Source organism: Labeo rohita, chromosome 9 (assembly GCF_022985175.1).
Source record: "Labeo rohita strain BAU-BD-2019 chromosome 9, IGBB_LRoh.1.0, whole genome shotgun sequence".
Lineage (NCBI taxonomy): Eukaryota > Metazoa > Chordata > Actinopteri > Cypriniformes > Cyprinidae > Labeo > Labeo rohita.
This window is the reverse complement of record NC_066877.1, coordinates 31,276,620-31,348,708: the sequence shown is the minus strand read 5'-3', so window position 1 is coordinate 31,348,708 and position 72,089 is coordinate 31,276,620. Positions and strand designations below refer to the sequence as shown.

General features: G+C 37.8%; 2 protein-coding genes across 3 annotated transcripts; one reads left to right on the top strand and one right to left on the bottom strand.

Moving 5' to 3' along the window:
• Positions 1-21,596: 21,596 nt before the first annotated feature.
• Positions 21,597-36,287, top strand: igfbp5b (insulin-like growth factor binding protein 5b). 2 transcript variants are annotated; one of them, XM_051119051.1, is made up of 4 exons: positions 21,597-22,673; positions 30,743-30,867; positions 30,962-31,081; positions 32,021-36,287. In XM_051119051.1, the coding sequence occupies exons 1-4, from the start codon at positions 22,346-22,348 to the stop codon at positions 32,153-32,155; spliced, it is 708 nt and encodes a 235-aa protein (XP_050975008.1). In that variant the 5' UTR covers positions 21,597-22,345; the 3' UTR covers positions 32,156-36,287. The 2 variants fall into 2 exon arrangements, with proteins under 2 accessions (XP_050975008.1, XP_050975007.1); XM_051119050.1 differs by having other exon boundaries at positions 21,602-22,673; positions 30,656-30,867.
• Positions 36,288-39,123: 2,836 nt separating this feature from the next.
• Positions 39,124-69,135, bottom strand: igfbp2b (insulin-like growth factor binding protein 2b). The gene is made up of 4 exons (XM_051119049.1): positions 68,614-69,135; positions 49,014-49,171; positions 45,470-45,610; positions 39,124-44,068 (listed from the first exon to the last, which is right to left on the bottom strand). Exons 1-4 carry the CDS (start codon positions 68,954-68,956, stop codon positions 43,910-43,912), a joined length of 801 nt encoding a protein of 266 aa, XP_050975006.1. The 5' UTR covers positions 68,957-69,135; the 3' UTR covers positions 39,124-43,909.
• Positions 69,136-72,089: the final 2,954 nt, after the last annotated feature.

Below are 72,089 nucleotides of genomic sequence, written 5' to 3'. Positions count from 1 at the left end.
CTGTACGGGCCCTAATGTTTATTATAAGACTGAGCAAGTGTCTCGCAAGGTGAGGGGTCAGGAGTGGCAAACGGCATTAGGGGCCCCCTGTCATGACCTTTTAAATAACTGCAAGGTTATGTGACTCTAGGGTTAATGGTCACATGTTGAGGTCAGGCGTGAGGCTTGACTAACGCTCTCTGACGTCCAGGGTGCTGACATGTGGGTACACTGACACCCGTCTAATACAAAAGACACATGGCTGTTGCATGGGCTGAGTTAATAAGAGAAACTGTGGCAAGAGCTTGGAATGGCAAGTCATGCTGGTAATATGACAGATTCTTTATGAAAGCCAGATTTTTGAGAAATGTCGCTTTCTGTTCTCTGGTCCAAAATGTATTTGTCAATTCGAAGTGGCCCAGGAGAGACGACATTATTGCAACAAGGCCTTTCTCTGAGAAACCGTCCAAGGGTTTAATCAACCATGAAGAATATAGGTCATTAGAACTAAGGTGTTTAGCATCCGTAGCAAATTAGTTAAGGATCTGAGCTGCTGACAAAACCTTTTATATCAGTCAGAGTAGGGATGAAGCAAAACCTGCTCTTAATGACAACACAATCCTGCTCTTTGATTGAGGCACTTAAGCCTTAAATTGACCATCCCTGCAATTAGTATACTGTACAGCTATACAAACTATAACACCACAAGTAACTAAGTAACAGTAACACCACAAGATACTACATATAGTTTTATGGTACAAAAATGACAGCTTTTGAAAGAATGAATATTGATAGGGTGGCAGTATTAAATAAGAACATGTAAATGAAGAATATTCCAGGTGAGGTACAAAGCCCAAAATGTGGATTACCCCAAAAACTAATTGACTCATCACTCCATAAATGAATGAATGGACAAATTTCTAAAATTTCTCACATTTCTGAGCTTATTTCTAGTCATTTCTAGTGTATTTCTTGCAATATATAAATTGCATTGAAAAAGCTTTTGAATGCGCGTTCGCGTTTTACTTTTACTTTCGAGATCCACGATCACACCTACTATGTTTATTCTATCGAGCAGCAGTACTTACCACACATTTTCAAGATTAGATGTTTGTCAGTGGTGCTCATGATCTGCAAATCATTCACCATCATCCTATCAGTCATCTCTCCTTACTGTGGTAAGTGAAATCTTATGTACTGTTATGTAACAGGCTACCGCTAGCAAGCGGCTAACCATGTCCCTTTAGTGGCGCCATAGAACCGTTATGGGTTGCCAGGTTTTCACAACCAAACCCTCCCAATTGCTACTTAAAACCATGGCAACAGTGCATAAAGGGGTCATCGGAGGCCCATTTTTCACAAGTTGATATAATTCTTTAGGGTCTTAATGAAAAGTCTATAATATACTTTAGTTAAAAATTCTTAATGGTTGTGTAAAACAACACCCTTTTTACCTTGTCAAAATGAGCTCTGCAAAAATCATCCTATTCTGAGGGATTGTTCCTTTAAATGCAAATGAGCTCTGCTCACCCCGCCCCTCTCTACTCTCTGTGGCAGGGGTGTCAAATCCAAACTCAGTAGGGGCCATCTGCGGCAATGTGTGTTGCATTAGCGCGGTCATATCCGACTATAACATATTATATAGCCTATAACGCTCTCACACGATTATTATTTTAACATTTTGGGAGGAGTAACATTTACATATGTGGTTTCAACAACAGATGCATTTACACTTGTCCAGTTTTGTCTGGAATGTGGCACAGACCACCTCCTGAAGTGGTTTGAGCGATCTGTCTCGAATAAGCCTTTCAGAGGGCATTTACACCTGGACTTTTCTCGATCGGATAGCTATCCAATCAGAGAAAACGCATGAAATGAGGTGTAAACAGGCTATTCTGTTTTGCTGTAGCTTACGTAAAAGTGTAAAAACAAATATGATTACGAATAGAATGTGTTTTCTTTTAGATACCTGCGCGGCACAGATTTCTCCGTCCTGCTCCCTCACTATACATGTTTATTTCTTTTTAGATATTTTAGGTTTAGATATTAGTCATTTTATTCTCTTGCATCCCACACACATCTATACCTGCCAGCACCAGCCATCAAGTCTTATCCCGCGTCGCACTCTATTGCGTTGGGTCCCACTGATCTCGCGGTAGTCCCCCAGGGGTGACTCTTGACAATCAGCAAGAGTTGTGTAAAGCACAACAACACAGCCTTCCTCACAATGTTACTGTCACAGACAAATATTTAAATACGCATGGGCCACATTAAATTGATTCCCAGAATTTGTTGGCGGGCCTGATTAAAAGCTGTGGTGGGCCGTGTTTTGCCCGTGGGCCTTGTAATTGACATGTGATCTGTGGAGTAATGAGCTGCTCTGAGAGATTGTTTACTTTAGCCGCGAAACTTGCTAACTAGCACGTTATCAGGAAAGGTGATTGCAGATATTCATAAAAACCCCTTATACTCACTTATGCTGTAGTGAAGCTGGATCACGAATGATTTGCGCGAACATAGATGTATTTATGTAGATCGAAAGACAAACAAACGCAATCCATTGCATCTTCAGGGGCCCAGATGTCGGGAGTAAATGACCACCACTATGTTCATTACATCCAGCAACACAACATCTCAATCGCTCAATCAGAGATATTCTTGTCTAATTTACATCCCTGCTCAGGCATCGAAACAATGGAGGTCTGACTGTTACAGCTGATCTGAGGTAAGACGCTCATGTCAATCAACTATCATGGGAGCGGCCATTGTTGGTGTGAAGCCAGGCATCTGGGAATGGCTCGATTTGAAAAAGGGGATATTATTTTTACAGAATAATTAAAAACCACTGCATGGATTTTTATCATTATAGGGTAGATTTGTACATACACTGCTAACACACATTAATGTTCAAACAACATGTAAAAATGAACTTTGCATCCGATGACCCTTTTAAGTTGTTGTGTTTTTATTGCATTAGAAGCACTCAATAATGGTCCCATTAGCATACTTAAAGTGTTCTTGGAATGCCATTGCAATGTGTTTTAAAGTCACTAAAAATAAAGGATAGTATAACTTAAGTTTGCTATTAGCATAATATTAATTTATGTTCAACACTCTTACAGTGTAATTGAGCTGCAGTTGTAATTGTTATGTCACCAAAATGCATTTGAAATGTATGCTGAGTGAATTCTGCATTTCAAAACTGAAATACAAGAGTGGATATTTAAATTGTACTTAAGTATACTTGAAATAGTTCCACTTTAGCACAAACAAATATATTTAATACAACTTAAGTTAAACTTCAGCACTGCTTTTGCACAACTAAAATGCATTTAGTACAAAATTACTTGTTCCAATTTAACAGACTTTAAGTATACCAATTTACAGTGCGACACAAATATTTAGTACATACAAATAAATTATACTCAAGTATACTATTTTATCACTAGGGTACATTCTTATTTTGTTTAAAATTAGATGGACAGTTTTTATTGAGATTTTTTAAATAAATTATGTAATATGCTTTTTTTTTCCCCAAATCAGTTGTTTTTCCCACCATGAAAACAACACTTACAGTGCATACAGAAAATCATCATACCCTTTAAAATAGTTACTTTATTTGTCATAGAGCCTGAAATCAAACCCCATTCCAACTTTTTCAGCTTTATTTACAATTTTGGTCTTTCAACATCAAATCAATGAAAGAAAAAAACACAACAGTTCTGCAAATTAATAAAAACAAAAAACTGGAATAACAGGGTTGGAAAAGTCGTCAGCTTCTTGATTTATTACTTCGTAGAGCCACCTTTTGCTTTAATTACAGCCATCAGTCTTTTTGGATATGTCTGTACTTGCTTTGCACATACAGGCCAGCTTTGTGTAAAGCTTTGGAGATAGTCTTCACATGCAGAGACTGACCAGACCGAGCCATAAAGGCTTGTAAGTCCTTCAAAGTTGTTCTTGGCGTCCTGGTAGCTTCTCTTATCAATATCCTCCTGGCTCAGTCATCCACTTTGGATGGACAGCCTGATCTAGGCAATTTGCTGGTGGTGCCATACGTTTTCCACTTCTTAATGATGCTCTAAACAGTACTCCAAAGGGATAGCTAAAGCCTTTGAAATTTGTTTTGTAGCCTACTCATAACTTTTGCCTTTCTACAACTTTATCCCAAAGGTCTTTTGATCCCAACTTTTGCCGTACCATGCACTGCTAACAGTGGATTCTTCAAGAAATAGCTTGTTTTATTCTGAAGTATAAACACCACTACCAGTGTTGCCAAGTCCACGGTTTTCCCGCGGAATTTGTCTACTTTAACACTGATGCCACAGGTTGAACCGACCCCAAAAACGTCATATTTAGCCCCTGAAATGTGAATTTACCTGGGGAACCCCAACAAAAAATGTGTATTTTATCCCCCAGAATGCAAGTTTTAATGAGGGACCCCCCGTGAAATGCAATTGGGCTAGTTTTAGGCTACTTTCGAGTAGCAGTTGGGCAGGTTTTGTTGTGAAAACCTGCCAATCCTGACCACTACAATTGATGTCAGGTGGGGCAATTAGCCTGATGTTTAATCTGGAAGTTAATTACTTGCACCTGAGCAAGTTTATAAATGTATACTCTAAGGGGCTGATCATTTTACCAAACCAGGCATTTCACTGATTAATTTTTAATAATCCTCCAGAATTTTTTTAATGATTTTTTTACTTAAATGATAAGGGTAATGATGTGTACAGCTCAAAAAAGTTAGACTTAATATATTTTATTTTCCAGGGCGGAATGTGACAAAAGGTAAAGGTTTTCATAGAGTATGATGATTTTCTATAGGCACTGTATTTTTATTTTATTTTTTTCAAAAAGATAAAATCCCATCTTTGTCTTTGCCACAAATGTATGCAATTGAGCCAGTATTAAGCTAAACGTACAGACACCTGTCAAACTTTTCTTTGTTTTAATAATTCAGTCAAAGGTTTAACATTCAAATTTTAGCCAATAGCAGTGACATCTTCATAATATTTGAGCAGTGAAACAAAAGGTCAAAGTTTGGCTGGTTAGCATGGCTGTTTAGCTCTATTCACTTGCTGCCTTTCACGCACCAGTGTTTTCTTTAGGAAATGCAGATTTAGTTAAGCGATTACTCTGCTTACGGAGAAAATTAATGGCTACTTGTGCACATTGCTGTGAGAAAGTAAGTGAAAAGGACAGAAAAGGGAATATGAAGATAAATTGCTCTTGATTTTGGCTCTGCCGCGTGCATACAATTACATGCAACGGACACATTCATTCTGAAGGTCGCTTTTAAAAAATGCAGTAATACTTGGAGAGAAAACGAGCCCCTACAGTGATTTCACTGTGGACGACATCCATTATCTTACCATATCTGAGGCAAGATGATGTGTAACCACTAATTGGAATCTCCATGGCAACTCATCACAAGCTTAGCTAATGTCAGATCTGCAACATAAATCTTTCACAACAGCTCAGCTCTGAGAGAGAACAGATGCGCTGTAAACAATCCAAGACAATCCAACCATACTGAAGCAGTCCTGACTCAGTAACATCAACACATGAGCTGTGACCACATGGACCATGTATATTTTCTGGGATGTTTTGATTGCACCCAGTTGCAAATTGATCCTTTGTAGGCGATAGTGTTTAGGATTTGTAAAGTTTCTTGTGCAATGTAGGATTTACAAGGCCCAGGCGACGCTTGTACGGCCAAGGCTAAATGATAAAGAGTTCTGCAAAGACATGTTAGACAAGCTTGTTTAGATTTTTATCCCAAATGAGACATTTATATAAAACAATTGACCCTTCACTGGGCCGCGCCTCAAAAACGTTACTGACCGGTCCAACCTTAGCAACTGTTACAGTCTGCTGTACTAGCAGACAAACTTTTTTCATGCTTAGTCTATTGCATAGTTGCAGGGTTGGGTTCAGAAGATGGAATTTGAATTGAATTGGCCACACCTCTCAGAAACTGCAATTGGAACGACAGGAAGAAAAATAAGTTTAAACAGTTAAAGCATTCTGGGAAATGAAGTGTTCTTCCACATGGTTCCAGTTATATTTAATGCAGATGCAAAACCAGCTAAAAGCCATCTCGGTCAAAAATGAGATAATGATACTGAGTAAATGGTCCTGACACATAGTATACGTCCATCAAATACTTTTAGTTCAAACTCTATCCATCTAAACTTTCAAACAAGGCTGACATTCAATACTTCACAAACTTAAAACAACTACAGTTCAATGCAAAAAGTTGTTTAACACTTACTCTGTTTATCTCACCTCATTTCAAATACAAATAATAATAATAATAATAATAATAATAATAATAATAATAATAATAATAATAATAATAAATTGAATTAACGAACAGGTCTTTTTTGTACATTCCCAACTGTACATCTCTCAATTTATGTCCCAAGACAGAGAAACTAATAGGAATATACTGTTGGGATGACTTAAATCATTTAAGTGTCATTACATTCAGTCAATAACTTAAGCCAGAGCATTACATTCTATCATGCTTTTCCGTCCAACATACAACTGACAGACAGATGTTGCTTCCCACTCACAAGAATGCTGATCATATGTCAGGTTTTCCAGTACAGCATGCCAATACAGTCTCATTTCTTTCAAGGTGAACGTTACTTTAAACTTTTTAGTAGGACCGCATAAACAGAAGATGGGAGGAATTATCCTTCACATGCCATAAATCACGCACAATATGCTTCATGATGAACTCCCAGAGCTCTGTAAATTTCAGAAGCAGACAAAAGAGCAGGGGATATAACCTCAAACAATTTGATCTCAGTATTCCAGATGTTTTGGCACCTACTGTAGAAGTAATGACAGAAAAACAGAGCAAATAGAATTTGACATTCTATTTGTTAACAATATCTCAGAAATGTAAAGCACAGCAAAAGCACTCCTTCTACTCAAATGGGCCAAAGATGTAAATAGTTGCTCAGTGAAACAGCAGAGTTGGCACTGACTGCGAGGAAACTAAGGCAGAAAGAATCTCCAGAACTTCTTGCATTTTCTGCACTGCTTTGGTGAAGAAAATCAATTTAATCATGGTAAAATTAGTTCAACAAAACTGACAGCAAATTAAATTAGAATGCATATTTAAATTAGCGAAAATATTAAATTAAAATTATTTTAAAAACTTTTGTTAAATATTCTTTTGCATGTACATGCAAAAATATACATAAGCTCATGCATTAATGCATTACTTTTTCTTGTATGCAAAAAAAAAAAAAAAAAAAAAAAAAGTGTTTTCTGCAAATGTCAGTTTGTAATAATAGACCCTTGTGGTAGAAATTAAAATTAAAGATTTTTTTTTTTAAATGTCAATGCAGCCTTTGCAAACATTTTAGAGGGGGAGCACTGAAAAAGAAAAAAACACAGAATTTAGTGTAGACTCTGCTTGCCTAAAAGTACGTACTTATTGTACAGATTTAAGTCTGAAAACTACCTGGAATATACATTTCTGCTAATGGATATCAACTTTACAAAATTCTAAAGACTTGATTGCATTAACATTTGCAAATCAAAACTTTCCAGGTTGACTAATGCACCCTGACTGTGCAATATGCATCAGCTGAGAATAAAATTACGCTGACATTATAGTAGACATATAAATGACAACCAGTGGCCCCTAAAAAGATGGCATTGATCACAATAAAGACGTCACCTGGAGATGATGAGAGAGAGGAAAGTGCATTCAGAGTTTATTTCTCTGTGGCAATTTGGAACCTGATTTGTCAGAAATATCATTCCTGTCTGCTATTGCCATAGTAACAAAAACTTGTCGCCATGGACACAGTTAAATTAATACAAAAACATGCCAAAATACATTGGCACAAAAACCTCAGCGACAAACATCGGTGACTATGGCTACAGTCAATGAGGACAAAAGCTTCCTTCCTACTGTAGGCCGTACCCCTATAGGAACTTCCCAAAGCTTACAAATTCTCCTGGTGGGAAGAGGGCAAAAGCAACCGACAGACATCAACAGGCAAGCCAGATAAAATCTGTGCCTTCGAAATCTCTGAAAGCCCATTCAGGGTTGAGCTCGATGCTTGCTTTCTGAATGGGGCTGTTAGCTAAGCTTTTAACCGTCTCAAGGAGAGATATCTCTACAGTGCATGTTCAATTTGGACTATGAATTTTCCAGGCATTCAAGGTCTTTATCTGCTCATATGAAAGCATGAATAGCCCTAACTTCTTAAACTAGCTGCAAAATGCACTTAAACTACTGATAATATCAAAACAAAAGTAAAAGTTTGTTGTGAGGATAAAACATCTTTTGAAAGTTGTTCTGGATGTTATTTAAAAACAAACCTAAGTTGGTATGCAGATTTAAACTAGTCTCCTACCCTGCAAACATGTCCTTGCGGGGCCCATGCTGGCTTTTTGTGGGCACAGTGGGCTAGGGCCAACCCACACCAAACCTAAACAGGCCCAGTGCGGGCTTGCCCAGGCGAGGCCCACAGTTTTGGGCTCACTATAGGCTCTCAGTGAGCAGCCCACATTAGCGGACTGTTCACATTAATCCCATGATGGCCCAGTGCGGGCCAGCCTGTTTGGGCCCAGAACAACTTTTGTATCCTTTGGGCCTATGCAGGTTTTGTGTAGGCAGCCCTGTAATGCAACTACGACAATACAAACAACATTGACTGTCCATTCTTTAGATCAGGGGTGCTCAACCCTGTTCCTGGAGATCTACCTTCCTGCAGAGTTCAGCTCCAACCCTGATCAAACACACCTGAACCAACTAATTAGGATCTGAAGTGGACTTCTGCTTTAAAGTCATTTGGGCAGAGGAGTTAGCAATAGTAAGCAAAAGCAATAGCAATAGCAAGCAGCAGAAGCCAGCATGTCTCACCTACTGAACACAAAAATAATGTTAAAGAGGTGTGTGAACTTACAAGTACAATGTCAGACACTGTAATTTGCTTTGGTCCCCTCTCTGCTTATCGTGGTGACGAGATACATGGCAGACTGTCATCACTAAATGTCTGGATGTCTAAGTGGTGCCTGCAGAATAACATAAGTTTCATAGACAACTGGACAAGTTTTTGGGGCAGACCTGACCTGTTGAAAAGAGATGGTCTTCATCCCTCCAGGGGTGGTGCCGCTCTTCTCTCTAGAAATATGGCATATAGTCTTAGTTTGCACTTGACTAACTGGGGCCCAGGTCAGGAAGCAGACAGACTGGCTAAACCGACCGTCTGCTAGCCGCCTCACATCACAGAAATCAGTTAATTCTCATCACATAGAGACCCTTTCACCTAGATATCATATAGATGTCTGTTCCCGAGATAGAAAATACCAAAAAAAAATAAATAAATAAATAAAAAGTAAGAATAACAATCTAATTGATGTTCAACAAATAAAAAATGTATATAATACAGAGAAACAAATGATAAAGCTTGGCTTATTGAATATCAGGTCCCTTTCTACAAAAGCGCTTTTTGTAAATGATATGATCATTGATCATAACCTAGATGTGCTCTGTTTGACAGAAACCTGCCTAAAACCAGATGATTACATTATCTTAAATGAGTTACTGTTATAAACATGAACCACTCTAAAAGGTAAAGGGGGAAGTGTTTCTACAATTTATAGCAATATTTTCAGTGTTTCTCAGAGAACTGGCTTCAAGTATAACTCGTTTGAAGTAATGGTGCTTTATATAACATTATCCAGAGTAACAAGTGTTAATGTGATGTTTTTACTTGCTACTGTACCAGGGCACCATACAGACTTTCTTAAAGAATTTGCTGATTTTCTATCTGAGTTACTGTTGGCTACAGATAAAGTCTTAATAGTGGTTGACTTTAACATCCATGTTGATAATGAAAACGATGCACTGGGATCAACATTTAAAGACATTCTGAACTCTACTGGGGTTAGACAACACGTGTCAGGACCTACTCATTATCATACTCTAGACTTAATACTGTCACATGGAATTGATGTTAATACCGTTGAAATTCTGCAGCAAAGCAATTATATCTCAGATCATTATCTAGTCTTGTGTATACTCCAGATAACTAAAACTCTAAATTCAACTCCTTATTACAAGTATGGTAGAACCATCACTTCTACCACAAAAGACTGCTTTGTAAGTAATCTTCCTGACTTATCTGAATTTCTCAGAAAAACTTGATGATGTAACAGAAACTACTGACTCTCTCTTTTCTAGGACTCTAGGTCGCTGCTTTGCACTTAAGGAAGATTAAGGAAAACAGTCCGCCCCCGTGGTATAATGAGCACACTCGCACCCTAAAGAGATCAGCCCGGAAAATGGAGCACAGCTGGAGGAAAACAAAACTAGAGGTTTTTCATACCACCTGGCATGAATGTACCGTATCCTATAGAAAAGCATTAAAAACTGCAAGATCTGATTACTTTTCGACTCTTTTAGAAGAACACATATTTATTTATTCAATACAGTGGCTAAGTTAACGAAAAATACAGAACCAACAGGCATTAACTTTCCCCATCAGCATAGCAGTAATGACTTTATGGACTACTTTACTTCCAAGATCGATACTATTAGAGATAAAATTGTCACCATGCAGCCGTCAGTTACATTATCACATCAGATAGTGCGCTATAGATCTCCTGGGGAACAAATCCACTCATTCTCTACTATAGGAGAGGAAGAATTCTATAAACTTGTTAAATCATCTAAACCAGTAACATGTATGTTAGGCCTTATTCCAGATATCATAGGTCCTCTTCTGAATATTATTAATTTGTCATTATCATTAGGATATGTCCCCAAAACCTTCAAACTGGCTGCTATTAAGCCTCCCATTAAAAAAAAAAAACAACTTGACCCCAACAAATTAATTAATTACTCTTATTAGAGTTACAAATGATCTGCTCTTGTCATCCAATCGTGGTTGTATCTCTCTATTAGTGTTACTGGATCTTAGTGCTGCGTTTGACACTGTTGACCACAACATTACTTATCAGTACTTATCTGACTGCCATCAATTTGTGGCAGTGAATGAAGCGGTATCATATTGATCACAAGTGCAGTATGGAGTACCTCAAGGCTCAGTACTAGGGCCATTACTTTTTATGCTTTACACGTTACCCTTGGGAGATATCATCAGGAAACATGGTGTTAGCTTTTACTGCTATGCTGATAATACTCAGCTCTATATTTCTTCACAGCCTGGCATACCAATTTGAAAAACTAACGAATTGTGTAGTTGAGTTAAAAAAAAACTGGATGACGAGTAATTTTTTACTGCTAAATTCTGAAAAAACAGAGGTCTTAATTATTGGACCTAAAACCTCCATGTGTAATAACCTACAACACGGTCTGATACTTGATGGCTGTTCTTGCTAAAAATCTTGCTAATAAAAGAACATGCTCTCATGCTTGGTGGTTCGAAAAACTTATTATATTTCACATAATTTACATTATTACAATACCCTTCTCCCCAGCCTGGCACAAATGGCACAATTAGTTCCGGGTTAGATGAAGGCCTGCCTTTCGAAAAATGAAATGTGCTGTGATTGGTTAGCTGTCTCAGTGCGTTGTGATTGGCGAACAGCTTAGACGGTGTTTCAGTACTGCCACGCCCCTTGACAAAGCAGTTCCGTGTACATCTGTTAGCGCAAGCTAGATTAAAGTGATTCTTACGTCTTTCTTACAAAAAAAAACGATTCGCTACAGGAGGCCTTTACTGACACCCCTGGAGTCGTGTGAGGCACTTTTTATTATGGATGGATGCACTTTATTGGACTTGTCTTGGACTGATAAAGAGAAACACCCATCTATGCCGTTCTAAAGCTTGGGAGTGCCAGGATAATTCTTAATATAACTCTGACTGCATTCGTCTGAAAGAAGGAAGTCATATAACATTACACCTAGGATGCATGGAGGGTGAGTAAATAATATGCTACAGTAGTGTTGGGTCCTATCATCAGCCTGCGAGATCGCTGATGCATGATATTATTGTGCGAATTCTTCTCACAGCCACCGGAGATGTTTGTGGGCACTCTAGTCAATGCTTGTGTTTATACCCACCGTGCTGCGGCTTATTGAAGCATCCCAGAAGTGGGTCTCCGCACTACATCGCTAAAGCTTGGCTAATCCCCCATCTCGTCTCTACCCACCCCCAACCATTCGAATTTCCGTAGGTGCGATTTATTTTAATGATATTCTAATGGACCGCATTGTGACATCATAACATCCGGAAAACAAACGCTGTAGTCCAAAGGAGCCGTTTGTTGTAGTTCTTGAAAAGTTTTTTTTTTTAAAAAAACAAAATATCTCCCTTTGGAGTGGACTTTGAGATTTGTAACTTTGTAGATCTTTTTATGCCAAACATACACAGCACACACTGACTAAAATTCAAAAAAGCATAATAGGACCCCTTTAACCCAGTTAAGAACAACCAACCATCTGCTATCAGCTACCCATATAATCTTACCCCTTACCCAAACTCTTTTATGATTGTAATAGGAAAAAATACATAAAAGAAAGTTGTTGCAAATTGTTGAGTTGTCATGACAACTCAATATTATTTTCTCTCGGTGTACTTTAGTCATCATCATTTACCGCAAAAAAAGTAATTTTCCAGTAAACACATCTAAAAATATTTAAAACAAGATGAATTAGACAGTTCAGCAAGAAAAAAAATAAAAATAAAATACACTCACAGCAAAGATGCATTCTCTGAAAACATGTATCACATGAAGTTTTGCTTAGCAAACAAATGTATACTGGTTTATTGAAAAATATGCTGAAAATGTACTCAGCCTCAAGTTGTTCCAAACCTGTATGAGTTTCATTCTTCTGCTGAACAGAAGATATTTTGAAGAATGTGGGTAACCAAACAGTTACGGTCCCCTGTTGACTTCCAAAAAAAAAAATACTATGGAAGTCAATGGGGACCCAAAACTGTTTGGTTATCCACATTCTTCAAAATATCTAATTTTGTGTTCAGCAGAAGAAAAAATTTCATACAGATTTAAAGTGGAAAAAGACTAAAGCTGAAACTCAACAAGAAGCCATTTTTGCAGGTGTTCACAACTCATTTTTCTTTAGTAATTTGACATATTTCAGATCACAGAATATTCAATGAGTAGTAATAGTAGTTATTTAATTGAATATTCAGTCAGAAAAAAAATGCAGGGAGGCATTATTAAAACTAGGCGTTACATATGAGTCCCCCCCCCCAAAATCGTTTGAAACAGCATGGATTGAAAAGGTCATTTTTTATTTCATATTAACGTTAAACACTCTGAAACCTAAAAGATGTAAGGGTTAATAGTTCAGAACTGGGATGGTTGGGTTGATATATCGCTCAGGTTGCAAAAATAACAAACAGCTTTGACAGTAGCGCCGAGACATCTTCCCTGTGAGCTGATTTGGGAGCCAAAAGGTTTCATTCACCATGCTTAATTTGCACATAAATTACCTTGAAGTGCTTCATGCTCTCCTTGACTGTGTTTCTCTGGTTCCACCCTGGCTGGCAACTCTAGCAGCATACTAAAATCGGAAAATAAAAATGGTAATGAGAGAAACTGTATCCTCTTCCAAATAAAATCTCATGCTAAGTGAACTTTCTCCACGGCTGAGATAGAACCATTGTGAAACGAGTGCATTTAAGTGGCCTTAATGTTAGCTCGCTTATCAGTGCTTTCACAGCACGTTTTGCCTTTGTAATTACACTCGAGTGTCGCGTCAAGACAAGCTAGGCGAAGAAACGGGTCACTGCCAGGTTTATGGTTGACAAAGTTTGGTCAAGAATTTGCCTTAACCCTTTGCAGAGACTGGAGCCTCTCGTATGCGGGTTCGAAAATGAGGGCCCTTGATAAACATCCTTCTTACCACAGGAAAATTTGCAACATAATTATATACCCTGCAAAGCCTCCATGTCCTCTCTAGAACTATTTGAGAGTCTCTGCAGAGCTGTAGACGCAGTTGAGATCCATGACCAAATCACAATTCTTACCCACCGACCAGTCATAAACTAGAAACCAAGAACCAGACCAGATTCCCCTACAAATGGCTGCCATGTTCGACACAAGTCCTCTTGGCTGGGTCATTGAAAGAGAAAGAAGAACATACCACTGGTGTGGTCTCATTGTTGTCAAAGCGCAGCCACCTTTCTGAATGGGCGAATGCAAGAATCCAACAATACGTGCATTGTAGTGTGTGCACGGTGCATATCTTTGGTGGGGTACTGTCAGAGAAGACAGATTGCTGGAAGGAGAAACGGTGCTTAAATAGTGACAACATTATGAAGGACAGCAGAGCGTGTCAAACATGCATCGGTTTGTGCAGGCCAGAGCAGTTTGATAGGCCTAGAGGAAAGAAATGAGCATGAACGCAGGGTATAGTTGGCTGGTTTGTTCCTCCTAGGGGAAATGAAGACTCAAGTTGAGCAGAATGTGACAAGAGCTTTGTCTTAGGTCACTTACAAATAAAAATATCCAATATTGACCAATATCCTAATATGATGCTTTTTGCCACCAATAATAATGTAATAAGAATTTTAAATATTTTTGAAAGACGTCTCGTATGCTCACCAAGGCAACATTTATTTGAACAAAAATACAGTTAAAATAGTAATATTGTGAAAAATTATTACAATATTATTACCTTTTAATACATTTAAAAATGTAATTTATTCCTATGATATCAGCATCATTACTTGTCTTCAGTGCCACATGATCCTTCAGAATTTATTTTAATATGCTGATTTGCTGCTCAAGAAACATTTGTTATTAGGTGTGCTACTTAATATTTTTGTAGAAAATTTGATACTTTTTTCAGGAATAAGTTAATAAAAAAATCTTACTGACCCCAAACTTTAGAATGGTAGTACAGTTCTTTCAGCCAGTTTAGCTTATTTAACAAAGCCTAAAACATGTTCTGTAGAATTTCACTGATTTTCTTTTTTATAAAATTTAGCAAATTCTGTGGGCCTAGTCACTACTATCCTTAAAATGCCCTTTAAAAAATGGGCCCCTCAGGCATTTTATAAGTAGGATAATCTTCAGTCAGGAATGTTTTTAGTCAACCCTGTTCTTTTTTTAAGGTCAGGAAACGTGGGTTAGCTGAGAACAAATTCTACATGCGTTGTCTGGAGGAATATTCTGTGCCAGCAAAAACCACGGTTTTGACCTCTAAGTATGTGCATGCTGCCTGGGCCAAACATCCCTACAGACATCAGAAATGCAAATGAAAGATGAACAATGCATTATTGATTTTGCATTAAATTAAAGATATTTTTCTCATGCCACTTTTAACTTCTACAGTAGCCTATGTACTCTAATATTGTGGGAAATGATGGTTGAGAGGAAAGGATTTTGTTAATTAAAATCAACAGAAAGGTCCAATGCAACAGCAAATCAGCATCAGCAAATTGTATATAAATGTATAAAGTATTTTAGCCAGGCATACATTTTTACCATGATTTAGGAGGTGTCACTACACCTCAACTTTAAACTGGAAACTTTTCATACATTTTAGCTGTTATTTGGACGACATCATCATTTTGGGAATCAGAAAACGCAAACTTTTGAAAACAGGTTTAAAAGTGTAAGGTTTTGAAAACAATACTATTATAGTCAGCGTGTAAACTATGAAAATGTGAATTTGTGAAAACAGTGACAACATGCACATGCATATCACATCTTCAGTCTATCCACCTTATTTTTTAACGCAGAAGTAAGCCTATGGACGAGACTTCATGTTTATTAGCCGCTATTGGGAAGTAATGAGAAGAATAACAATGCGCAGTATGCGCTAAAACCGTTTGCACCACAAACCAGTGTGTTCATAATTAAGATAATACATTAAAATAATATGGTAAGACACACCAATTTGGAATATCAAGCAGCAAAACCAGCTGTTTTGTACAGCTAAAAATAGCTGGACGTGGATGAGACTGGAAGCCAGACCCATAAAATTTACAAATGGCTGCTCACTTACAGTAAAAATAAGAAAGACAGGAATGCCTATTCATGTGTAGTGTCTCTTTACAAAGTGACACCTACTGGCCTGGCATACATAATACAACGTTTATATAAAAAAATCTTGTCAGGCTTATATTAGAACCAGAATCTTCAGATGACATTAAAAGAGCCTATTCATGTTGCCGTCGATAGCCTACGAGCATCCCGAGGTCGAATCCCAGCTAGATCCCATCCCACTTTCTCTCTGTCCCACTTCAGCTCTACACTGTCCTATCATAATAAAGGGAAAAAACACCAAAAACAACCCTCTATTCATTAAAAGACTCACAGTGCAACCCTCAAAACAGCCTTGTGGGCAGTACACTGACATAGAGCGCCGTTGCACTACAAGGGTCCTGAGTTCGAATTCCAGCTAGAAGACCCTTCCTGATCCCACTCTCTCTCTGCCCCACTTCAGCTCTACACTGTCTTATCATAATAAAGGGAAAAACACCAAAAACACCAAAAAAAAATAAAAAAATTCTCTATTCATTAAAAAACTTATAATGCAACCCACAAAAGCTTCCAAAATAGCCTTGTGGGCAGCGCACCGACATAGAGCACTGTTGCACCACGAGCGTCCCAAGTTCGAATCCCAGCTAAAGGACCCTTGCCGATCCCATCCCACTCTCTGTCCCACTTCAGCTCTACACTGTCCTATCATAATAAAGGGAACCCCCCGCCCCTCACAATCCAACCCCCAAAAACTCCCAAAATAGCGCACTGACATAGAGCTAGAGGGCCCTTTCTGATCCCTTACCACGCTCTCTCTGTCCCATGTCAGCTCTACACCGTCCTATCGTAATAAAGGCAAAAAAAACACCAAAAACGACTCTGTTCAATAATAAAAGACACACAGTGCAACCCCCAAAAAAGCCTTGTGGGCTGCGCACCAACATAGAGTGCTACAAGCGTCCCGAATTCGAATCCCAGCTAGAGGACCCTTCCCGATCCCATCCCACTCTCTTTCTGTGTCCCACTTCAGCTCTACACTGTCCTATCGTAATAAAGTGAAAAACACTAAAAAAGACTCTATTCATTAAAAGACTCACAGTGCAACCCCCCAAAAACTCCAAAATAGCCTTGTAGGCATCACACTGACATAGAGTGCCATTGCACTATGAGTGTCCCAAGTTCGAATCCCAGCTAGAGGACCCTTCCCAATCCTATCCCACTCTCTCTCTGTCCCATTATAATAAAGGGAAAAACACTAAAAAAGCCCCTATTCATTAAAAGACTCACAATGCAACCCCCAAAAACTCCCATAATAGCCTTGTGAGCAGTGCATCTTCATAGAGCACCGTTGCACTATGAGCGTCCCAAGTTCGAATCCCAGCTAGAGGACCCTTCTCAATCCCATTCCACTCGCTCTCTGTCCCACTTCAGCTCTACACTGTCCTACCAAATAAATGGAAAAAACACCAAAAAAGACTCTATTCATTAGAAGACTCACAGTGCAACCCCCAAAAACAAATTAATTGTAATTTTATATCTTTGCCAGTCTTTGCCACAATACTTTAAACCACTAGATTTTAGCCATTTATCAGCAAGAAGTATTTAATCATTTGCATGCACATACACAAAATTTAATATGACCACTTTTTCTTTTCTATATTTCAACAACTACAGGTTGGAATAAGTAGTTTGTTTCCACCCAACATTATTTCACCCATATTTTGACATTTTATCTATTTAAAACACTAAAGTAGACACTTTACTTGCATTTAATAATCTTTCCATTCATGTATTTAATCTCTTTCTTTGAATAACCTTTGATTGGGCTATACTGGTTGGCTGAACATGTGGGAGAGCTTTTGAAATGAATTAGCTGTGTGAGTTTAAGACATCCAGTGGCCTCATTGTCTCTCTGATGCTGCTTCTATTCAACAGGCAAGCCATGTAATCCAGGGAATTAGGCTGAGATGAACTACAAAAAGATGCATTACTGGGACCAGGACTACTAACATCTGGACACAAACTATGCCTTGTGTCTACAAATCCGAAGGTTAAAGGCTACTGTTGTCCAAACAAAAAGTATAATCAAGCTGTATATTACACTTTAGGCACTTTAGTGTATATTAGACTAAAAAAATAATTTAAATAGTAATATATTATAAATATTAAAATATTAATATTACACAGAAAGTTTAAAAGATATTTTGAATGTTACATTGGCAACTAACTGAAAAAAAAACATAAACATAAACATAAACATAAACATATACATATATATATATATATATATATATATATATATATATATATATATATATATATATATACACACACACACACACATATACACATATATATATATATATGACATCAAAAATACCAAAACAACACTGGAACAACTTGCCAAACTCATACACACTAAAACACCATACAATCTCAAAGCCACATATTAACATACATGTGTGTGTAAACACTGCAACGCCTAGAAGTCAGAACACTGACTGAATTAAGGACAGCTGGGCATGTTATATGATGAGACAATAATTTACCAATTACTGTGTTTTTTTTTAGACATGATGGAGAGCGAGAAATTCCTACGCTGATGTTCACAGACCACATCCTACTCATAATATTTGTACATAGACACCTTTCTTTCTCTGACAGCATTTTTCCATCGATTTTTCACCATGTGGGTGACTGTTTTCGCAAACTGAAGAAACATTTTCAAACGTTGTAAATATTCAACGAACCGGACAACACATTTAAAATGCAATTAAGACTTAGATGGCACGACATGCTACTCTTGTTGTCACTGACGGAACATTGGAAAAGTTCTTAAAGTTCTTAAGGTTCGAACAAACAGCAAAACTATTATGAACCCATTAAGCAAAAATAGTATCAATTTTACGGATTTCCATTTAGCTGCTCTACCGTTGGACATTTTAAGCTAAACACACAAAGAAGGCAGAAACTTACTTTACACAAGTACACAAACACTTAACCTTCAGTACTCTAGGGGGCGATAAAGTTCATCTGTGTCATTCAACATGTTGTTAATCAGATAGCTGCAGTAGATATAAACATGTCCACATTAACTAACTTGCACAACAAGAGATTTATAAAGCACTGTACAAACACTTCAACTTTACTAGTTATAACTTGATTGTTTACACAATGGCAAAAATGAAAGCCAAAAATTTGCCAATGCTTATTGAGGGATTGAAAGTTTGCTCACCTTGAAGTGCATTTTGCTATTCTGAAACATTAACATTAACTTAACAAACAGGATTGAATGTTGAGAGTGCATTAAACCAATTAAGAGCACAAAACATCCCAGCAAAGCATGGCTCATACTCACAGATGTTTGTGCTGGTGCTTTCCCTCCAAAATGATGTCACTTCCTGGAGGATGATGTCATTAGGGAAGTGGCTGTTGTTAGTTAAAAGGATTTTAGATGTCTGGCTTTCAACTTTGTTTTGAAAATGTTTTATGTGGTTGCTTCACTTATGACACATGTTTTCATGAGGAATATTGTTTAATTAATCTGCTGCTTCTATTAACTAAATTTGATATACATAAATATAAATATAAGGGGAAATAAGCCATTTATTTTTAAAGACAGATTCTAATATTTAATTAAACCATATAAATAATACATTTGTAATTTTTTAAAATAAATATACAAAAAAAATGTTGTACAATTTTTAACATAAAAATATTACAATAACAAATAATATAATATTTTATCTAATATATTAAAATATATGATGCACACACACACACAAAAAAATAAATAAATAAATAAAAAAATAAAAAAATCTCCACATGATACTATCCTGGTTAGTTGTGTTCACACCAGTAATTTGCAACCATTTATCTCCTCATTAGCGAGCAGTTCCAGCTCGTTTCCAGTAACTTGCACTCTGCACCCATTAAGTTTGTTTTATATCCAGGGATAAATATGCTGTGAGTGAACCAGGGCAATCTGATATCTTATACAACTGGAAAACAGTCCCAGTTCAGGTCCAGAATGGTAGATCATGGATGACTCATGAAGAAATTCAGAAACAAATATGAAAACAGGCATAATTCATTGAACAGTAAAACATCTCTGCAAGCTTTCTGGACACCCGTGCCAGCAAGACAGGCACTGTGGAGCTGCTAGTGTAAAGATGACATCAATCAAGCAATTCGGGCTTACTTTAATGAAATCTTAGCATGACAAAGACATATATTAAGCAGTAAAGTTTTCAAACACATGCCTGCAGAGACAACAGGGCCCTAAACTTCACGTATCAAAACGGCATGTACATTCTTGACGGCTGATGTCTGTCTGTTCGACTCCTGAGTGTGAGATGTGTACGGCAGCACTGTGTAAATCTCTGGTAATGAAACGTTCAGCGTCTGCGGGCCAGCATTCATTCCAAGGTGATCCTCTTACCATTGCTAACAGCTCCTTCTAGTGGTCAAAATCTCAGAGGTGAGCTAAATCCAGCAGCAGGACCCACATAGACACTCAGGCTTGTACAGCTGGGTAAAACAAGAAACAGCATGTATGAATAAGCACAGAACAATCACAAGAAATGAAAAATCGTGTGCAGTTCTTTAAACTTGCTATCACACATATGACAAAGCAATTTTTATGCAAAACACAGCAACTCATTGATGAACTTTACATATGGGACATGTGCAAATGCCATTTTGGAGCACTCTATAAGGCAAATCAAAGACGTGTAAACAGCAGAGGGCCACTTGGACACTGAGTGAACGGCATGATTAAACAATCGTGTCTGTTAAATCTCATCCAAATTGCGGTTTCAGCAGTTCAGAGTTCAGAACAGGTGGGTGTAGATTGCCTATTCTTAAACTACCACCAAGACCACTGTAATTAAAGCTCAAACGAGACTTGGCAACGCGTGGAAAGCCTCTCTGCATGAGAGAAAAGAGATTTTAAGCATTTACCACAGTATCCACCACACACCTCAGCTGGTTTTAATTGTGCACTGCACTGATACGGACTTCACGGATGCCGTCAGCGGCTATTGCTGCTTAGACGTTTCTATAGGAGTTTTGTAACAAGGTTCGAGCTGTATCACCACCAGTTTAACTATTTAGAAAGAAGTCAGATGGGTAAAATCGCTACGGATGACTGACACCCTTATGAGAAGAAACCTGGCTTATAAATTGATTTGTGGTCATGTTAATAAAGATTACATGACATCAGCAGCTTCTCTTGTTTAATGACACTTTCAAAGCTATTGTTTTATAGCAGTTTGCTGAAAATGTGTGTCCTACATGCTCACTATTTTGAATTAAAATGCTTGAAAGGGAATGCGGTGGAGATGGAGTGACGGCTTAATCATTATTTTGAACAAGTCAATTTGATTATCCATGTTTTCTATTAGTGCTACCGGTAGGCTGTATCAACAGCACACGTTGTACTTGACACTAATGTGAACGCTTTATGGATAAGCAGTAGATTTCAAAACAACTTTAATTCGTAGAAGACAAACTTGGGAATATTATATCAAAGTTTAAGACACGCAGAACAAAACAAGACAGAGTTACAGACGTTAAAGCGAAACACTCCCCATTCTCCCCTACTCATACATGTTCTCCGCACGCACTAATATACGGGTGGTGCCTATCAGCAGAGCGATTCTAATCGTGCTCTTTTGTGTGTATTCTCTATGTTTATGCGAGCAAGCGTCTTTATCATGTCACATCAATGTTGCCATTTGACGCGCTTCGTCTTGAATCTGCTGGAAAGCCGCTGAGCTTCGTGCACGAATCTGACGCTATACCGGCCACAAAGTGCACGGAAGATCTCAGAGGAGCATATCTTCGATTTTGCATGGATTTGTGTTTTGCTCTGCGCTCTTGGCATCACTGCGTAAAAGACTGATCCTATTGCCGAGGGGGGAAAAAAGGCGCTGGCGCTGCGCCACGATCTGGCAAGTGCGCCTCCCTTCACCGCTGTTTGGCTTATTCATAGTTAGGGGTTTGGGTTTGGCTGTTTTTAAAAAGGCAAGCACTGCTGTGAAGTTGATCAGTCTGCTCAGAAAACTTCCAGAGGGGAAAGTGTTTTGGAATCGGAAAGTCCAGAATTTCAGTGCGCAACCAATTGTGCACAAACTGGACTATTGGAGAATACCCAAGTGAATCATTTTTTTTAAATATGTATGTATTTATATAAAAATCCACCGGATTCTTCATCATCAAATATTTTTCATCAAAGACTGTTTTTATTTTCTCATTTTTAAGACACCCCAACCTGTGCTTTCACTTTGCATGCGGAGTTTTCACTCGAATCTGAGCCAAACGTTCACCCGCTCTTATATCTAGTTCTTGCTTTTTTTATTATTATAATTATTATTTAAATCGGACCTCATTCACTTTGAAACGAAGTATGGCTCTTCTTGTGCTGGGTACATTTCTCACGGCGTTGTCCATCAGCGGAGGCTCTTACGTTCCGTGCGAGCCGTGCGATCAGAAGGCGCTCTCCATGTGTCCTCCGGTCCCGGTGGGCTGTCAGCTGGTGAAGGAGCCCGGCTGCGGCTGCTGCTTGACTTGCGCTCTGGCGGAGGGACAGGCGTGCGGGGTGTACACCGGTACATGCACGCACGGGCTGCGCTGCCTGCCGCGCAACGGCGAGGAGAAGCCGCTTCACGCCCTGCTGCACGGCAGGGGAGTGTGTACGAACGAGAAGGGATACAAACCACCGCACCCACCCATTGGTAAGTTGACTGGAAAGCAGTGCGCCTTTGTTGCACGGAAGCATTGTTGCGTTGAGATCGTGTATCTGGTGGGAACTTTGTGGCTTGCGCTGATCCAGTTTTATGGCGTGCGCATGTTTCTGCATGAGCTTTTCTGTGTTGTGGCCGGGCTGTGCTGCTCAGTGCTGTTTTCCATCATATTCCAGCGCTTTAGATTATTAAGATTAGCGAGGTCTGTTTATGTTTCATCCAAAGCCAATTATTAACAAACGGTTTCCATCTTCACGCTGCAAAAGCACTTACAAAAAAGTACCGTGGTGGTACCGCGCTTTCTGGAAATGTACCATGGCATTTTTGGACGCACCTCAGAGTATGATGTAAATAGCATTCCGGTACCATTGTAATCATCATCAACATATACGTTAATATATGAGCGTTTCAAAAACAGTATAGAATGTTTGCATTTTATTCAAAACCAATTGGCGTTTTTTTGGCAAGGTGTCATTGGGACTACCATTGTATTTTGGACATATACCGTGGCACTACCATGTTTTTTGCCATTTACCATAGTAGTATCATAGTATTGTTTTGGAACTCCCTGGAGTGCCATATAAATACCATGGTTGGATGCCCATATAATGTCATCTCTGTGCCAAGTCACTGCCACTGTACTTTTTGGAGGGATATATCAATATACCATGGTATTGCCATCTGATACCATCACTGTACCATTTTTGTACTGAAGCTGCATCATATAATTATAAGTATCATATAATGCATTTATATAGAAACTATATGCAGTGAAAACTGTGAATAAAAATATTAACCTATAGGCTCTAAAAAGGCTGCTCTGATTGGCTGCATTTCATTGGCACAGAAGCAAAGCACTATCAGACTCAGCATCAGAACTGCATAATTTAGTATGCTCCTCAGAACTGAGTAAAAATGCCTCGAGATGCATAACTCCATACAGTCTTGCTTTGTGTTTAGTTATGGTTTGATTTGGCAGTGGCATTTGTTTAGTGCTCTTTTGACATTAGTGACTCCTCCATTGTTATGATCACACCTCTCATCATTGTACGGTGTACCCACGCCTCGTGATATTCTTGATTGAGATTCTAGGTTGCTCTGAATTTAGGTCTAAGTCTGTGGGTGGTGTTGAGGGTCGGATTACCGTTCAAAGATTAAATCCAAGGGGAGGAGGGTAGCCGCGGTGTCTCTACAAGCCAACCTATGTGCAAAAATCACACGTTTATGAAGAGTAATGGTGCACAGCACGCATATTTGTTTACGTTACGCATTTGCCAGATGCTTTTACTTAGTGCACTCAACTGTTGCTGTCCCCGGGAATCGAACCCCCAACCTTGGTGTTGTTAGTGCAGTGCTCTACAGGTTGAGCTACATGAACAAAAACAATATGTAGGGTTACAGTACTATATCTTTTAGAATAATTATTTTTAAAACAGATGAGGGTTGAGTTCAGACGTGGGCTTTCACCACGACCGCTTGTACACAAATACAACCCCCTCACACACAGGTGCACATCAGAAACCTGTTTGTCTCTATCTGAAGTCCTCTGATGAGTGCGGTTGCTGGTTTACCCCTTCTGTGATTGCAGTGGGCACACAGTTGAGCCCTTGTGATTCAGCAGAATGTCTGTGGAGCCGATCTATCAAGAGCTGTTCGTCAAGCATGGGGATGAATTTAGAGGGACGCTTCTAGCCTCCCGTGGTATTCGGTTTCAGCCTGGTTTTACTAGCTGGGCAGGACAGACCGAGAGAGAGAGGGGGAAAGAGGGAGAGAGGTCAAGCGTCCTTGCCCGCATTAGGATTCAGAGCCTTTTGGCCCTGTGTCTTCCCAGATCCATTTTTATTCCCCCAGCACGCCTTCGTTTCACAGTTGTGCAAACATAAAATTGAAACACAAGTTTAAAATGGAATCATGCCTCACTCATGTGAATAGTGTCATACCTTCATGGTCTTGAATGCTGGCGCTCACGGTTTAAAGATTCAGCGTTTAGAGCCAAGTACAATAGGCGACGCCAGATTGTCATTTAGCTCCAGGATTGGCAAATATTGCAAATTTGCCAACGATCACAAGGGAGACTTTCTGTTCGGACATGCCATGTGGAACTTGGATGCAGTTGCCAACAGATATGACTACAGGCATCTTGCCTGAAAGAAATGTACCGCAGGTCCGAATCTAAAAGCGTGCGATTAAACAAACGTAAAGAAATGGGCCAAAAGGCTGTTGTATTCAGTTACTTCGATATGGCTGATTTATGCGTTTTATTTACCCACTCGAGACGTAGCCATAACTAAACGACAATTACAAGGGAATGGAACGCAGTTGTTCTTCTATTGGCTGTCTGTCATCTCATTTTTATATTGCGCCACAGGCCAAACTCAAAGAAACATATACTTGCTTGCAACATCAGACTGACACTGAAAGATATACAGCTCACTTCACTGAATAGATCTCTTGCATCTCTTTTTGAAAGCGATGCCCAGCTCTGTATAATATACATAGGTTGTTTTTTTTTGTTTTTGTTTTTTAACCATAATCCCAAGCTTGTGCTCGTATATCAAGTGCCCAGTCATCCTTTGCAGAGGTATGCAAGCAGGGAACCTATTTGGCACGCCTGAATGACTTCTTCCAGTAAAGTTTAACAGCAATCTGTCCAGCATGTATTTGTCATTGGCACCTGGAAAGCTAGTGAGTAACAGCTGTGAAGAAAATCAGCTCGCACAGTAGTCTCGTCTCTGTCAGAGACGTGATTCCCGGGCAGCGACATCCTCACGCTGGGCCCTGGCTAAATAGGAACACATGTCAGGCTGACCAAAACAGCGAATGCACAAAAACAATCTATGGGTTTACCGCTCGTGTTTAGAAAATTAAACATACAAAATGCAAGCAGACAGCAGGGCTGTAACCATGTGGTTGAGCAGAAGACGCCGACCTGTTGAAACCTCCTGTCATGTGCTTCGGGGCGGTGGAGGGGGAGCTGCAGTGTCACGTTTCTTCAGGGAAGGAGAACAAAAGGTGCCTAATTTCTTGCCTGCAGCACAGGTTCAGATGTGGTTCCAAAGCGCTGCCTCAAATTTTGTGCCCTGCAGGATTCTCGGGAGGATAGATAAGATGCAGCACAAGACAAAATCGTTAGCTCTGTTACAGTTCTTACATTTAGTCGTAGAGGATCGTGGGAAAGGCGGTGTGGTGGCATTATTTGGCCTGCTTAGGATAGCTGATTCATTCAAAAGCTCCTTCTCTGAGAAACACACTTGGTGTGTGCATAACAAGTCTACTTCCTTTGTACTAAAAGTGGGCGAAATGACCAAACGAGTAACTTTATATCACGCTAACACTGTAAACTCAATTATAACTTGGGATAATCTAGTGAATTAAGTGCGAGTAAAAGATACTTTTGATCTCATTCGACTATTTTCTCTTCATATTTGTGTAACTTGATAGTCGCAAACATAATAAATCAAAAGTCTCACATCATATAGCACTCAAAATATGTACTATTACTTACTAGACATACAAAACAAGTAGTTATGACTCTAAATTCAAAAGTCAAAAATGGTTTGAGTATTAAATCATCATGCCGTAATATATGTTTTTGGATAATCGAATCGAATCGAAAAAGTTGTTTGTAACTGATAGACGCAAACAAATGAGTATTCATAATAAATCATACTGTAAGTGTTGAACACTCAAAATACATACTATTATTTACTAGACATACAAAAACAGCAGTTACGAGCTAAATTCTGAGCCGGAACGAAGCCTAAACTCAACTAAACAAGCTGAATTGTCTTTACATTACACTCCTTTATGCAAAAAACGTTTTCAGATTGTTTAGGGACACGTCTCACTTTGTATTTTCACATTACTGCTTGTTTTTTCTCCCTTTCATGTGTAAATAATGTAAAGCAGTCCTGCCCGCTGATAGCCATGCAAATCTTTCCACCATGGTTTAACTCATATAGCAAAATCTCTGACACAGTTTTACCGTCACATCACTCAGCCGTACTTCCTACAGTTTAAAACCTTAAAAGATTCACCTTCAATCTTCAATATACGCTCCTATCCTTCATTTTTGACATTCCTAATAATGTTTCACATCCAAATAAGGTTTTTTTCTTGCTTTAAGCTACACTTTCATTTTATAAATAATTACATACCACCTAGAAATGATTATATATAATCTTAACAGTAATTATAAAGATTGATGTGGTTTGGATCGCGAAAGTTTGCTTGGAAAAAAAAAAATATATATATATATATATGATGTTGTTTAAAAGTTTAGTTTAGAGGTTTAGAAGAGGAAAGATTGTAGCTAGATACTCTTGGTGGAAAGATGCCTTGAGCTTGCAGACAGTATCGCTCTCTCTTGCCATTGTCTCAGCTAATTGAAATCAGCGACTAGGAGTGATCCACTGATGTCCTGAAGAGCACCTCCTGAGTTCATGTTTCGGAGTGTTGATGACATGAGACACGGTCAGGCGATGCAGAGGTGCGCATATGTGCTTTCAGCCTGAAGGGCATCGACAGGTGTCATCACTTTGCATTGTCCTGAATTACAGGGGACTTGTTTGAATAGTAAGTTATATGATGGCTTTCTTGGTTGTAACCGATTGGAAACTTTTATCCCAAATCAGCCTTTAATGTCGCTTTGTAGTTTGCAATTACCCCGGTTTTAACTAGCGTTAGTGCACGGTTGCATCCGTGGTGTTTTCTCTAGTTTGTAGCATGTTTCTCTGCCACAGCGGCCCAAACATGTTGTGGACACGGTCCAGGCTTTAAATATTTAGCAGTGGAATCTTGCCAGGGATGCCATGGTCGGTCTGTGACAATGAATGCAAGACAAAGCAGAACGGCCTGCCTCAAGAACGACTTTCAAAGGCGAGCTAGTCTGAATATTTAACAATAGCGAGACCTCATTCTAACCGTGCATGCTAATAAGACACTAAAACACGTTTTTTTGAGAGCCGTAAGGATTGTTTGGCGGCACGTTCGCAAAAAAAAAAAAAAGAATCGGACGAGGTGATAACGCCACTCTCAAAAAGAGATCTGCTTTCATTATTAGCCCCCAAGCTGTAAGAAAGCGTGGATATTCATGAAGTATAATTGCCCAGTGCATGTGTAAATTATTAAACAGAGCCCTATCAGATGCATCTCCTTTGGCCAAGCTCGGGTCCCTTTATCTTAATGAAAAGTTTTGCAAGACCAAGAGGAGAGACACCAATACCTCTTCTGCATTCTTTCCAAAGCTCATTTGAATAGACAGGCTACACGTGATACGTCTGGTTTGGCCGGGCTCCAGGATCTTGGCTGTGTGTCAGATGTTAAACACAGACCCGCTAAACCTTTACAAGCTGGGGACCACGAGCATGGAAAAAGTGATTTTGGTCCTCACTCCGCAAAGCCTACAACAGAAAAGACGAATTTAGTGGTTTGTAAACTCTAGGCATTGTTGATTTCACAAGCGTGGTGCATTTGTGCCACGCACAAGGAGGAAAAATCACGAAATAAACCTTAAGGAACTGTGCCAACCCCATCATCCTGTGCCCTCCCATTTAACATCTACATTTCCAAGCCATGTAAATCTCGCTCTAGGCAAACGACATATCCATGAGGAGATCTCAGACTCGGTGGCTTCAGGAGCCCAAACCTGTGGGGAAATCTGTACAGAAATTTCAGTCTGCCAAGTCATGGGTTGCGGGATTGATTTCAAAGAGACAGCACCATGCTCTGATTGTAACCCCAGAAGCCAGGAAACCAATTCCTGTAATGACCAGGCACCCGCCCCATGCGTCTCCAGGTCAGACAGACTCTTTCACCACCGGGCCGCTCCAGAACACCCTGCCCCAGTCCACAGCAATGTGAAGCACTGGCGCTCAGGGGGACTGTGAGGGCAGTTATCTCAGTCATTTCTGCTGGCTGCCTCAGCTGTCTGATAATGCCCTCTTGGCTGTATGCACAAAAATATTTGGCAACCCAACAGCATCGATGTTCAGGGCTGACTCCGTATGTCCATTTCCAATCTGTCTGATTCTCAAATGAAGCCAAAGAGGCAATAGCAACAATAACATACTACCTATCTAATATCAGTCTGTTTATTATAATAACTTTATGTTGTGCCGTTCCATTACCCAAGTATTTACGGATTAAATACTTTCCAAATGCATGAACAATTTGCCAAGCTATATAGTTTATTTGCATAATAAATAGCATGAACTGTTTATAGCATGAAATTTATTTTATTTTATTATTTTTTATATGTCTATATGTTTATTTTAGCTTTAGTTATTTTAGTATGTCAAGTGAAAATGAGAAAAGTTTCCTTGGCAACTAGCTTAAATAAAATAAGTTAACTTTCTTTCTGTTAAATTTTATTTTATTTCAAGTAACAGTAGTGTTTATGGTTTTAGTGTTGCTATGCATATAGAAAGTGCAAAAACAAATTTGCATTTGTCAGTGTTTCACAATTATGTCCCAATTTAGATTTGGGATATAAATGGATTTAATGCATAATAAATTTCATGCTAGCATTAGGTCTGAAAGAAAATAATACTATATTTAAACATTTTTTTAATGCAATAAACCACAGTTATAAGCAAAAAAACTAAAGCAATACCTCCTATTAAAAATGACATTTTATATTGCAAATTTGATAAATAATTTATCAGATGGTTTTTGATGGTTTGGATGGCTAAATGTCAATGAAATTATATATCCTGACTTTGTATGCTTAGTGTTAATGATCTGTTAATCTCCTCTGGATGTACTATGTTTGGCTTCTCTGTGCATGGTTCAAGTGTTCAGTTTTATAAAGCTCGGCTTTGTCCAACAGTATTTGACTTCGGTGGAAAGACAGTTTATAAGTGGAGGCATGAATCCTGTGGAGTTTTACTATCAAACTATGTCCTTGAATTACTTGTTCTGCAATATCTCTACCCACCTAGCCTTGTTCTTCCTGCAGAAGAACATTGTGGTTGTCACGGTGTTATGGTTACGGTGACTTCAAAGTTCTTCAAGTACAGCTCTGAGCTGTTAAAGGTCCTTTGAAAAGTGCTTCTGTTCGCACTCCCAAATCTTGTAGTCATGCACGTTCACTACAATGAAATCGAAAGGAAATATTTAGCATGGCCTGCATGTTCATGTTTAGGTCATACACCTAAATGCATTTTTGAAAAATCCCACCAAATAGATGTGAAATTGGAATTACAACCTAAGTGGATGTTTAGCCAGGCATAAGCAACCTGGGATAGGTTGGGTAGGGGGTGGTCATCAGCTGTTGATCCTGCCACCACCCTTTGTAAACAAATGCATAGGAAACATTTGGTGGAAAAACAGTTGCTTTCATGTTTACGCTCTGGAAACTCATTAGCAACTAGCTAGGATGTGTAAATATCTTAAAGCCTTTGGAGAGGTTTTTATAAGAGATTTCTCAGGTTTTTATTAGTCAAATTTAACTCAGCCTATTTGAATTGTTGAAGTCATATGTAGGACGTTGAGATCCTTACTGGTGTTTGCTAAGGCAAATTACTATTGCTCTATTGTGCTAATGCCTGGCGGTGCAACTGCAAAACCTAAAATACACCCTGATCAACCAGTCGTCATCTAACAATCGGCTTCACTCCATTATGCACTACTTTGTTTGTTGCTAGGATGACAAAAAGTTTTAATTGTTATACTTTTAGGCTGGTCTGGCTGAGCCAAATCGATCAAATTCATGCATGGTTGGTATAGTTTGAATACCATTTATGATACCTCAAATTGTAGGGCTTAATGAGGTTTTTGCCTGGTGGGCCATAACCAAGTAACAAATCTCATATATTAACTTTAAATAACCCAAGAAATCATTTAAAATTCAAAAACCATATCAACACCCTGGCAGCCACTTTAACATCATGCTGATGATTTTGCACTGGCACTCACATTTCCATGCAGTAAAAGCCTAGTTAACGCTTATCATTTGATTCTTTTTGTCTTAGATCGCGAATCAATAGAGCATGATAATACAGTGAAGCCAGACACGACTGAAGACCAGATTCCTAAAATTCCCCTTTACCCCAAACCAGACGTAATCAACAGCAGGAAGCATGCTGCCGTGCGCAAGGACAAGAAGAAACAACAGGAGAAGCATCGGTCACTGGGGTCCATGGACTACTCCCCCCTTCCCATCGACAAGCATGAGCCTGAATTTGTAAGTTGTGTGACGCAGCAGCTGCAGTAAAATGATAGCTAGCCGTTAAATGCTGAGGTGATGATGAAACTCACCATGTGTTTGTCTGACACAGGGTCCATGCAGAAGGAAGCTGGATGGAATCATCCAAAGTATGAAAGACACCTCCCGCGTCATGGCTCTTTCCCTCTACCTGCCTAACTGTGACAGGAAAGGCTTCTTCAAACGCAAGCAGGTAAGACTTCTGTTACTTTTATATTGACATTTAATGTGATCAGTTTTTCATCATTAATTAACAGTCAGCTGATTTGAACTCACCAAAATAGTTCCAAACAGAACGGTTGCGCAACACACAGTGTTTTTTTTTTTTTTTTTTTTGGTGAATGAATCAGCATTTCTGAATGCTGAATGACAGTAACTCACTCACTCTGAATGAATTAGTATTTTTGAACAAATTGGTTCAGTCAATGATTTGAATGACTCAATTAAAAAGACCATCGCTGTCGCCTCCTACTGGTGTATCCATGTAATATGCAGATAGAGTCACTGAAAAATCCCACCACTAATACATACATTGTCAGCCTGTCTGGAACAAACAAGCAAAGCTTCTCAGCCAAATTTGGCCAAAAGAACTAACTTTTATGTATAAATATTAATAAACATTTGTTAATGCCAATTTTTAGATAGTCCAGAGAACAAATCAAAGGTGTATGTCACAATGTATCTCATTAGTTTCATTTATTGTTTAATTTAATTGGGGCTTCATGAACTCAAACCAAATTATTGGATTATTTAACAAATTTGTAAAATATACGTACATGTGACCAAAAAACAGCTGAATTCTATATTTATGCACTGACTTACAATGTTGCTTTGCAACTTTCAACACTAGTCGTCTATTTGCTGCCAAACATGAATTCAAGTGTAACTCATTAGTTGTAATAATGAAAGGGTGTTCGAAGATAAGTCATTTAGCACATCTCTTTACATTGTTCAAAATTAAATCACTTCCATTATAATCAGCACAGTCATCTACACAGGAATTGCTCACCCTTTTCAAATTACATCACACAACAAATATTTTTTGAAAGCATACCATCCGGTCCTAGTTGAAGCATTCCTGTTGAGTCATGCTTGCAGTTTTCTGACCCTTGGTCCCTTGTCCACCCTGCAGTGCAAGCCCTCCCGTGGCCGGAAACGAGGCATCTGCTGGTGCGTGGACAAATATGGCGTGCAGCTGCCCGGCACCGACTACAGCGGCGGTAACATCCAGTGCAAAGATATGGAGAACAGCAACAACAATGAGTGAGAATCAACCCACCCTGATCACCAGACCTAGGGCCCACCTCCTTGTCCTGTCCCACCAGTCTACCCGCCAGTCACTTTGAGATTTTGATGCAAAACGACAAAGAAACACAACAGCTATTACAAATACAAACAATCAGACTAAAACGAAAATGTTAAAGTGAGATAATCCACAGGAATCGTTTTGACTGAGCACTCATCTCTATCTCACTGGACTCAGCCAATCAGAGGAGCCCCTGCTAGAGCCGAGTTCCGACAACAACAATAAAAAAAAAAATGCTAAAAAATATATACATACAATTATATATTTTTATAGAAGCTGGGGTTTGAGCACCATACTGTTTTGTTTAAAGTTAACATAAAACAAAAAACTACAAAAAAAAAAAAAAAAAAGAATATATGGCATGTTGAATATTAACAGGGCTATCTTGGTCTTTTACATCTTTTGCTGTCAAGGTATCAAAGGAGATAGCAGGAACTTTTACTATTTGGAAAAAAAGGTGTTGTTTTCCAAAAGAAAAGAAAGAAAGGAAAACACATGGTAGAGATCTGCTGATACAGTCATCTCTATCTGGCTTTTGTTTTGTTTTTTTGGTCCTGTCAGAGCACTTATTCATTGGGGAACCTGCTTGGAAATGTGTAACTTCACCAAGTTCAGTGTATGCGTGTGTGTACGAGCGTGCGTTTGCGTGCGCACGCGCACGAGCAATGAAATACGGCGATAGCTTTGAAAAAAAGAATGTTTTTTTTGTCTTTGTGGCATATCCCTCCCAGAACATAGTGAAAACCAGGATCCCATTAGACAAATCTGTTTCAGTGGCTCTAGACTTTGTAGCTTACCTAACATGCCAACCGTGCCTACGTAAACAGACGCTGCCACGCAGAGTTACACGGGGTCCCGAACGAAAAAACAAAAAAAGTCCACACAGAATCAATCGGTGTCCACGCCTAGAAAAGAAAAGGCCACTCTGGAATCGTTTCGTATCAGATATTGTGGCATCTGGGCCGAGTTAAAATCGAGACAGATGCTGTAACCCTTAAACGCTCCCAGCATTTGCGTTTGAACTTTGACGGACGTTCACCGTGCAGAGCGGTAGTTTCTTTCTGTCTGTAATGTGTTGTTTTGCTTTTCTGAATAACTTTTGTTATGTGCCGTTTCCTTTGACTTCATGGAGGTAATGACAGTCCACTTATGAGCCATGTTCCTCGACCATGTGGTTTCACCGAAATAGGTGCAACCTTGGTATGTTACCTTTAACTCTAGATTATTGAATGTGTTTTACGTTTCTTTTTTTGCTTTGTTATCCTTAACAAACAACCACAACCATCAGGTGCTCAGCAGAGGAGTGTTAGCATTGTCAATTTGCATATTTCCATCTGACCTGTCAGAATGACAACTTGCTCATTTGAATGCAGGTCGGACCACTTTCGAAGCTCCGCCCACTTTGACTGTTCACCAGTAGGTAAATGTTCTTTTGGTCAGCACGATGACACATTTCATTTGTATTCCTGTATTTCATCTGTGTTATTAAGCAAGGTGGAAACAGAAGGTGTGTTTCACTACAGCGTCGTTCGGTGTGAGTTTCTGTGTGCGAGTCTCAGTGCCTTCCTACATGCAAATACATTTGAATGGTGACGTGAATGTTACACAATAGCCAAGGGGAACGAAACGACCTTTTTATATTGACGAAGGACCTCAGTTGCGTTCAAATACGGCATCAGATTAGATATTAAATCCGTTACACTACATTGTATGTCAAGCAGCTATCAGAAATCGCTCCCTGCGCCGAGGCTAAGATAGGGAGAGACCGTAGTCCAGCTAGCGCTAGCTCATTTACTGTTATTTCTCCTACGAATAAGCTGACGATCGATTTGACAGAGACTGCAAATGTGTGTAATTGCTGACGAGAGTATTTTCAATCAAGCTATACATCACACAGGGATACTCACCGGTCGGCTCTTGAAGAGTGAGCGAAGCCATTTCCCTGCCACAATGGGTCCGTTCGGATCTTATTTCAGGGCCCGAATGATCATAGATTTGCTGCTGGGAGGGGGCTGTAAAATAGTCGCTAACACGGTACCCCATAGGGCTGCATGTCTCCAGATCTCTATCACGCAAGTACCCATTAGAACCAGGCCCGGACGGAATCCACTACGTTCTAATCGGTAGCCGAAAGCACAGTAAAGTTTGCCAGCGTAGGAATTTGTGAATGCCGGACGTTCCGATTCTGCGGAATTCCACGCACGAAGATTCCGTGCGGGCCTGGCTGTGATTCGGAATAACCACGGGTCCGCAGAATGTAACCGTTGCATGTCAAAAAAGAATCGCGAATGACAATTGGCCTTCGAATGGTAGGTGGCACGAAAGAGAAAGAGTGAGTTCAGGGTGTGCGGGTTAACCAGACTTTTGCAGGTGTCTTGAGTACGTCGTGGAGGCCTAGTGGCCTCCGTTATTGCACAATTAGCCTCGTAGGTGTCGGTCACCACAGGGCGAAATCAGTAATCAGCATTATCCAGGTCCTGATCCATGCCGAAAGCCCCCTCCCCCATTTAAGAAAGCAGCTTGCACTTAATTCCTTACCTTGCCACGCGTTTAGTGCCGTCTCAAAGTGAATCTCAGTTCAGGTATAGGAGCAGGAGCAGGCCTCGGACAGATACCCTGCCTGAGTACCTTTGACAGGGGCTTCACAGCCCAAGCCTGAGACCCGCATCATCATTCAGTGGGTTTACCAGTAACACAACTCTACCAATCACAGTCTATTCTACATCTACTCTTATAGACTTTGCGTCTCAGTGATATCCGGGGAAGAAGGAGAGCGGGTGAGAGCCTCAAGCGGTGATCTTGTGCTGGGCCTCCTTTCACAACACACAACACACAACGCATACTGCAAAAATCAATTTCTTAATCAGTATTTGTGTCTTGTTTTCCAGTCAAGTCATTTGAAAGACTATTTTTAGATTAATTTTTAAGACGTTTAGGGACATGTTTGCCCATAGGGTGAGGAAAAACCAGCTTTGACTTACTTTCTTCTGTAGAGCAACAGAGGAGAAGGTTAGTAAAATGTCCAAGCTGCTCACTTCTATAGGCTCCAAAAGGTGCACAATAAAGTCTGAAATGATGAAACGCATTCAAAGCTGTAGGAGAACTTTGTGTAAGGAACGTAATTCAATTTAAGTTATTAATTCAAAACCTTGCCTTGAAAATCTCGCTTGACAGCCGTGGTCACCATTCACTTTCATTGTATGGAAAAGCGCAGCTTGGATAACCCACTCTAAACTGGTGTTCCATGGAAGAAAGAACGTCAGTGAATGCTAGGATTTTCCTAGAGGTTTTGACAAATTCTCTGAAAACGAGTGTTACGATCTTTTGCTTCTGAAGTTGATTGATTTCCTTTTAAGAATGTCTAGATATTTGTACTGAAAAACCAGACAAAAATGCTAATTTTTGCAGTGCTTCACACTTCACAGTAGAATTTGTAGACGGACAGTCTCGGAATCTGATAAGCAGGCATGCAACGTTTTTCTGAAAACCCTGAATGTTATAAGACGATGCACTATGGCTGAAAACCATTTACCTTGTTACCCCAGGTCGTAGAATCCATCTGGGTGTCATTGTAAGAATGGGAAAGAAATGTCATTAATGTGATTTTGATCCGTTCTGATTTGTAATTAGAGGTAACAGACTATCGATTGCCAGGACGCAGCATGTTGCTTTTGTGCTTATCTGCTTTCATCAGATTCCGAATCTTATACTTGGGTAGACAGCAGCGTTCATAACTCACACTACAGTAGAAATGACAGGTTTTCTTTCTTTCTCTGAATGCATAACAGTTTTTTTTTTTCTTGATTGCTTTTCTTTTTTTGTGGATGAGAAAAGACTTGATGATTGACCACCTAAATGTGGCTTAAACTGGCATGTGAAAAAGACCCATTAGTGGCTGGAGGACTCTAAAAATGTTCAGCATTTGGAACTCTTATTAAAAACCAATAAAATGGAAAAAAAATCTCAAATTATTAAGAAAGTGAATATCACTGTGTAATATTTATTCAACTTGTAATTTATGTACTCTTTTAACCTTTGTCTTTTTTTTGTTATGACAAAGCATTTATTTAAATAAAGTTATGTATTCATTTAAGCTTGTGCAATAAATTTATTTGTACATGACAGGAATTTGAGCTTGTTTATGAGAACAATTTAAATAAAGATTTATCACTAGCCATGGCAGTAACCACAGGACAGTTTCCCAGATGTCACACCATTATCACACACTGCATGCAAATATAAAGACAACAGATGCTGTCAATTCAATGACCCAATAGGCAGACTATCTTGATATGATCATAACAATTCCCAAGTATATACACTGCTGATATATCCACCAGATTTGCATACGTTAGAGGAATGTTCCGGGTAACAACTTCAACAATAACTTCAACGTGATTTTTTTAATAAAAAGCAACAGTAAAGCACTTACAATGGACATACACACTTCAAAGCTACATTTAATGTATAACAAATGTAGTCATATCTCAAAAAGTACAATGTTGACATTTCTACACATCAAACAATAAACATGCTTTTACTGCAAAATACATGCACATGCTTTAACAAAAACACAATGTTAATATTTTTTTCTTTTAAAACCTTGCTGGCTCAGTTTACTTCCATATTAAGTGCTTTACTGTAATCATTAAGAAAAGATATATGTGACCCTGGAGCACCAAACCAGTCATAAGGGTACATTTTTTTAAATTGATATTTATTCAACATTTGAAAGCTGAATAAACAAGCATTCCACTGATGTATAGTTTGTTAGGATAGGACAAAATTAGAATAATATTTGGCCAAGATCCAACTATTTGAAAATCTGGGATTGGAGGGTGCAAGAAAATCCAAATATTGAAAAAATCAGCTTTAAAGCTGTCAGAATTAAGTTCTTAGCAATGCATATTACTAATGAAAAAATAAATGTTGATATATTTACGTTAAAATAATTTACAAAATGTCTCAATGGAACATGATCTTTACTTACTGTCCTAATGATTTTTGGCATAAAAGAAAAATCTGTAATTTTGACCAATACAATGCATTTTTGGCTATTGCTACAAATATACCCGTGCTACTTAAGACTGGTTTTGTTGTTCAGGGTCACATATGTATATTTGTATGTATGTAATCATACACACACTTCTTTACTAGTCACACCACACACGTATGGTCAGTGCACTGTCAATTTATGACACGCACACATTGTTCGTCTGCTAATTCAATTATCTTCATTGATGAATCAGGATTTGGGTGATTAACAGAAGAGCCCAGAGGAGCTGAGTGTTACAGGATACAGGTTTATTTTGGGTGAAGACCTACTGCATTTAAACTCTGCCCAGAGGCAAGGCACCTGGCTTTCCACAGAAGTCAAAGAGATTGCTCAGGAACAAGGAAGTCATTTACCACGAGCCCCTACATCAAGGGGGGATCTCTGACCGGCAGAAAGGACCAACATCTCCATTCAAATATGTGAGGAAACCGACGGTACGGATAGATTATGTGGAGCCATGTTTTATCGCAAAGCTCCAGGGCAAGTTAGCACAACATTTTTATGACTGCTTGGACTTGAGCATCAAGCCAAAAAGGCAAAAGTGCCACTGATAAGAGCACATATTGCAAAAGATTGTTGATAAATAGGTTAAGAGTGCATGTTTTCTTGTGAATTCAGAGCCAGACCTCAATTAGTGTTGCTGCTTCTGCTTTGCTCCTTAAAAATAAGTCCTGGATAGTGGGTGAGGTCTGACGAGACTTTAGTCGCCTCAAGGTAATCACTAATGCAGACATACAGGTGAAGTTCTTCCTGGGATAACTCAGGTTTACGGACTCCAGATGTGACGGATCAGGGCTTTGTCCGCAGCCAAGCAGCATTCATTTTGTAAGAGCCAGATCAAGTAAGGGGAAACGAAGCAGACTCGGAGAGGAACACGTGTCGGCGATTTGATTTGTAGGGCAGTGAACATGACAATTACTATAGCCTTCAAAGAAACTGACAACTGCATTTTAGACTTCAAAGCTCTCACGTCTCTTTTATCACGCAATTAGCTGAACAACTATAGATGGCTCCATCTTATCACAACATGTGGCTCTCCACACCACTCTTTCGCCTCAGAACACAATGATTAGAGTTTAGCGTTTCATCCTCGGCCGGTCCCTGCGTGAGGTAGGCTGCCGCCGTTCGCTCCTGTAATATTCTTGAGATTCGTTCACATTCTGCTTTCTGTTTTAAGGAAGGAATGCAAACAGATGTGATAAGTGCAGATAAACTACTGTATACCTGGGGAAGCTTAAGGTGGATCTCTTACTTAATCTCTTCTGTAGACTGAATAAAATCTGAATCACGTGCACTGCCAAGGCACATAATAAGACGTTTATGCAGACAAAATAAAAAAATAATAATAATAATGAGGTAATAAAATAAATAAATAAAGGTTAGGTTCTTCTCAGCCTTTCAGTCCTTAAGACGCCAAAAGCTGGTTCTCGCAGCTTTTGACTAATGAATTTCCATTACTTTTCCATTTGCTTGCAATTACTGAATAAAGCTTTTTAAAAATAATTTTAATTGTAAATATTTTCCAGCTGAGGAAATTATATTTTATAAAAATATTACATTTTAAAATATTTAATTTGTAAAGAAATTATATTAAATGAATTTCATTTTATAAATGCATTAATATATATTAGAAATATTAATTATTCATTTCCTTGGCTTTTCCATGCCTGGAAGTTACAATTTTAAAATTTCTAAATTTATTGGGATTTTTCATGACCGCATGGGAAACCTGAAAGGATCTGGTTTAACCACCACTAACAAAAAAGTTCAGGAAGGGCTTATGATTCATGTGCATGGAAAACATTAACAAGACAGCACAAAACCCAACAAAGAAATCATTAAAAAACATAAAAAAGAAAACCCGACAAATGAATCATGGGTCTGAAAGGTAATACATTTAATCATGCTGGATTTTATTACAAGATTTTAAAACCAATGTCTATTTTTGCATGCATTTATGGCTTTTTCCATTGCAGTTGTACAGAAAACTCAGTTCATGCACCATTCGCATGACAAGTGGACACAAGGAGCATGCTTTGAGTAATGTATGTTATTTAATACCACCGCATCTCGTGACACACAGGATACGCAATGAATTACAGAAAAAAAGGCGGCATGTGAGATGCTGGCATGGCACAAGGCGTTTGGATTTGCTCAAGAAATTCCCCCTGTCATTTGTGTGAGACTCTCCGAAAGCAGAGACCGGCTCTGACAGTTTTACACTGCACCAGATGGCAAGCAATCCTTCCCACCGTCACACTGGCTCCAGGCATGGCACAGCATCGAAACGTTCGCACAAGTACACACAAACACACACACACAAACACACACACACGCATACGTGAACACTTCCATCCCATTGGAACCGCTCTGGCAAATCAATATGCCCGAAAACCACAGGGATTGGTTTCGCACTGTTTTCAAACTAGGCCAAACTCGAGCTACCGTAAAATTTACTGTGCCACCGGAGGGCAGGCAGCGATCTATTTTGGAAACAAACCGAAACGGAAAACTCGTAGCCCGTGTCTCAGCAAATCTATCCGTGAGGCACCAAAAATCACACGAGACTGCATGATCTCGGAGAGCCAGTCTGTTGCGGTAGTTAGCATGGCACTAACTAAATAAAGTAAATACATAAAAGCTACTACTAAGGGCGAGCGAGATGTGGTAATGCTGTGAAAGATACTGAAGGTTAATGTGGTAATATATCATAAAGGCTAAGCTACAAAAGCAAATGCTGGGCTGAACACTGTCTAACACGTTAGGATCAATGTTAAAGCTTAATCGACTTCTATTTCTGGATTGAGCTGTTCAATTCAACGCTCGCAGAGAGGGAGAGGAAGGGAGAGACAGATGGGGAAGAGATATAAAGAGTAAGAGATATGGGTTGTGAATGAAAATATAACTTAATCAATGTTACATCTGCCGCCCTTTAACAACCACTGATTGTTGTTCTCCCTGACAGTGATGCCAGCTTCCAATGATATGGCAATAAGGTCACATACAGTGGCTTCCAAAAGGCTACACTGAAAATACAGAAATTAGAATTTCAAAAGTTTAATTTATAAGCAGCACCTGGATCCTTGTCAAATTTGTCATCAGATTTTCAGAAGCTTTTACACAGGCCACCAATGACGTCAGAGCATAGCATAGTAGGAACACTAACAGCACAATCCAAAAGTACATTGATCTGGGGGCATTCAGCGGTAAAACCGCTGTGTGTCCATGTGAACAGGACATTACACCTGCTGACAGAGCTTTAGTTGTAAGTTAACCCAATAAATCCCACTGGTCACATCTATTTAGACACTAGAATGCTTCTATTTTGCATCATTTTGGGGTCAGTAAGATTTTTTTTTTTTTTTTAAGAAACTGATATTTTTATTAAGCAAGGATATAGAATTCTGTTTTTTAAAGTGCCTCTATTATGCCATTTCCAACGAAAATTAACCATAGTTTTTCTATAGGAAAAGTGTAGAAACCATGTTTTTTTTTGGTGTACTTTTGGTGACCATTTGTATAACAACAGTTTTACTGCAAATTGTTAAACTATGGTTAGTAGCAAAACCACTGTTAATCTGTAGTTATCATAGCTTAATTATAGCAACCGTGTTTTTTTTGGTTTTATTTGTAGAAAAACCATGGTTAATTTTCATAAGGGTGTATGTGAATGCAAACTATCTACAAAGTTGTAAAACCAAAAGTGCACGATAAATTATTGTCTCCCAAAAGAAAGAATCAGAATTGGCTTTAAACAGCATAAACAAGTTGTAAGTAATTCGAATTCAACTTCTGTGACCGCTGCACATCACTGGGTAGCACATTTGCATAACATGCACCTATGTTCTACGTTGGCCAGCCACAAACAACTTGACCCGCCCTCAAACAAGTCATTTAACTGCCGACTACATCTCTAATCTCGAGGAGTTCATTGCAAGATTCACAAAACTCTTGCTTATGAAAGATGGCTCAGTACCCAGGTTATTTAGACCAGCTGGCTCCACTAAATTACAACCCGTAAGTATGATAAATGATAGATGTTTATATTTTCTATCAAGCGTTCAAAATACAGAAGTATGGCAATGAGCATATCGTTTCTGAGATGTGCTGTATGTGGGAGACCGATCACAACAGACTGGACCATCTGACCAATCAGAGTACAGTAACAAAAACAGTGTTTTAGAGACACATTTTGAAAATGTTTTGAATGCATGATCTTAAACATGCAGCACTCATGCAGTAAACATGCCGGTTTGATACATATCTACAAACACTTGAGTACTCATGGTTGATTAATCTGTCGGGTACTCAAGTAGTCAAAATGGGCAAGAACATCTCCAGCCCCTCTTGCACAGATCCTCTGAAACCATTAAAAAAAAAAAAAAAAAAAAAAAAAAAAAACACAACACAGACTCAGATCAGAGCAGAGTAGGCTCACAGAAAGGAGTGGTTTAGAGAGACTGAATCTTAGAACTGCTTCAAACAAATTGTTTGAGAATCGCTGGAAAATGAGATGATATTAAATGCATATTTTGAGTAAACCTAATATAGGAGACTCCCAAAACAATATTAAAAACCCTAAAAATGACATAATAGGGGCACTTTACATTTTCTATGACAAAAATAGAACAATCTTTCTGACCCCTAACTTGACAAATTTACTTACTGATTAGTGATCTAGATATTACAGAATTTGATTTTTTTTCCTGTTTAAAAACAGACTCAGATCAGAGCAGAGTAGGCTCTCAGAAAGGAGTGGTTTAGTGAGACTGAATCTTAGAACTGCTTCAAACAAATTGTTTGAGAATCGCTGGAAAATGAGATGATATTAAATGCATATTTTGAGTAAACCTAATATAGGAGACTCCCAAAACAATATTAAAAACCCTAAAAATGACATAATGGGGCACTTTATATTTTCCATGACAAAAATAGAACAATCTTTCTGACCCCTAACTTGACAAATTTACTTACTGATTAGTGATCTAGATATTACAGAATTTGATTTTTTTTTCCTGTTTAAAAATGTTCAGAATCCTAAAACCTTATTTTATTTCTAGGTTTAAATTAGATTTTGAATACCAGGTTCACATTTTGGATCCCACTGTATGTTACTTTATTGTTTGCAGTTTTCTTTTGGATCTTTATGACCAACTGAGCCAATTTTAAGCCAGTAGTACCGTCAAATGTTTTTCTTTATTTATTTTTGTTTTTTTTTGTTATTTTTTTATTTTAGACGATTCTGTTGCATTGGATTGTTTAAGGAATACATTGAATGTAGGGGAAAAATGGTACAAGCATTGGTTAAACAAGCTTACTAAACCCATGCACCACTTCACATTCCTTCACAGGACTCTTCAGCTAACCCCATTCAACCATTACACTGGGCAAAATCACCCTTGCCAACCCCCAACACATCCCTCTGCAGATGAGAGTGAAGCAAGGTGAGGCACAGCCCACTGGCACTGCAGGCAAACCTGTGTTTATTTATAGGCACTTAACCCACTTTATATCACATTTGTCAATGTCAGCCCTGTGTCCTAATCTAGCCCTCTGTCAGCACATCATTAGTAAACGCTGATCCCCACTCTACAAACACACACATACACCACCTGCATTCTACCACATGGTAGAAAAGCAGCACAAGAACAGAGGTCTATCATCCGCCAAGAACTGGGATGGCCAGAACTTGAGTACTTGGAAACGACAGCAATCATCGATCGTAAAAACACACCTGAACTTCAAAACATAGGATGCTGATTGAAGATCAGTAATATGTGCCAAAAAAGGGGCCTCGTTATTTTATTTAGTGATTGTTTGACATTTTGGGCCTTTCGTACCTTGCACTCCAACTGGTGGCAATTTGCGGTGACACCGTATTGCAACTCACGTATGTGGCGACTTTCAGCCCAAAGCAACTCAGTGGAAACAAAAGCAGTGTTTTAGACACACATTTTAAAAATGTTTTGAATGCATGGTCTTAAATGCAGCACTCATGCGGAAAAGATGCCTATCTACAAACACTTGAGTACTCATGGCTGATTAATCTGTCGGGTACTCAAGTAGTCAAAATGGCCAAAAAGCACATTTCCAGCCCCTCTTGCACAATCATCCAAAAAAACACAACCTCTCGGCTTTCTATATCAAAATTTTTGGTTTCAAAAATTTGGGATTGACTTTTAAATCTATGTCAAGCTGCCGTTGTGCGTTTTCAGTTGCTGTTTGTTTATGGCAACCAATGGTGCAAAAAAACGCGCCACCGTTTTTATTAGGTCTCCAAAGACAAAAGGGAGAATTAAAGGGACACATCTTCACACCGAACAGCTGCAAGTGCTGTATAAGCGTCTCCCTGCAACCAGATTCAGTCACAAGATTAAAAGGCACCGGACAAGCCTATAAATAGGCAGAAAAAAACAATCACTCAGAGTTAAATTTGGAGTATGGTTATCTGGATTTGAGATGGGGGAGGTTTAACTACCTGTCTTTGACTTGCTTGTCTTTGCTGGCATGTGACTTTCCACACTCCTATCGACAATACAGATCATACTATTGCGAAAATATACATACACATACACGTACAGAATTACACACATGCACATCGCTCTCGCACTCGCTTTAACTCTCCTCGTTTGCGACCCGGGGCGTCTCCCTTTTCTCGTCTATTTCTGCTGGATGGTGGGCGGTTCCAGCTCGGGACCGCCGTAGTACTGGCTGCAGTTGGGGTCCCCCCTCACTTTGGGGGACGAGGGTATCTGGACACCAGTGTAGGGGTTGACGCACCAGCACTCGCCCCTCTGTCCGTGGCTGGACATGTTGCACTGGAACACAAGAGAGAGATGATGATGATGAGAGGCGGGCGGGGAAATGGTGGGTGTTGGGAGCTTAATGAAGCTCTTGGGCGAGTACAGGGTGGAGGCGCTGCCCCAAAACAGCCCTCCCGCCTCATTTGGCCCAGCACGTCTCATTGACCCCTACTGAGCCCAAAATGAGGTCATAATTGAACTGGACATAGCTGACGCTGAGACCCAAAATAGGCAAAAAACAGATTCTCAATTTTGTCCTCCAATGGCAAAGAACAAAAACTGACAGTTACGATAATTACAAAAGGAACAGGATGATTACAACACAATTAAGTGTGGTGAGGTACACTGTTTTGAGCCCTGGGAACCGGGTTTTCACGTCAAAACAACATACCCATTTACTTCTCTGGGACACGTTTGTTCTGGTTTAAGCTGCAGCATGTCATGCCAGGACACCGAAATATTATATCATAAATGTGAACATAACTGTTAACTTGTGAAGGTTCCCATTATCAAGCTCTGTCAGCAAAATGTCAACGCTGTCAAAGCCTAGACAACAGACACAACTGATTATATGTATATATATATATATATATATATATTATCTCCACATATACAGTAAGAGTTAAAATTATAAAATTAATGTGGATAGGAAAGATCTGATCATTTGATCATGATCATTTATATAGACATCTCAGATGTCCACTTGCAGACTTTGGTATCCTTGCAAATCTGAGCACTGTTTGAGACATTGATAAGACTTCTTATGAAACCCCCGAGCAGACATCTGTGACATCTTTTTCTTGGGAAAAGACCCTGAGAACCAAAAAGTCAGTAAAAAAAAAAAAAAAAAAAAAAAAAAAAAAACCTTTCATCTCATCGGGGTGTAAAAGATAAGTAAGAGAAGTCATTAAGATATAAAAGATTCAGTTTGTGATTCTCCTTTCCTCTGATGCCTCTAAAAAACCAAGGCAAGTCACCCAACAGACAGGTTAGTCGGTCAGCAAAATTTTCATTAGCTTGTAACTCTCAGCTCAGATACGGTTGCCTTGGCTTTGATAAAGCAGCCTTCTGTAGTGAAAGTGGGAATGCTTTATACGCCGTTTCTCTTTGGCTCCATCTTTTGAGTCTTTATTGAACCTTCCACATGGAACTGGATAATAAAACAGCAGGATGCTGCCGATTGAAAGGTTGTGCAATGTCTCATATTCCTATTGCCCTACAGTGAAATTAACACCCGCTGCCATCCAAACGCGAGTACTTTTTGTACTAGTCTACCAGCCAATGTGGCAGGAGACCTGCAAATGGTCTCAAATTGACCATGGACAAGAAGACTTCCAAAGAAAAGCTATTTTAGTTACCACAGCTGCTGATTTCCAACCAATGATGATGTCTTTGAAAGGTCGAGTCAAAGATCACCTGCTTAAGGTTGTACTGTCCTGTCTTGTCACAGTTGGGGAACTTCAGGTCATAAAGATTTTCCAAAGGTCCCTTGTTGTCATGGAACGTCATTCGGGAGATGTTCTCCAACACTCTGTCCAGCTCCTGTTGACACTGACTCTGTAAAACCAAACACACACACGCAAATTTGCATTGTATTTGAGTATCTCTTCGACTCTTAAAACATATTAAAACACATTTTTGTCGACAGGTATGTTTTAAAGCATGGCAGCTGGTTTGAGCTGGTTTAAGCTGGCCGTTTGAGATGGTCCTGAGCTGGTTATGAGTTGGTCCCGAGCAGGAGCTAGTTGCTTAGGACCAGCACATGACCAACTTAAGCCTGCTCATTACCAGCCTTATAACCAGCTTAGGACCAGCTCAAACCAGCTGCCATGCTTCAATACATACTTAACCAGCATATGCTGGTTTTTAATCAGGGCAGGCTTTGTTTTAGACATAAGAAATCTCCATTGCAAGACATAAAATATGAAAAATAAATGTAAATGTAAAATATATAGTATAATAAGCTGTTGATAAGAGAGATTAACATTTCTAAAACTTTATCAATGAAAAAAAATTGTGGGTCGTGAAATGCAATTGAAAGCTGATTTTATGAAATCTATACATTACCTGCATTTGAAAAGTAGCAAAAAAAAAAGTGATGAAGGCATGGTAAAATGTATTTTAGAGACATATTTTAAAAATGTTTCGAATGCATGATCTTTAACATGCAGCACTTATGCAGAAAAGATGGTGGTTTGATGCATATCTACAACATTTGAGTACTCATGGTTGATTAATCTGTCGGGTACTCATGTAGTCAAAATGGCCAAAAAGCACATGTCCAGCCCCTCTTGCACAGATCCTTTCAAATCATCCAAAAAACACGACCCCTCTGCTTTCTATATCCAAATTTTTGGTTTCAAAAATTTGGGATTCACTTTTAAATCTGTCAAGCTGCCGCTGTTGTGTGTTTGAAGTTGCTGTTTGTTTATGCCAACCAATGGTAAAAAAAAAAAAAAAACGCACCAGCATTTTTATTGGTTCTCCAAAGACAAAAGGGAGAATGGGAAAACTTTAGCAGAGGAAATTTGTGGGTCGTGCAATGCCATTAAAAGTTGAGTTAATGAAATCTATACATTACCTGCATTAGAAAAGTAGCAAAAAAAGTGATGAAGGCATGGTAAAATGTGTTTTGGAGACACATTTTAAAAATGTTTTGAATGCATGGTCTTTAACATGTAGCACTCATTCAGAAAAGATGCTGGTTTAATACATATCTACAAACACTTGAGTACTCATGGTTGATTAATCCGTCGGGTACTCAAGTAGTCAAAATGGCCAAAAAGCACATCTCCAGCCCCTCTTGCACAGATCCTCTCAAATCATCCAACAAACACAACCCCTCTGCTTACTATATCCAAATTTTTGGTTTCAAAAATTTGGGATTCACTTTTAAATCTGTCAAGCTGTCAATGTTATGTGTTTGAAGTTGCTGTTTGAAGTACACCGTTTTTATTGGGTCTCCAAAGACGAAAGAGAGAATGGGAAAACTTTATCAGAGGAAAATCTGCTGGTGGTGAAATGCCATTAAAAGTTGATTTAATGAAATCTATACATTACCTGCATTTGAAAAGTAGCAAACATAAGTGATGAAGGCATGGTAAAATGTGGTAAAAGATAGGGTTAATGTGACCTTCATTTAACAAAACATTAGTTTTAATAAAACTCCTCAAAGAAACACTCATATAAGGAGAGTGAGATAAACAGCAGGCCGGCGGCCTCATGAAACATTTGTGTGGCTGATATTAATCTCGTACTCAAGCTAATTTGCTGGCTTAGTTCTGCCTCCCCACCTCTCGGCAAGGACAGCCATCGGCATCAAAGACCATTCCTGTCTCCCGTTCCTTCTCTTTTTCCCTATATCTCTCATGATGGCTGCTCCCAGCTTGGCCCAGGATAAGAGGGCACTGGGGGAAGAGGGCCTGCCAGGGATCTTATCCGTATCGTGCGGATGAAAAGTGCTCCATCACAAAGCAGTGAACAGTCCCCTGCTGTCATCGGACATGCCGTCACCCTGACATTCTCCTTGAATGTCTGCTTTTCATGGGATATGTGATGGTTACGCTACTGATTTATGACCCCCACAGAAAAGTTGTTTATTCGGTTTGGCTTTTTATTACCCTACCATTATCACTGGTTTGAATTTTTATTGCCTTGGCTTCTTCTTTTTATTGCATTTACCTTTTTATAGTACTTTCCAACATTCATTTGCTTTATCAACATATCATTTAGCCGGAGTTACTATTGCTTTCAGGTCGGCCAAACCAGATCGAGTGTGCTTCATAGTACAGCTATTGTCGTCTCCGCTGCTGTTTGTTTATGGTCACATCGATTGTCTTTTTCGAAAACGATTACTTGCCCAGTAGCAGCTATAGAATATGCTCAACGAGGAGGAAAATATGAGCGGATGTAGGACTGTTTTCCAGATCAATGCGCTTGAGGCGTCCTTTAAATGGTGAGGATATGCTAATATGACAACGTAAAGCAGACAAGCTTGATCTTATCAAGTTTTGCATGCAAAACAAGCCCTACATCCGAGCTACTAAGAAAACTACCAGAACTGCCATTTACTTCAAGTTGTACTTTACAAAAAAGAAAAAAGAACGAAAGAAAAGAAAAATGACTTGCCAACTGAAGTAAATTAGCAAGACAATTTGTCTATTGGCTCAAAACATTAGATGATGCCTGATAGAAATGCTGATTGGGGTGTTGCACTGGTCACTTGGCTGAGGATTTAAGAGTCCAGGTAAAGCATGGTACAAGTCCAAGAAAAGTTAATTAACTCTCTGTGGATTTGCGTGATGGCCAAATTCGACAAGCGCCGACTCATTCCTCGTTTCAGCAGAGACGGCAGCCGTTTGTTCTGCCTTGGCAATCCGAAAGCGACTGTATGCTATCACCGGGCAGTGTTTTAGACATCAAAAATCACTGGTTAATTAGGTAACTAAGGAAATGATCATATGTTTTTAACCAAAAACAGTGAAAATGGCACCAGCAACAGGCTTAATACGAAAAACACCCGAAAATCAGCTTACAGCAGTTTTTGCACAGCTCCAATCACGAAAATAACATACTGAAGCAATAAATTATACACTGACAAACAACCTCAGACCACAGAATTATAGCAACATCAAATATAGAGGGTTGTACAAAGGACATACCGTAAATCTGAACCCCAGAAGGCTGTGTTAGGAAAATTAATGTTTAGCTGATACAGAAATGAGAGTATCTATGTCATAGCGAGTACATGTGTGTGTGTGCTGTGTGAGCCTGTAACGTTGTGTATGTGGTGTGTTAGTCTGATAACCAGAAGAGGGCACTGCCGTACTGAACACACTGACGTCCAAGGTGGATACAGGTTTTTATTTCTACAGGTCTAACATTCGCTGTGTTGCCTTTGCTTATGAAATGATCACCAATACTCAAGAGTGCTGTGACTTCTTCACAGACGGACACTCACCTGTCTGGGGTGAGGTGTTTTGGGATCATCCTGGGGGTTGTACATTCTGGTCCTCTTGTTGTTGAGATGCTGCTTCACAGCTATTTCCTTGATGTGCTGGTAGCTGTTTTCTTTGCCAGGCTTTTTTACTGGAGGGGACCGCGTGCCATTTAATTCTCCTAATAAAGGGAAGAGTAGTACAGGATTTAGGCAAAATTCAAACTGTAATCATTTTAATCATTTAATGTCTCTCTTTCAATTCAGTTGAAACTGGCATTCAGGATGTTGAGGGGATTTTATCGAATTAAAATGACGGCAAGTTCGGCATAACCAGAGGTGGTGGAATTTAATTAAATAAAAAAAATGAAATAAGAATTGTTTTGGAATTTTGAATTCTGCCAACTAAATTCAAATTAAAATTCAAAAACTGAATGGCTTTTTAAAAGACATTCGTAATTAAATTTTGAATGCTGTACAACGCTGTTAGGCTAGATGTTGTATAACTAATTGACGTTTGGATTATTGCTCTCATGTCAAAGACTGCAAACTATCTTTTTTGTCAATGAAAACAAACCCAGGATCAGTGCTTTGGCAGCGCATCAAAGCAAGGCAGAGAGAAAGTTAAAGGCTGGGATTAATGACAGCTCTTGATTCAGATAGTCACAGAGGCCTGTGAAGAGATACGTGCCTTTTAAGTCAAAATGTGCCTGGCAAATCACAAGTGAACTACTAATAACAAAAAAAGACTTTTATCCTTATTTAAAGGAACAGTTCCCCACTCCCCAAAGTCATACTGGTTTGGAATGGTGTGAGTGACTAAATAATTTTTAATGAATGAATTTTCATTGAACTATTAAAAAAAAATAATAATAATAATAAAATAAAAAATAAATATTATATATATATATATATATATATATATATATATATATATATATATATATATATATATATATATATATATATATATATATATATATATAAATATTATTAAATTACTAATATTTAATTATTATTAATAATAATAACTAACATTAAAATAATGAAATACCTTTTATAAAAATATATATCTTTGCAACAACATTTTATAGCGTTATGGAGGGAGGAAAAGAACAGAAAAAGTTTGTCTTTTTGTGTACATCTGACAATAAGAGACAAAGACAGTAAATAGGTTTGAAACAAAATTAGAATGAGTAAATGAAAGAACTATTCCTAGCTAGGTAATATCATTTTGACCCCTTACATTAGGGGGGCGTATCAAAGCACAGAGGCCGCTGAACAAACCTCTATGCATTTGATCCAGAATGTACTGTACCAGCAGATATGTGCTTTTGGACTTTGTATGGGGGCAAATTGGATGCGTATCCCCTACGGTAACATCAGTTGCACAGAGCAGGTCACTTGGACTGTAGCTGGCCCTTTGAAACTCTTGCCTGCATTCAAGTCTGCTCTGTTTCTGGCCCATCGACATTAAAAAGCAGAACCCTCAGGCCACGAGCCCAGAGCCGCTCGAATGAAGTCAGTGCAGGGTGAGTATGGGAGCCTAGAGATCTGAAGGGGGGCGATCGCTCTGAGCATTGTCCAGCACCGAATGCTGTGGTCTAATGTTTCAAGTCCAATTGTAAAGGAACAGACCTAAGAATAGTGTCTGAAATAGCAGGCGACTTTGCCAGAGTTTGCCTCATTGAAGAAATTATTGGCGGGCGTGCTTCAGCAGACACCTGCCATTACGTATCCTCGGAAGCATCCCTGTTCCACACTCTCATCCCTGGGCCTACACCAGCAACACTTCCCACTCACAGTTCCTCTCTCTTTCCAAAGGCTTAGTGTGTGGGCTGTGCGGTTGGGGAGTGGACAGGAACTCTTTTCAGGGCCTGGGCTGGTTTCTCTCTCGCTTCTTCCAAGGAAGCATGACACGCTGTTGAAAAGTCAAGTGCCACTTGTGAAATAACACACTGACTGTGTTCCAAAACCTAGTGTGTTGTCTATGTAGGGAACATTTTAAGGCATCACAAACATCTTCTGGCACAAAACATGTTCCAATGAGAAAATCTGCACAAGGACACACATCATATATAATACCTATCATACATAAAAAAAAAAAGGCAACACGATAATGCATTGCAACCAGCTCAGTGGGGGGAAAACATGATATGTGACCCTGGACCACAAAACCAGTCATAAGGGTGAATTTAATGAAATTGAGATGTATATATAATCTGAAAGCCGGGTAAATAAGCTTTCCATTGATGTTTTGTTATGACGGGATATTATTTGGCTGAGATACAACTATTTGAAAATGTTCAAAATATTGAGAAAATCGCCTTTAAAGTTGTCCAAATGAAGTTCTTAGCAATGCATATTACTAATCAAAAATTAAGTTTTGATATATTTACGGTGGGAAATATCTTCTTGGAAGATGATCTTTACTAATGATTTTTGGCATAAAAGAAAAATCGATAATTTTGACCCCATACAATGTATTTTTGGCTACTGCGACAAACATACCTGTGCTACTTACGACTGGTTTTGTGGTCCAGGGTTGTACACACATATGTGATAAATTATAGATAATATTTAAATTTCATTGATTTAAATTGATTATCAACATTTTCAGCCCTTTAAACTGGAACTTTTGTATTTAAAAAAAAGCACACACTTAATGTAAATTTCTGACAAATGAGTAATAATCATGATAGGAATGAGGAAAGACATCACAAAGACTGAATAATCTTTACATACAGTCAAACCAAAATTATTCAGACACCACATATATATATATATATATATATATATATGTATATATATATATATATATATATATATATATATATATATATATATATATATATATATATATATATATATATATGTATATATATATATATATATATATATATATATATATATATATATATACATATATATATATACATATACATATATATGTAATTATATGTAAATATATGTAATAAATATATATTGCCTGAATAGGGACCAAAACCTATTCAGGCAATTTGACCTAACCATGTTTGCTAATGCAACCTTTTTACATCACAGACAAATTAAGCATTGCTTAGTAACTGGTCATCAAAGTATTGCAGGGCTCTAGACTAACTTTCTGCACTGGTTGCACTGGTGCGCCTAACTTTTTTTCTTAGGTGCCCCAGCACAAAAGTTAGGTGCACCCAAATTTTCGACCGCATCGCATTTAATCGCCATTTACAATTATTCTAATTCTTATTTTTGCATGATGGTAGGATGAATGGATGGTTCAGTTTTAACAGCAGATTTAGCTGATCTGCATTTGCTGTGTGATTTGAGCGAATATTTGCATTTATTCACATAAGATTTAATTAGAAATGGTGGCCTGTCATGATTTTGGCTAATGCAGGACAAAACTGAATGATGCGCGTCAGAGGGAATTTAGAAGTGGGTATACGCAAAGCCAACTGATAAAGTAATGGGTATACGCAGGTTCTGCACTACACCACTGCATATTACCCTACTCAATAGCATTAACACAGGCATAACTCCCTTCAAACTTTATCTGGAATGTCACCTTTTCTGTCACAACTTTTCGAACAGGCGAACAGACACATACACACAAATGAAATGGTTTGCCTGATGGAAAAAAGTATTTAAAACGGGTTCACATTTTAGAAAATGTAGTTAATATTTGCGTCATTATTGATTTATCTCATTCACTCGCAACTAATCAGAATGCATTTTTTTATTACCCGACCCACCCGGCCCGCGGATATAACCGCCATCCGCGCATCACTAATTGCCGGCCATGGTCTTCCCACACTCTCTTCACTATCTCTAATTGGTTTAGACCACGATATGGGCCAAATGTGTGTCTGTTGAACCACAGTCGTGGAGACTTGTTTTTTTTGCCCTCGAATGGCTGGTCACACCGGTGCGACCTCAGATTTTCTTTAGTCGCACCATTGAGAAATTTGGTCGCACTCTAGAGCCCTGCATTGACAGTTGTGTGAATATTGTCATATTAACATATTAACCAGTTTGACTTTTTTGGTTGATTGTAATCCATTACATTAAGGTTTCTTTCAAAGTTATCTGACATTATCAAGATGAATTTGTTCTGGCACAGTTCTGGCACTCTGAGTTCTCGTCATATTTCCTTACCATTTTCTAAACTATAGCAAACAAACTGTGATAATGTGAGAAATGTTGAAGGTGTCTGAAAATGTTTTTTGGTTTGACTGTATATCATTGGACAATTCATATCTAGTAGATATGTTTCACGTATAAACTATCAAGTAAATCTATATGATGTACATGTAAGTTGCTGTTTACTTAAGGCACATTTAAAAACAGCAAGATGGAAAAAAACTGGGTCTCTTGATGCATTTTTATAAATATTTTTAAAATTTAAAAAAGTATATATGGTCTGGCATGCAAAAAAAAAAAAATAATAATAATAATAATTAAATAAATAGGTTTTATAGCACTTTCTGTATATGTATATGTATATGCAAAAGGGATATCCTAACTGATGTTAACTATTAAATACATTAACAGCATATGTGACCCTGAACCAAAAAAACAGTCATAAGTGTCAATTTTTTGAAACTGAGATTTATACATAATCACAAGCTGAATAAATAAGCTTTCCATTGATGTATGGTTTGTTAGGATAGGATGATATTTGGCCGAGATACAACTATTTGAAATCTGGAATCTGAGAGAGCAAAAAATCTAAATATTTAGAAAATTGCCTTTAACTCTTTAACTGTCATCGTTCCCCCAGTGGGACGCCGAAGTTTACTTCACCATATTACAAATAAATCCTAATCTAAACATGACAAATTTTTACCATATTTTCGTGATACAAATCATGTAGAAAAAGTAAAAGATTAATATGTCAAGAGTGCAACTTAAAAAATGTACATCATAAGTACTTTTTCCCTATTACAGTTTAAAATTATAAGAAATTATATATTAGTTCAAAACTTAAAATCTCAAAATTCATCATTTGAAAGGCATTTTAAAATCAGACATTGCATTACCACAGAAAATGTATATCAAAATCATATTACAAAATGTTTTTATTCATGAATTATAAAAATTGAAGTCTGGATAGTGCATTTTTAAGTGTGTTCAAAAATGGGAGTGACAGTTAAAGGGTTAAAGTTGTTCAAATTAAGTTCTTAGCAATGCATATTACTAATCAAAAATTAACTTTTTATATATTTACGGTAGGAAATTTACAAAATATCCTTAGGGAACATGATCTTTACTTAAGATCCTAATAGGGCTGGGTGATAATAATAATTAATAATAATAATAATTATCGCAATATAGTATTCCTCGAAAAAACGATATGAAGAGTTTGATAAATGTTTGACATAATTTTTATGTGCCAAAAGCAGAACGGAACAGTGAGACTCATTTGAATCGCGCCACACGGACCACTTATCCGCTCGGACCAAAGTTCAAACTGCCACACTGCGCGAGCTCACTAGAGAAGATGCGTTGCCATTTACTCCGTCACGCGAGCACTAAACAGCGCTGTGAGATCCAGTGTGAAACACTTGAATTCAGCGATGAACACAAATGATTCTGTGATTCAAACTAGTTTAAAGCTGTGTGCAACGAGACAGTCAGAAAGCTTTTCAATCTACTCATCACCATAATTTACCATGGATTTACTGTAGTAATCATTTTGACCCATACAATGTATATCTGGCTACTGCTACAAATATACCCATGCAACTTTTGTGGTCCAGGGTCACATATATGGTTTGATGCACATAAATAAATAAATAAATAAATCACATTTTAAAAATTGTTTTAAATTAAAGCACTTTTATCACAGTAATTATTACAGAAAAACCGAAAAACTCAAAGTCAGTTCTGCTCTGGCTGTATGCTACCACCCATAATCAAACACTTTACATCTTCTCCATCACTGCTGATTTGGATTAATCTATGCATACTTCTCTAATGAGCTGAAACTGCAGGCTCTCTCCAGGATTTATCAAAATGCAGAGGTCTGACGGCAGGATTATAACCGGCCGTATTGGTTTACAGTACACAATCTACTGATATATACAAACATGCACTCAGCGACACGCAACATGAAGCTCTCGTAACCAGCAAGCTCTGGACAATTTGTGGCCGAACCGAGGACCGCTGCATGCTGGGAAAGCAACCCAAAGACACTGACATTGATTGAAACCTGTCCACAGTTTACCCATCCAGTTAAACATTTACAGAAAACGCTTTTTCATCCCACACGGCAAGGAAGAGGGAGCCGAGCGGCCATGTTGTTTTTCCAAACAGGCAGCAGTGAGCAAGCTGGCTCGCAGAATGTGTCAGTATGAAAAAGTAATGCAAGAAAAACATACGCAGCTGCGATGCCCGAAAAGCCGGCTTGTATCTGGCGCTCGTTCTTCCTTACATAACCATGCGGCCTTTTGTGAAGGTTGTAACTTCAAGGACCCGCTGTACCATGGCGGCATGAAATAACAGTGTAGAGTGTAATTTAATTTCCTTTCTTTTGTGGAACTACACGACTCACAGGAAAGCTATGCCAATGTCCGGCAAAACAGGACCAGGTGTGGAAGGGTTTTGTAAAAACTAAATGTTGGTTTTGGTGAGTGCAGAATGGCTTCCCTTGGGCATGTACAAGAGGCTCAAATTTGATACTGCTTTCACTTAGTCTGGCACACCGTGCGAAACACTTGCAACAGAGTTTAGAAACTGAAATGAAAGTAAAGATATGCCAGAGCCGGCCCTCAAAATGACCACTGGCTGTATGAACAATTACCTCTGATTCTCAAATAACTATGGAAACAAAACTTTCAGATAAAAATAGTATTAAAAAACATAATGTTCTGTGCTTTTACACCAGCAGTTTCAACAGCAAGAACAGGGTTGCTATTGTTAAAACTGCTAAAGAACATTTTGTTATTTAAAATAAAGCTGAAAATGCAAATTTAAACCAAAAAAAAAAAAAAAAAAAAAATGGAGACTAACTGAAATACAGTACAACACATTTACACATTTAAAATCTAACTAAAATTATAAAATGAAATGAAAACAAACACTAAAAGCACATATTTACCAACCAAAGTGTGAAAACAGATGCAAGTGCTGGTGGATATCTTTCCCCAATAACCACAAGTATAAAAGACAATCCAAACCGCTTTTTCTACTGTTCTGTCCTGCAGGAACTTGCACCGGTGTCCTCTGTGTGTCCTCTACATCATTAAAACATCTGTTCAGTGTCTTAGTATTTCGCACTCTCTCTGATTCCACTTAAGAAAATCGTTCTGAGAAGTAATTTGTCACTATCCTCTGGGAGCAGTTCCCCATTTTTTTCTCCCCCATTTGATGAAAAACCGTTTAAGATTTCATTCAACCTAAACTACCCGGCCTGAGCTTCTTCTCAATACACGGTGGATCATGCCAGCACTTTTCTCTGTCTTTCTCTTCTACTCTCCCTCGCTTTCTTTTATCTTTTCTGTAATTGCATATGCAAAGACTAAACAGCGATGTTGTACGGTCATAAATCAGAGGCCTGCTGAGGGAGCCTCAATGATTCAGCAGCCACTGTGCACAAAGGAAATGTTCTCTGCAGACGAATGAGATTCAGTCTTTGAGTTTGTGCATGAGTGTGTGTGCTTCTGCAGATCATTTCTACATACCAAACATAGATTTCAACAAAAAAGAGCAGGAGATGTAAGTAAATGAAACACTGCAACAGGCTTCTCGAATCATGCAGGTATTCAAAGGTGCTTCTGAAATCAATGTATACATAAATACACAATAAATCAACAACTGAGTCACCTACCATACCATCACAGCATGCAAATAAACATAAAACAGAAAAGTATTGTGTGGATATCCACTTTACATACACTACCAGTCAAAAGTTTTTTTAATGTTTTTATAGAGGTCTCTTCTGCTCACCAAGCCTGCATTTATTTGATCCAAAGTACAGCAGAAACTGTAAAATTTCAAAATGTTTATACTATTTAAAATAACTGTTCTATTTTAATATATTTTAAAATATAATTTAATTCTGTGATCAAAACTACATTTTCAGCATCATTACTCCAGTTGTCAGCATCACATGATCTCTCAGAAATCATTCTAATATGCTGACCTGCTGTTCAAGAAATATTTCTTCTTATTATCATCAATATTCAAAACAGCTGAGTACATTTTTTCATGATTCTCTGAAGAATAGAAAGATCCAAAGATCAGCATTTATCTGAAATATAAAAAGCTTTTGTAACATTATACACTATACCATTCAAAAACTTGGAGTCAGCTTAATTTTTATTTTATTGTATTTTATTTTATTTTATTTTATTTTATTTTATTTTATTTTATTTTAATTTATTTATTTATTTATTTATTTATTTAAGTTATATTTTTGGGATTTTTTGTGACTTTAATGAACAGGACAGTAGAGAGATGACAGGAAAGTACTGACACTAACCACAAGGCTATTGTCGCCAACCATTTATTTATTTTTTTAATATAGAAATTAATACTATTATTTATTTAGCAAGTGATTATAAAGACATTTATAATGTTACAAAAGATTTCTATTCCAGATAAATGCTGTTTTTCGAACTTTCGATTCAACAAAGAAACCTAAAAAAAAAATTCTACTCATCTCTTCACAATAATAATAATAATAATAATAATAATAAATGTTCTTTGAGCAGCAAACCAGAATATTAGAATGATTCATGTGACTGGTAATGATGCTAAAATTTCATATTTGAAATCACAGGAATAAATTATATTTTAAAATATATTAAAATAAAACATTTTAATATTTTAAATAGTAAAAATATTTCAGAATTTTACTGTTTTTGCTGTACTTTGGATCAAATAAATGCAGGCTTGGTGAGCAGAAGAGGCTTATTTACAAAAACACTGAAACTGGTATTGTATTAACACTCAGTATAAGAGCATGATCAAATTGCAAGCAAGTATCAATATAATGTGATTAATACTGAATTATTTCAAAATCAGAGCACTAATATTTTCTAGCAACAGTACAAAGTAAAACAAAATGTCTATTTCACTAATACTCTACGCATATGTGAATGTAATCTTTGCCAATATGAATCACCCTTAAAGTGATATTTCACCTAAAAAATGCAAATTCTGTCACCATTTACTCACGTTCATGTCAGTCTAAACCTGTATGCATTTATTTTTCTGTAGAACAAGACAGATGAGATTTTTGGGTGAACTGTGCCTTTAAGGCTCTAGTATTCCTCAACAGCAAGCAATTTGATAATAAGTTCGAATTTGACAAATACTAGTGACCTAGTTTCAGTGTTAAGATTCGAACCTTTGAGGAAACAGCTTGAAGTCAAAGTTTTCCTCAGGAAATGCCTTGGATTCATTTTGTGAAGTACTGTTGATCTCCATTTGGCACCATAGCAACTACAGCCTCCTGAGTGTCAAGGACTGCCTGAGCTTCAGCTTTTGACAAGCGCTTGAGCAACAAGCTTATAAAACTCAGTGATAACACTTGGCACAGTGCTAAGCGTGGGTCCCAGAAAGACGCTTTGCTAAGTACAGCTGTCATTAGTTTACAGAAGGAATGTATTAAAAACTCTGGAAATGTTTGCTTTGACCATGCAAAACAAGATCAAACTTAATCTTCGAGCTCTCTTGATATTAGTGCCTTCTGGTAAGGTATCATAGCAGTACACACATTGAATTACCTCTACCAAGTTTAAAAAGGCAGTCTTCAGGTTAGCAGCCCAAATTTTGGACTTTTATACACTGTGTCCTAACTAATATTCCAGTGATGAGCAATTTGTTCACACTGAATGTAAAAAAAACAAGCATGATTTTAGTTTTAGATACAGAATAAATTGTTTATTTTATAAGCCGCTTGCATTAAACATGAAAATGCCACTAAATAGCACTAAACAATACCAGAGGTACTGAGGATTTTTAGGCTACCCTTTAAATGACGCATTTTTTATTTTTTTAGCAGCAAAATAATTTTGGAATTATCAGACTACGTTTTCAAGGTCTTGTGTCGTTTTGACACGCTTTGAGGAGTGTTGTTACTGTTAACAAACTAAAACTGCTAAAAATATTCTGTCTTTTTTTTTTAGACAGAGAATATATTGTACATTTTAGTACCCACCTGCAATCATTATTATCAAAACACTATCTGTAACACAAGACGGCACTGAATTGGCTACTGTTTAAATGATATCATTTTAACTTGCTTTAACAGGCTGGACAAAATACTAAAATTTAACTAAATACTAGAAATACTAGAAACTATAAAACACTGAAAACAATAAATCTAACAGTTATAGAGTAAAAACTAACAAAACTAAACTGAAAAGACTGAAAATAAATAAATAAAAACTAAATCCAAAATTCAAAACTATACACTCTAAAAAAAAAAGCGATTGGGTTGTTTTGACCTGCAGAAAAAAAAGCTCATTATTATGATTTATATGGTTTATTAATAAACATGCGACTAATAGTCGACTAATGCTTAAAATGAACGACTACTAGTCGACCAGAAAAATCTTTATTCTGTAAATCATATGGGTAGCAGAATTTAATTTGAAATGTAATATGCAAAATGGCAATGCATTATGTAAAATGGCAATGTATTTCTGTATGTAAACTTACATTTTCCCATACATATGCGCAACATTTAGTGCAAAATGAAATCCACATTAACTTAAACTACATTTATCACGGGATATTTGATGGAGAAGTCCACTTCCAGAGCAAAAATTTACAGATAATGTACTCACCTCCTTGTCTTTCTTCAATCGTAAAGAAATTATGTTTTTTGAGGAAAATATTTCAGGATTTTTTTCTCCATATAATGGACTGCTATGGTGCCCCAAGTTTGAACTTCCAGAATGCAGTTTAAATGCAGTTTCAAACGATCCCAGCCAAGGAAGAAGGGTCTTCTCTTTCGAAATGATCAGTTATTTTCATTAAAAAAAAAAAAAAAAATAAATAAAATAAATTTCAAAATCATCCTGCATCGCTTCAGAAGTACTGACAAAATCTTTGCAAAGCGAACATGCAAGGAAGATCAAACAAGGTAAAACAGTGATATAGGACAATTTTGAAGTTGACGGAAAACAGGAGATGGGAGTTTTTTGGCATACCCTAACTGTCAAGAACCGGAAAAAAAAACAATTCAGGCAGAGAAAGACAAGACGAGCGTTTGAGATTAAAAAAGTATATAAATTGCATTATTTTTATGAGAATAACCAATCGTTTTGCTACATAAGACCCTTCTTCCTTGGCTGGGATCATTTACAACCACATTTGGGATTGTTTGAAGCCACATTTAAACTGCATTTTGGAAGTTCAAACTCAGGGCACCATAGAAGTCCACTATATGGAGAAAAATGCTGAAATTGTTCCTCAATAAACATAATTTCTTCACGACTGAAGAAAGAAAGACATGAACATCTTGGATGACAAGGGGGTGAGTACATTATCTGTAAATTTTTGTTCTGGAAGTAGACTTCTCTAATGAAAATGCAATTAAAACTTCTTATATGTAAGTGTCAATGCATTTAAGAAACATAAAATACATTTAATCACCATTTTGCTACCTTTTGCTGCACCTTTGGCTCAGAATGCATTCTGAAATTCTCAGTGCATCTTGCTACAATTATCACGCTGTATTATGATAAAAATGCAATCCCAAGTGTCTTTCCTGTAAGTCTAAATGCATTAAGGAAAAATAGCATTTAAATGATCATTTTGCTACAGTTTTTGCTTAGACATGTAATCAACACGTCAATGTAATCAATTTGGGTAATACATTTTCATTTTGCAACTTCTAAAGCGTCAAAATATTTTTTTTTATTTGCCTATTTAAACTACTGTAAGAAATGGCAAATGTAAATTTCCTTTTTCATTTTGCACTGAGTGATGCACATATGTATGGGAAAATGTAAATTTAAATACAGAAATACACTGCCATTTTGCATATTACTTCCATAATTAAGAAGCAATGTTCATTTATTGAACATACTAACAAATGTTAATTTTGGGTTCATTTTAAGTAAGAATTATAGTTAAGTAAGAAATATAGAGTGGGGAGGGCTCATTATTTATTATATAATACTTTATATTGATATTTTATATTATATTAGAAATGTAAAAAAGTATTTTTATAGTGTGTTATATAAATGTTTCTCAATTGCAAAATCCAAAAAAAAGATTACAGTTAAGTTGAAATCAGCATGACAGCTAAGATGGCAGCATGTAAGTTACAAATCGTATTTCTTGTCAGGCATAACAAAATAGACCTGCTGACAGGAATGTAGATGTGTGCCGAGAGGAATTAATACAGCCTTACTGTTGCTAGACTTGTACTCTTTGCACTAATTTCATAGTGAATATACCTGTTGCTGTCAATATTGACATTTAATGTGTATCAGTCGGGCAGGCAGGCAGCCAGCATTATAGCACATAGTGAAAGATTGCTGGATGTGTCAGACTGTGTATTTTGCTGACGTTCCTCCATCATCTCTCTAGCCCGTGTAGGGTTGTCTAGGTTTGCCTTGGGGATAAAGAACCAAGCGTTATTCTGTTATTTCAATTGCTTGTTTGACACCATGACACTTCAGATACCCCAGAGCAAAAGTAAAGTCACGGCGCCTAGAAGGAGCCTCACTGGTGTCGCAGGTCTCGACAAGCTGCCGCCACCCTAGGCGTCCCCACTGCAGGCACTGTAAAGGTGTTGAAGAGAGCATGTCTCAGCACATCAGACCCCGAAGGGATCCAAAGGCAATCACAGTACACGTGACACAAAGAGAAAGAGGAAAAGGCTGAGAAACAAACAAGAGATACAAACCGCTAGCTTGAACAAACATGAGATATATTTTTAGCATGGTGGTGAGGAGGTTTACAGGTGCATCTTTTTACCTAATGATCCATGGTTGTGTTCATAATTTTAGTGTGCATTTTATTTTTAAGTACATTGTTTAGTGTAATTTTGGATTCATCAGACTGTGTTTTCTGGTTTTGACATTTTATCAGAAGCAACTTAAAGTATATTGACTGATGCTCGCTTTGAGTGGTGACTAAAACAATTAAAAATCTTTTTCGATAATTAGCATAAAAATATAAATATTAGATGAAAACCACTAATGAAAAATGTAACCCCCTAATTTGTCACCGTCCCATATACGGGATGCCTACGTTTACTTCACCATATCACAAATAAATCCTAATCTAATCATGACAAACTATATATTGTTGGAAAGGTCTAAGACTCCTAAATAGATATTTAACCACTCTTTTGTGTTACAAATTATGTAGAAAAAGTAATAGATTAATTTATGACAAGAGGTAACGCGAGTCCTGACCTTTGTCACAAAAAGACTTTTTTCGTTGCCTTTTTCCCTATCACGCTTTAGATATCATAAGAAATTATATATCAGTTGAAAACCATTTTAAAATCAGACATTGAAACTGTACATTAAAATCATATTAAAAACTGTTTTCGCTTCGTTTGAATAGTGCATTTTCACTATGTTCAAAAATGGGAGTTTAAAGGGTTAAGCTCAATAAAAAAAAATATTTTAAAAATAATATTAATAATAATAAAAGAGAGAATGACACAAAAAAATTAATTCAATCTAGATTTAGATCTAAAATTAAAATGAAAACTTAAATATAAAAATGTACGCCACTTCAAAATATTGCTGTTAAAGCAATAGTCATCTTTATTTTATTTTTCATTATTTTCACCCCCATCTTTTTCATTCTTGCATGAAGCACAAAAAACATTAAGCCAACTTCTGAGGCTGGTTTTTATTCCGCACAAACTGCCAAGCCCCAAAAAAGCACAAAAAAGTATTATGAAAGTATGATTAAACTACATAACTCTTGCTCAAGTCATTTGATAACTTTTGTATGAAGAACAGACCAAAAATTAAGATGTTCCAACTGATCCAACCAAAGTTCACAAATGTAATTTGCACTATATTTCAAGCCATCTGAAGTAGTATTAATAATCTTTCCCTCTGGTACAGCTTTGAAATCTCATATCCAGTTGAATATATTTAATCCTTTTGTAATAGGACACATGCCATGCAAGAACCAGTGGTGTTTGCCATCAAATCTTTTGTGACACATCTAAATATGCCATTTTTCTCATTCAACGCAAGTTGGAATAAGATCTATGAACTCTTTAGTTTAGTAACTAATGGCTTAGATTTTAGCCTGTTCTTTACAATAAACTAACATGAGACTTGAAGTTGTATGTATACACGGCCATCGTTTGGAAACAGAGCAGCTCTTTTAGTTGGAACAACATGAAGGTGAATAAATGATGACAAAATTTCCATTTTTGCCTGAACTTATCCTTTAAGTGCCATGCTAAAGGTCACAACACTGACAGAGGTTCTCAGATGTGTTGCAAAATAGTTCTTCTCAAAACCCTGGATTTGGACAAAACAAATTCTAGACTTCTTAAAACCCAAGGGAACATTATGTAAGCCAGCATCTGTGCACTGGTTAAGTGTCATTACTAAAGATGTTCCTCTCATTAGGTTCTAATGCATGCTGGATCATGTTTGAGGCAGCCGCCTGACATATGAACAATGCTAACTACAGGTGGTGCACTATGCTCACAGTTAAGGCCGTGCACAGCGAGGTTTCAGATAATTAAGAGACGCTCAGTGTGATGAAACTACAGGATCCTGAATCTAATTCACCAGCCGCAGTGCGGAATGAGCCTTCATTTGAGATGCAACGTCTGGGTGCCAAATCACAACATTTAGTTAAAGCTATACTGAGGAGTGGCCACAGAGTAAAACACAAAGGCATGCAGCGAACACAAAGAAGAGGACCAGAGGTCCTGGATGTAGCACCTTCTAGCGAGTTTCATAATTACAACATCCATTCATAGTTCACTGCATTAATGAGCCTTAACAGACAACATACTCAGCATTCATTAGATCAGCAATAATTTGTTTTCTGTTAAGCAGAAATAGAAGTACTGGGCCAGAACGGACACTGGCCACGGCTAACAAGATTTCCACAAGACTTTCAGTAACCGCACTCACAGGACTAACTGGTTTGATGCTGATTTTGAATTTTTCTCACAGAAAAGAGTGAGAAATGAAAGACAAATGTGTATGCTACTGACCACACACCTCACTACCAAGCAATCTGCCAATTGGAGTTTTGATTAAACGGTTTGTTAAATGATTTTGTCATCATTTACTCACCCTTAGGTTTTTCCAACTCCAACTACTATTTTATTTCTTCCAGAAACCATTAAGGAGATCGAATGCAGAATATCTGAGCTTCTGTTTTCCATACAATCACAGTGGATGGCGAATTAAACTGCTAAGCTGCAAAAGGCAAATTAAAAGTACCATTAAAAAAGTCCATGTGACTTAAAAGGGTAATTCACCATTGCCAAAATAGTGTTTTAATAAAAGCTGGTCGTCTATGGAGCAAAGGTTTTTTTTTTTCTTCCTCTCCTTCTTTAAATCAGTCCTACATGACTAGAGAAAACAGAGAAAAGGCTTTTTCCTGACAAATTATCTTGGTGTAGGTAACAGAGAAAGGGCACATACTGTTCATTCACATATAGGTAAGCAGTGTTGGGGGTAACGCATTGCAAGTAACGCGAGTTACGTAATAATATTACTTTTTTCAAGTAACTAGTAAAGTAACATTACTTTTGAATTACTAAGATAATATCTGAGTTACTTTTTCAAATAAGTAACACAGGTTACTTTTTTCCCCATTTATTGATTGACAAGTCTCCTGTCAGGAAATTAGGAGTAAACATGAAGTTACTGTATTCTACACTAAATGTGAACATGCATTAATTTATCTCACTCACAAAAAACAGATTCAGTATGTATTTAATGTATTTAACAATTAAATGTATTTGTAAATGTATTAAATTTATGTATTTAATCCCATTTTATTAACTAGTGTCTTTCCTGTTGACCTTCGGTGATGCAACTCAACCATACTAATAAGCAAAAATTACTTTAGATAAACTAACATTTGTGTTTCATTTTTGTATAGCTATGTAGAGTGATCTCCTACATAAATGTACATTTCTTTCAGCCTGAGGTGTATTCATTTCACTTTTGGTGTAAAAGGGCTTTTACATTACAATTCTTTTATATTAAAAACAAAGAAGCAAGCCCTGCCCAGATTTTAAAAAGTAACGCAAAAGTAACGTAACACACTACTTTTCATAAAAAGTAATGTAATTAAGTTACTTTTTCAGGGAGTAATGCAAAATTGTAATGCATTACCTTTAAAAGTAAGTTTCCCCAACACTGTAGATAAGTGTACCCATTAAGCCCATGTACCTTTTAAGCCCACTTTCAACTTTGAAGTCAAATTTAAAAAAGAAAAAAATATATTTTATGCTAGTCGTTGTTTTAACCAATCCAGTGATTTGTTAATTCCCTGACATTTTTATTTCATACAAATCACATTTGGCAACATTGAGTTAGCACCACTTATGTGCATGCTGTCTCAGGAAAGACACCCAAAAACTTGTGTTTTAGGATCCTTCAGAAGTCATTTCTGCCATTTTCAGCCATCTCTTTGTTAAGCACATTGATATTATGTCAAATAAGAGAGAAATGTATTGTTTTTGTGTATGAACAAGAGGTACTTTATCATTTTAAAACATTTTTTCTTTAAATGGAAAGATGAGTTTTATTGGCTTGCACACAAAGTTAATCTCAAGATTAAACCATTTGCCTTACTGAAAGATAGACTGCCGAAGAATTAAACATGTGAAACACAAACACTAAATGTTTTGTGATTCGTTTAACATTAATTTACAAATAAATACGTCATAAATTGTTTTGTGACTGTGTAGCACCATTATATAATGGACGTCTGCTGATGTTTGGAAAATACTAAAATTGTAGAGGCATGTTCTAGCAAAACAGTTTGGAGTGAACAGAAAATCTTTTTGGGCGTGAGTGAAGGTCAAGATCAGAGTTGATGCTCATCAGGGACGGGAGACAGTTCAGCGGTAGAGAGCAAGATTACAGAGTGTCTTCAAGTAGACAGTAAACAAGAAGCTTGATTATGTTATATAGGCTAAGTGTAAAACGAATGTAAACATGGTATAGACTAGTGTGTCTTTTTACAGTCCTTACAGGTCCTTTGTGGCTGGGGTTAAATGTTATTAGTACAAGTAATGAGCACTAGCAAACTGTGTCACTGAATTAATATATTGATGTTTTACTTCTTAAAAATCAATATTTTTTTATATTTTGTGAATAGATCAGGATGTGGCCTTATTTGGAAAATATGCGGGCTTAAATGGTGCCTTAGTACCAATTGAGCCCATGCCAGACTTTTGACTTTATTCATAAAATATCTTAATTTTATATTCTAAAGTATACATCGACTAATTAATACATTTTCAAATGAAAGATAATTCTTGCATGTAAACTGTTAATTTTTCTTATAAACCATGTCCATATCTGTGAAAAACACATATACTTAGATTTTGGTGAGTTTAATGGGTACACTTACCCTACTACCAGCATTGTAACAATACAAAGTTGGTTGAAAATCTGCAAACTTACCCTTTCTCTTCTATATTCAAATCGATTTGTCTGACAAATAGTTAAAGAAGTCATTAATATTCACAGAAAAATCTCCCCTAAAAACATGTAGTTGTGTTTGTATGGAAAACAGAAGCTTTGACATTCAGCCTTTTTTTTTTTTTTTTACAGAACACATAAAATAGCACAGTGCCAGAAAAACATGAGGGTGAGTAATGGTGAACTTTAACTATCTTTAGAGCTGGCAGTATTTTCTCTTTATTAGAAACCTGCGTTGGAAAGGCTTGAAAATGAGCTGATTAATTGCTGGTGCTGGGAAACCCTGTTGCTTAGTGTTTACTGGTATCCCAAAATACCCCATTCAAACGCTGCTCAGACAGCGTAGTGGGGCAGATTCACAAGGGTGCCTGGACAGGCCTCAAAGTTCAGTGTGCAAAAGTCCAATTTGTGCCAGGCGACATTAGCCTTTCACCCTTGATTTCTTGGAAAATTCAACAGCACAACAGGATAACGGCTGCCAATTTGTTTCAAAGCAGAGGCATTTGGCACCATTTAGTCATCTGTAATTTGAAAATTCTTTATTTTATTAGAAATCTAGGTCACATATTTCAGTTGCATGGCAAAAGGTTAGAACGGCTCATCCTGGTCTTTAGAGCAAAAGAGATTGCCTCTGATGACACCCACATGGGATTATACAGATGACATTATCAAGGCAATAGGTTGCATTGTGCATGATGCACTTATTTCCCCATTAAGAAAGAACTAATCCTTGAGAAGGTTTCAAAGATGTATATTTATATTATTCAGGGACCACTGGGGCAAAGAAAAAAAATGGTAAACGTCACAGTGTCAATAGTTTAACAGGTGATAAGCTTGTTTGCTTACTGAGGGAATCAATGGTCAAACGGTCAACTAAACTTCAACACTTGGTCATCCTACTGCACCCAAAAGTCTTGGATTCACTGCCACATATATGTTATAGCTTGCCACAATGTTACAGATCTCTTATTTGCTTCTAAAGAAGTCTTAAGACAAATGTCTAATGCTGCTGCATACTGATATAATCTGACTCTATCATAACCTAAGGACAGCAATAACAAAGGAACAAGGTTGTTGACAAGGAATTTCCATAGTTTTTCCAGTGTTTGTGACCAGACCAGATAAGCTTTTAATTTGGGCCTGCGGCAACTATAGAAATTTCCGTGACTTTTCCAGTCGTTTATTACGGGATAAAGCTCTGTTCCCATCGGCAGCGACCTGCATTGATGAAACGACCTGAACTCAGTGACTGCTGAGGACAGGATGTGGGTGTGTCCAGTATCACAAGTTGTGAAAAGTTTAACTTTTGCAAAAGTGGAGCACATTGTTATGTAAATATTTTTTTTTTCCATGAACTAGATATTGCTCCATAAAAAACAGAATTTCTAAATAATAAAATAAAATAAAAAATTATTTTAAACTGTTGTGTGTGTGTAAATTATTTTAAATTGTAAAATATATTAATTACTTCCAATTATATTTGATGTTAAAAAAGATCCATTCATAGCTGATGAAATATCTGAAACTTTTTTCAATATTAAATATGTAAAACATAAATAATACATACATATTTATATACAAATAAATAAATAAATAATATTATCTTATATTATTATTTTTTTATTTTAATAGCATTAATTTCCATGACTTTCCCAAAGAAATTCTAATTTTAACACTGAAAGACATTCCCATGTTTTCTTTCATGACTGTGAAAATCCTAATATAAACCAAATCAAGGACATGTGAGCAGATGCACCAGAAACAGTTCAGACAGAAGTTGGTGATCTAACAAAGGAGCTGTATAAACAATCAAACAAGATGGTGGAGAAAAGGGTGCCAGAACAAAGACCCTGCACTGATATTTGACTCAGTGTTGATTTCCCAAGTCAAGGAGAAATCAACACTGAGGAGACATCAAAGTGCACCATCATCCGTGTGATATGCACACGTTTTGGCAGCGGCTGTGCATCAATTCATGTTCACAAACAAGTCTTGAGACTCACCACTGTGTCCTGACTCCTGGTTGGTCATGGTGGGCTCCAGGTCCACTTTGTTCTCGCATCGTCCGAGTCCCTGTATCAGCTGCTCCAGCGGTAACTCTGAATTCGCGCTCGGGTAACACCTCAAACCGCTCCCGCATCTCGGCGTGTAGACGCCGCACTGCTCGCCCTTCTGCCGGGCGCAAACAGGACAGCAACCGCAACCCGGTTCCCTGACAATCTCGCAAGAGGTGGTGAGCTTGGGACACGCCGCCTGGCGCTCCGCGGTGCAGCTCGGGCAGCGGAACACGATCTCACCGAGCGAGCCGTGCAGGAGCAACAAACTGCAGAGCAATACTGGAAACATGCCGTTATCTTTAAGTCTGACAGATGTCGGGATTCTGCAGGCGACTTCAGGTGGAAAAGTAAAAGTGCGTTTGGGGACAGGTGAGGTTCGCCGGAGAGCTCTGCTGGGTCCTATTTGCTGTCATGTTACACCGAAATGACATCACGTCAAAAGCTAGTCAAAGTCAAGTATAGATACACAAGTCGATATGGTGCAAATGTTGGATATTTCTTCGGTGAGAGATACGCTGCTTGGAAACATGTTTGTTAGCTTGTGTATTTGTTATGGTTGCTAATACTGTTCCCTAAGTCTGAATTACTATAGTAACTGTAGTTCCAGCCAAAAAAAAAAAAAAAACATCTGTTGCCTTATCATTCGCACACTGGTTTTGTTATATGTTTATGGTTCTGTGTCTATTTTTAGAACAACAAAACCAGTGTGCCAATTATCTGCTTAAGTTACTTGCCCGGGAGTGATTTTCTGCCATTTCTCGGTGCAAACAATCAAAATAGTTTTTTAGGGCTTCCAGCACCTTCATCTAATGTCGACTATGTTAAATACCTTTAAACAAAACACTTTATGACAGGTTATCATTTGTTTTTGATATCTGAGTCTGTAATAAGTCGATAAATGTTTTGTTTATTCACATTTTCTTCCCGTAAGATTGGGCGTGGCCATTTGTAAATTGTATGGCTCTGGCTGCAGGTCTCATCCATGTCCAGCTGTTTTTAGCTGTACAAAACATCTCGTTTTGCTGCTTGATATTATTTTAATGTATTGTCTTAATTATGAGCACACTGGTTTGTAGTGCAAACAGTTTTACCCTTTACTGCACATTCTTCTCGTTAGCCCTATAGTGGCTAACGAACCGAAAGTCTCACCCTTAAACCGCGGTCACACTAGACTTTTCGTTCCATTGACTTCCGTTCATATGCGTGCAAATGTGTCAGACCAGAAATGCAAGGCCGTGCAAAAGATTTTTGCATTTCGCTGTGTTCTCCGAAGTTCAAGCTTGGTGAACTCTGACCTGCGAATCGCATCACGTAACACCATGTGACCAATAGCATATCGATACCTCACAGCGTGACCTCATAGCTGAATGAAAAGATGTGGCATGCGAAGGAATTTCGCATGTTAAAAGTCTAGCGTGACACGGCTTTAGGCTTACTTCCATGTTATAAGGTGGATACTGATTCTAACGCAAACCACTCGAGGGGCCTACTGTTGTTACCTCGTCAGAGGAACGCGTGCATTTATTTAACCCGATTCTGACTAGAAATATGACGTTTTTCGGTTACCGAAACTTAGTTTGAAAACTATTGAAATTTAGTTTAATAAAGTAGTATCTTCTTTTTAGGACGTTTTATTTTGACTTTCTTTAATGGGGTTCAATCCTTATTCATGATGATTTTATAGTAGCAGCAATAAAAGTAACTGGTATGTTGGCGAAATCTAAATGTAGTGGTATTCCACCTATTTGTTGTCTTTTAGAAATATGCTTGTATTAGAGAAGCATTTCTTAAGTTTTATTGTTTTTTGAAGAGAATATGAGTGGCGGTTGCTTGTAAAACTGTCCGACTATAATGCTAGATTATTGTAGGTGATTACCATAACGTTACTATGTCGTTGGTGAGTTGTTTTGTGTCTTTAAGCATGTTGCTATGTGATTGCTGTGGTGGTTGGTAGGGCATTGGTGTAAAAGGACAGGCCATGTGATTTGAGATATATTACTCATGTCAGTAGCACAAACACAAGGTATGATATCATGTGCCAATTTTCATAAGATGTATAAGCAGTTTGTAAGATGTTAAACCTATGTAAATGTGTCATGGCACTGCACATGTGTGCAAAGTAATTTTGAATCCAACTGTGAAAATTGTCAGGTTCAGGCATTTACATGATTATTTTTTTCCTTTCAGTTTAATTTTTCTAGGTCTACAGCACCACTTTCAGTCCGATCAAAGTATTATTTGGTTAAATCCCAGTCGGATGGACTGAAATGTTCACATGAAGGCTTTTCAATCTGTTAATAAACTGATTATTTGAGTGCATTATAAACATAGCTACTGTTAGACGAGTTATGCACCGAAGTTTAATACATATAAGCGTTTGTACAAAACTTGTTTGAGCCTAACCCTGGGCAATAGTGACAGCAATGCCTGCATTAGCATGCACCATAATTAATTCTTAATATTTAAGCTCTTTTGCTGATGTGTGCACTTGTTAATTTGTTTTGGCTACCGCCACTGTTATTTTTCTGGACTTGGCAGAAAACGCCTGGGCTTGACAATAACAGCTGTAGCTAATTTATTATTTAGTTTGTTTCTTTCTGTTCTCAAATCACGTATCTCTCTGTATGTGGATCAAGGGCTGTGCTGTTAAACAGGCTTCTGTTACCCCATGTGTCTGCCTCTCATGGTTGCTGTAGAGACTGAATGTTGTTGATCACTGTTGATTTACGAGCACAGAAACAGCCGCTGACTGAGTAACTCTAGCCTGTAGTAACAAGCTGTCAGGCATAAGGATTCTTTGTTTAATGGATTGTCTATGATTCTATGGCTTATTCATGCCTGTGCGGCCCGTGGCTTATGAAAGAGACTTTGGAGACTTTAGGCTGAAGTCTCGATTAGCCCTGAATATACAAATCACTGTATATCATCAGGAAAAGAACACATGCAGTCAAATTTGCTTAGCAAACCATTTGTCAGATGTAACGTTGAGTTTTTTGTTTGCTTTCTGATGGAAAAGAATAGCTGATTGATTGTGCCAGTTGTTTTTGGACTAGTTGTTTTTCAATTCTATTTTCATATTTATGTATTCTTTTTTACACTTGTGTCACTCCAGACCTGTATATTGTATTTTTTTTTTTTCTGATGCACCATCAGTGGACTTAAAGTCAGCATGAAATAGAAATTCACCCTATTTTCTTCTAGATCTTATTGTAAACAATCATTTTTGCATACGTTTAAAATACATTTAAAAATGTTTTAACCTCATAAATGTATTCAAAATATCATAACTGGACCTTCCTGTATCCACTTTTGAGTGCAACACCCATATGTCAACATCCAGTCAACAACCCTTTAATTTTTCAATTGGATGTACATCACAATACGAAAAAAAAAAGAAGATCTGTCGCTATTTCAGTTTCCTC

Bases quoted from the DNA above. Each gene is read 5' to 3' on its own strand.
- igfbp5b (XM_051119050.1), top strand. From the start codon at position 22,346: ATGGCTCTTCTTGTGCTGGGTACATTTCTCACGGCGTTGTCCATCAGC. The intron at 30,868-30,961 runs GTAAGTTGTGTG...TGTCTGACACAG, and splicing joins ACAAGCATGAGCCTGAATTT to GGTCCATGCAGAAGGAAGCT. The intron at 31,082-32,020 runs GTAAGACTTCTG...TCCACCCTGCAG, and splicing joins GCTTCTTCAAACGCAAGCAG to TGCAAGCCCTCCCGTGGCCG.
- igfbp2b (XM_051119049.1), bottom strand. From the start codon at position 68,956: ATGTTTCCAGTATTGCTCTGCAGTTTGTTGCTCCTGCACGGCTCGCTC. The intron at 45,611-49,013 runs GTGAGTGTCCGT...TTGGTTTTACAG, and splicing joins AAACACCTCACCCCAGACAG to AGTCAGTGTCAACAGGAGCT. The intron at 44,069-45,469 runs GTGATCTTTGAC...CTTGTGTTCCAG, and splicing joins GACAGTACAACCTTAAGCAG to TGCAACATGTCCAGCCACGG.